We start from the raw sequence: 72,089 nt of genomic DNA on the forward strand, positions 1-72,089 counted from the left end.
GAACTCTAATTAATGCAATGAATGTTATTTTCTGTTACACTTTAAGAGAGGGAAACAAAAGTGTTGATTATCATGATAATAGAGGCATTGAAGAAGAAAGGATGATTACATTTTTTTGACTTCTCAAGTCTATATGGATGCTTTTTCATCTTCTTAGAAAGATTTTTATGAAAATCCTATTTTATATATTGAATTAAGGTTTGTTTTATTTTATTTTCATTATGCATCTAGGTTGGGTTGGATTGGTTAGGGAAAGCTTTTGTAGCTTCGGGTTTGGGGCAAGACACGCTAAGTCCTCCCATGTATCTTTTTATATTTTGTTCAATAATTGTTAATAAAATTTCAAGGTGAAAGCATTTTATCCCCCTCATTTATTTTATATAAATAAAGTAATGTATGCCATGTTGAAGACCTTTTCATTGCTCATTTCCCCTCTAAATTGTCTATTTTTTGTTTTTTTTAATTAAATATATTCATCCTTGCCACACATTACGCTTCACTATGTTATAATTTTCCCTTTCCTTAGTCTCCATCTAAATCTCTTCATATAAAACAAAATTCCTACATCCCTACAATATCTCCTCTATTTATTCAATTTTTTCCACTTAAATCTCTTCCCTCTAAACTATAATTCCCATTGTCTGTTTTTACAATAGGAATGAAAAGGATGAATAATTAGAATCTCACAAGACCTAGTTCCATAACAACTTAAGAGTCAATTGAACTCACAAAACAAAATCCGGCATTTATAATCCTTAAAGGCTTGAGTACCCGACTTATTATACTAGCCCTAAACAAAAAAACCTTAACATAATTAATTAATCATACTTATTTAAACTTAATAAGTTAATAACATTTACTACACTTAAGTAACAACTAATTAACTAAATAACTTAATAATTTAACTTATAATTTCATTAAGTCAAGCACTTGGTTAAACTTAACTAATCATAATAATTTAATTAATTATACTTAACAACCTTAGTTAAATGATTAAGATGAATAAACTAATAATATAATTATTGAATAACTAATAAATGGCTTAGTACTAATAGTAGAGAAATAATATATATAGTAAAAAGTAATACACATTTATCTAACAATACAAAAAATTAATGAAATTCAAAATTTATCAGACAATACATACCTTAAAAATAATGTATGGGCATGGACTTGATATGGCTTAGCTAATTACAAACATCATAATACTCATTCTACATTGATTTTACTTAACAAAGCCAATGCATCACACGATGAAATGGGATATCAAACCCAAACCATCCCAGCCCTTCATTTTTACCAATGTAAGTGAAGAAGATGAAATTGGGGGCTTCCTATAACCCATTCCGCCAACCCATAATTGTATGGTTTCCCATTTTTGAGTTTTATTCAACCTATTTACAATGAACCATAAGATATACAAATTCCAAATAATTAAATATTGGTTTCTATATTGATAACTTGTATGGAACACAAGATATCAATTACATAAAAACAATTAATACTATTAATTTTAGTGGTAAAAAGTAGATAAAACAATTTATATTACCATTAAAATTAAACATAAATACAAATATATTAAACTATATTAAAATGTATTAAAATTATATTGTTTTTAATACCATTTGTTCTTTTCTTTTAGTAGTAAATAAGCAAAACAAAAAGAGTAGAGTTTTCACATTGAAACACTACAATTGTTTAGTCATGAAAAACAAACCATTTGTAGAATTTTGTTAAAAAATTAACAATTTGTCACATGTTTTCATTTGGAATTGTTGGAAAAAAAAATCATCAGGCTTCGCATAACCTGAATTCAAATTTGGGCGAAGAAAACAATTAAAGCAAGTTTAATTAAATAAAAGGGTAAATGATTTTACAATGGTCCAATAAAAGGAGTTAAGGGTTGCCCTAAGGGAAAAAATGGTTAGTGTGAGAAAAGCAAAGGGAAAAAATGTGAGTTCCCATTATTCCAAATATGTAGTCATTGCAAAGAGTTGCAAAGAAAAAAGAGAGGTTTCAAAATACATGAAAAGCAAATAAATATGAGTAATCAAACTTAGAGGTAAGAAAAAGAGAGGTCCATTACATTTCAGTGTTTGTGGGCTGAGTTAGAACTTCATAAAACTAATTTGTTAGCCTTTTGAATCTTGGCTTAACGGTAGTATTCATTCTTCTATTCTCTTTATATTATGCATTATAGAACAATAACCACCACTACATGACAATTTGTTCATGAAGACTCACCATGTTAAAGATGGCCTTTTAGAAGGAAAAGAAACAATTAAGGGATTTTGCCTCACTTATTTATAGTCTTACATTCATTTAGAAAATAATAAGTAATCATGGTTGGATTTTCATCCATGAATGAAATGAGATTAAAAAGTTAAAAATGTACATAAGAATCTTTTTTTTCTCAATTAGTTTTCCTCATTTATTTCTCTCCATGGTTGGATGTAAAGAACCACTTAAATCACCCCATTCATCTATTCCCTTGGTTTACTTTAGACTATTTTGAGCAAATGAAAAGGAGTTGAGAAATATAAGCAATCATATGTCAATGTATATAAGAAAACACATAGAAAAGATAATTGATGGACAAAGAGAAGGTTTCCTCTTTATTTTGCCTCACTCACATGATATAATTTGGAACATGTTGAGAAAATCCAATTAATGGATACTTGTTTTTTTTCCACCACTCACCTTCATCATATTTCTTCTTACTTAAACTCACAATTCCTTCTTTTCCTCAAATGGGGTAACGATAGAAAATAAATGTAAATCCCATTCGTAGGACAATGTCCTTTATTTATAATGAAGGTCATTAACATCCAACCAATGTTGGACAATAAATAGAAACAAACTTTTGTATTGTTTAATCCTTGTAGATATAGGAAAAAAAATATAATCTTGCCATCTATCTAGGGTTCTTATGAGAGGTGGAAATCTCTTATGTGATCTTGTGCATTCATCATGAAAATTGCATTATCAACATCAAAAGGGATTATTGATGAGCCTTAAGCATGGTATATGTATATGTGATACATAGAGAAAAACAAAGAAAATAATCACATGGATGAAAACGGTAAGGTATGATTAGTCAGTTTTTCTCTTATTGTGCCATATTTTGTGGCAGCTACGGAAGCACAAGTGTGCAGTAATTTTTTATCATTATAATCCCAACCCTTATCAAGTAATAGCTACAGCCCAAGCCCAGGTTTCATCTATTTTGAATGCTTGTGTTCAAGGCAATGTGATTCTTGGTACATTTAGGTGGTGTTCGGAATTGTGGTCATCTCGTGGATGACTTGTTTTGAACCATGACATGGGATGGCCACGATGTTTGGTTGGTTGTTGATGGGACTGGTTTACAATATATCATAAACCATCCCTGTCACAGTCCAAAATCTCGACCACACATATTTCTTGTGGATGTGGCTGGTTCACAATGTTTCCACACTCTATTTTGATATAATACATCTATTGCACATACTTTTCTTTCTTTTTAATTTTTAAGTTTTAAAATAATATTTTTTTAATTTTAAATTTTTAATACTTTATCAATAAAATAATATTTTTTATTGCTAATTCTAGCACAAGCCTAGTGGTGCTCCTTCTCCACTATTTTTTCATTTATTTAAATATTAATTTTTAATGTTTTTATCAATCAAATAATATTTTTATTTTTTAATTACTTTACTATATTTTTTAATTAAAATTAATATTTATTAGTTAATTTTAATTTGTTGATGCCTTTTCAATTTATTTATCATATAAAATGTAAAAATTAGACATTTATGATCAACTATGTAGATCATTCATAAAATCTATATGAGATACATGGAATCAAAAAGTGTGATGTGGATTGGTTCACAACAGGCCTACAAAATGCCACTATGGGAACCCACACAGTTTATCTACAGTTCAGAACAATTGTGAATTATGGTGTGGTGTGGATTCGTCATTCCACAGAATGTAGTGTGGTCCTGTGGACCAATCCACACCCACCAATTTCTCATCCGCACTACGGAAAACACTCATAGTTTTTAGTCATGTTTCTCAATATATTTGTAAATGCTACCCTTTTAAATCTAGGTTTAAGTTTAATGTGGATGCATCTTGTACTCCCTCTTGGCCTTAGCTGGCCTTGTTCTTTGTGTGTTCTTGTTTAGTAGTATTCTCTAAGTATTTCCAGTATGCTTTCTTTTGGAATATGCTCAAGCATTTATCGTGAACATTGGACATGCAGTTGAGTTTAATGTAAATTGCATAACCATTGAAGTTGATGTGACTCACGTTATCGAGATTTTAAAAGATGTTAATTTTTACCTGCCTTGGCATCTTTGAGGCATCATTAGGATTGTAGTTTTTTTTTTGGCTCAATGAGAAGTTTTCTTTCATTCCTAGACCAGTAAATGCCTCAACCCACAAAGTTGCTAAACATAGGCTTCATAGGGCTACACAACCAGGGGGCATCCCCCAAACTCACAACCCCCAACCTTGGTGGCAATGAGATTTGATCTTAAGAATAGTAATGCGGCGATCTAGCACTACAAAAAAAACAAGTTTTAGCCGGCGGTCTAGATTCGTCGGCACAAATTTCATGACCGCCGGCATTGACTTAAGACGACGGTCTTTCTTTGTCGGTATAGCCACCGTCCGCAAAAATAAAGACCACTGTGATATTCGCATAAAACCGTCGGCATAGGTTGCACTAACCATGGCCATTGAATTAAAGCATTGCCGGCGGTTTGTCAAAATTGTCAGCTTATCCCTCCTTATACTGGCAGTTATACACTACCGAGAAAAAGTAAATTAAAAAAAAATCTTTTTAAAAACCAGCATTGGAAACCGCTGGTACAAATAAAAGTAGACTATTGGCTAAATTTGAAATTGCCATTTGTGCCGACATTTCTGAACTGTCGGCTTAGGTTTTGCCCAAATTGGCCAATTACTAAAGGCGGCGGTCTGAGCCACCGGCGTATATCATATTTGATTGCCACACATGGCCTTAATTATGGCTAAGTCGGCAATTAGTTGACCGCTGGCTTAGAGCTATGTTTTTTTTTTATATGGAAGCTTCCATATAAAGTTTGTATTCTTTCTCTTTTTTTAAATAAAAAAATTAAAATTGATATTTAAGACAAAAAAAATTGGCAAAAATTAATGGGGAAAGATGCATTCAACCCCTTACACCACAAAGATTGCAAAAATATCATCCAAAATCCCAACAGGGTTAATCTCATGAATACAACCTAAACCTCCATCTCTATATACAATAAAATATCTCATTTTAATGTAAAAAATGATTAAGTAAAAACAATATGATAACAACATAATATACAATTAGAAGCCAAATTTCTTTGGTGGACAAAATCTTGGCATCGATGCCCGTTGTTGTTGCCTCGCCCACCTCTCCTTCTCCTTGGCTTTGGTTTCTCTCTCCACCTCTGCTTGTAATTTCCTCAAGTTTTCCATTTCTTCTTCCATTACTGTCTTCTCTTCCTTTTGCTGCCTCTTGTTCCAGCATCGATGTCTCTAACTCTTTCATTGAGAAAAACATGGGGCCTAAGTCAACCAACCATTGTTCCCCTATCAGGAGCATCTTAGCAAGTGGTGGATCCAGTGGGAACTCAACCATCTTCCATCCAAGATCTATCAAACTGCCAACATATTGTTCAGGGCACCCAAGACCCACAATTGATGCATGGAATTTAGTATATTATCCTGTGGAGGTGGGTCCATGAAATCAAAATCCATTAAGTTTTCTATCTTAAAGGATTTAAGCAACAAAACTATATTGCCAAGATTAGTCCTCTGGATCTCTGGCACGGGATTTGGAAGCATCTCATTTTGGTAGGCAATCTTTGTGTACAAACGATAGCAGGTACTTGGAGGTCATCCATACCCATTCTTGGATTGTAAACTTTCATCTTACCATAACCTGTATCAGTGACGTATTAGATACCATCCAAAGTTAAGGATGTCTTCGTAATATTGATAGCCACGATGCATTTTTGAGTCTCGTCTTCGGCTTTACACAATGATGTCTTTGTAACAATTTTGTCCCACAATAGGAATCAAAACTCTGAATAATAAACAATATTATAGAAAAAAAAAAAAGAAATCAGATCAGCTGATTATGTTTATAATGGTATTTGGCCCTGTCACATCCTCAAACCGAATAGCATAACCAACTATATCACCTAGCTCAGTTTGCATCTCCTCACTCATAGCTGTAACAAGTCTTGGTTGAGTGCAACCAACAATTCCAGTAAGAGCTCAAACCCAAAATGTTTGTGTACATCTTCCTTTTTCATAATTAATATAATTTTTATTAATGTAAATCAAACTGCCCCAAACAAGTAGCAGTCCAATAATTACAATACCTTCTTGGCTTGCCCAATACTAGTCAGAATTCCATATATTACAGCAAAATTACAAAGCAATTCCCAGCCCCGGTTCTACCCATTCCAAGAAATGGTCCTGGGGCAAGAACAAAAAAATGAGCTAAACAAAAACAATTCAATCTTCTAATAATTTTCTCGTTTCTTTTTTTTCCTTACCAATAACAAGAAACTTTCAAAAACCCTCATTTCTTCTACTAATCCAAACGAATGAGATACATCAATTAGATCATTCTGATTTTGCTCAAGTAGATGGAAGAATGAAATGATTGGGTCCTAATTAGGAAATTTGTACATACAAAGCGCAAAACAAACTTCACATGTGCACCACATCTTAACATGTTACAATTTGATGTGAAACTAAATTGATTTCCACAGAGACTAAGTGCTAACCTGCAACAATTCATCACGTACAGAATAAATTGGCAAATATTGCCTCTGTTGGGATATGGACTTTGAAAGAATGGTAAGATCCATCGTATGGACGCCGAAAAGGTTGTGGAATAGGTGGGCGAATTTCAAAAATTTCTTGCCATTCTTCCAACTATGAATCATATTCCCTGAATTTTCCAGGATTTATCTTGAACCAAAACTGAACCAGTTCTGAACCAAAAGAGAAGGGAAGGGATATACCTGATCCGGAGAAGCAGTATCTCCCAACGTCGGTGTTCACGCCCAAAGAAAATCCCAAGAACTGCTCCCACTAAAGATGACACAGTGATGATGGAACAGAACCAATAGTGTTCGTCCCACGAACCAGGTTCTTCTGAAGAACTCGATGGAAACAGTGAGCACCACACACAATCAAAAACTTTTCTTGATCTTCCCTCACAGAGAACTCGAACTGGCAGTAGATGGCGGTGGCTGCTGGAGGAGAAGGCTAGAGAAGAAGATGGCAAACTACTTTTCTCTTCTCTACGGTTTCTGAGATCCTATCTCAAGAATGCAGTCTAATCTGCGAAATCCCTTATGGTTCGAATTCTTGTAATTTGAATTATTGTTTTCTCCTCTTTCTTTGTGATTAAGAAACCTCCTAATCTCATTAGGAGTTATCTTAATCCAAATCTGTATTTGGATAATGAGTCTTCTTAACCCTATCTGCAGATTAGATCGGCCCACTCCTGATCTTATCAAGAGGTTACCAGATTCAAATCCTAATTTGAATTTGGTCTCCATGAGTGGATAGAGTTAAGACCCAATCTTCTTGGCTTGATCTAATCTCAGATCCACCCCTTTAAGTGACTGATCAAATCAGTACAGTTCGAAATGGGCTTTAGGCCCAATATATATTAAGTGCTCAATGGGCTTCCAAAATACTACCTAGTTGGGCTTCTTTGTATGGCGTGGAACCCAAGCATTGATCTACACATCAGCCACATGGGTTCGGCCCAACCTTTGTTACAAGGCCTAGCCGAATTCACTGGAAAGCCCAGTGAACCCCTTTAACCCATCAGGTATTATCCTCAATGGTCTTACACTTACCCTCTCAGCCCATAATGATCAAACACTGTCCGACAAGAAAGGACCTCTCCCTCGGCTGCAAGGAACAGTGTTGCATTCTCTACTCACATGGATCCCAAGAATTAAAATCTTTTGCAAACATTTTGAAACCATTATGTATATATGTATATCCGTATATAAATATATTTTGCAAAACAAATTTCAACGATTGAAATCAACTGCCAGCAGTTTTGGTTTCCATCAGAGAGAGTGCATCCCCGATCATTACCTTTGTCCGACAAAGGGGCTGATCTTATCACTATGATCACCCACTCAGATGATTTCTCAAACTGTCCCAACATACCCAAGTTGTGACCCCTGCTAAGGATCTCACTGATTGGCAGATCAAAGACAGCCCAATCCAAAACCTAGTGCAGTATCATAATCGAGTCTAAGGGTCAGGTGTAACTTTCCAGTTTTGCCATTCAATCTCCAAGGTCCAGGGCAATACTGGAAATCTGGTCCGATTCAAAGATTCAAGTAATCCTACATTACATGTGCTTTGGGTCTCACCTTGGTAGCTGAGACAGGCCACCCCAACACTTGGCTTGACCTAATCTCAGATCCGCCCCTTTAAGTGACTGATCAAATCAGTCCAGTTCGAAATAGGCTTTAGGCCCAATATATATTAAGTGCTCAATAGGCTTCCAAAATACTACCTAGTTGGGCTTCTTTGTATGGCGTGGAACCCAAGCATTGATCTACACATCAGTCACATGGGTTCGGCCCAACCTTTGTTACAAGGCCTAGTCGAATTCACAAGAAAGCCCAATGAACCCCTTGAGCCCATCACATGGACTCTATGAGCCCAACAGTTACACTAAGTGGTCCCTGGGCCAAGACATCTTATAAAACCCAAGGACTATGGGCAGATGTAAGATTTGCCCATTAGGTATAACCCTATATGGCCTTACACTTAACCTCTCAGCCCATAATGATCAAACACTGCCCGACAAGAGAGGACATCTCCCTCGGCTGCAAGGAACAGTGTTGCACTCTCTACTCACATGGATCCCGGGAATTAAAACCATTTGCAAACATTTTGAAACCGTATATATCTATATATCTTATATATATAAATTTTGGAAAAAAAAATCTAACGATTGAAATCAACTGCCGACAGTTTGGTTTCCATCAGAGAGAGTGCATCCTCGATCATTACCTTTGTCTAACAAAGGGGTTGATCCTATCACTATGATCACCCACTTAGATGAATTCTCAGACTGTCCAAACTTACCCAAGTTTTGACCCCCATTAAGGATCTCATTGATTGGCATATCAAAGACAGCCCAATCCGACACCTAGTGCAACTCCATAATCGGGTATAGGGGTCAGGTGTAACTTTCAAGTTTTGCCCATCAAGGATTCAAGGAATTCTACACTGCATGTGCCTTGGGTCTCACTCTGGCGACTGAGACAAGCCACCCCAACACTTGGCAGTACACCAGTGTCAGCCTTGGCAGGATAAATCTCCCCAGACTTATCCAACGACCGTGAATGTTCTAAACTAACACGAGTCTCATTAAGTATCCAGTTTGCAAAATCACTAACTACTTCTCCCTTCTCTTTCATCTGCCGTGCAAACTTCCCATCCTTCTCTTAAAATCAACTTCACCCTCTTCCCCTTTTAACGTTGTATCAGCATCAATCTGGTTTGAAAAATTAAAAAGCGACAGCTGAAGCAATAATAAATATAGCTGCAAAATGGTAAATAAAAATTTATAGATGTTATTCAAATGTGAAAGAAGCATGCATTCCTGTTCAGCTATCTTTTCAACACCAAGGATATTGCTAAGTTTTGATATGCTCAACATGAACTTTTCAACCTGGCATTGGCAGAGATATACCTAGGCAATCAAAGAAAATGAAGTAGCATTAGAAGGAAAAGAAATGAGAAAACTTACAATATCAGCATATATAACACTTGCACCACCACCAGCTACCATTGTCCCGATTCGTCCTTTAGGGTTCAAAACAGTGAACTTCAAGGAAGTGCTTGTCTGCAATGTAACCCATGCATCAGTTCACAAATCTGCCTCTTATAACTTTTGAGACATCCGGTACTCTAAAATACACCCCATAATGAAATAATAGAATGTTAAAGTTCATGGAAGAATAATAATCAAGAATAAAAAAAACAAAAACAAAAACATGGGAGAATTAACAAAGCTTTTTATAGGACTCAGGTCTCTGCCTTACTCAATGTTGCCCCACCTGAAAAGTATAGCACAACTTTATAAGACCAATACACCTTTTATGAACTCTCCAATTTTGTCTTGAACCTGAGCCAAGTAAAATATATAAGTATACCTTAAGTGTGGAAGACAGTAATATGCTCAAAAATAAAGCCAACTAGAATACATTGTACATGAAAGTTGTTGAAGACTCAAACAGAGAAATAGCTTCTTTAGTGATAAGGGCAAAATACATTGTACATAAAAACTGTCTCACACTATGCAGTAAACTTGGGCCACTCATTATCTATCCCAAAATTTTTCACCATCCATTGCATGGTTTGAATTGGAGGGGCACAAAAATCACCAACTCCAGCAAATTTAAAATCTTTAGATAGACATTTCCTTTTATTTCTTTCTATATCCTAAAATGTTGGTGCACTAAATTGACATTGATTATTCATCATGTACCGCAGGCATCACTAGCCCTCTCGTTGAACAATGGCATACAAGCATGCCACATATGCACAGGATGGCATAATAGACAGAGAAACTTAATGCCCAAAAAAAGATCTTGAATCTCATGATAAGAATAGGCAAAGAAATTCTAGATAATACAATCTCCATGTTTAATGATGTATCATTTGAAAATAATGAAAAAAACATGATTGAAAGTACCTCCAAAGGAAGTGTAGCAATCAGTGGGACAGGCTTCTATGAAAGAAAATTTCATTGCCCAATGATGGTCCTGAAGATCTTCTGTAAGAGTACACATAAACAAATACTGATCAGTAGAAAAAAATTAAGATATTTTAACCTCATTCTCAATTTTGATCAATATCTATGACCTAAAAACTAATTCTTATAAACATAATACAACTTACAGATATGATCCTCTCCTTCAACCTAGGTTGTTACTAATGAAGTAATTGAAGTGAAACCATATTTACTGGCATGTGAAGTGACCCCATTGCTGAAACTTAGACACAATTTTCTATGACAACAACAATAAGCAACCTCAGCTTTAAAAAAACTTATCTTCATAAAGCTTTAAATAAACTTTAAGAAAATCTAACAGTCCAAGTTCAAATGCAATTAAGTTTGATTTGAGTTCAACGTAAAAAAAAAAAAAAAAAAGTATACTATTAGTCAAACGAACGTATTACATACCTCCAGGAAAGAGATTCTTTGACTTCAATACCTTAGGTAGTTGGTGAGTTAACAGCCGAAAGAGCACCATTACTATCAAAAGCATGGTAATCTGATAAACTCTTTTCAAGGGTTTGATGAATATCTGAAACATCACCAGTTTTCAGGGGATAAAAGAATAGAGTTCCCTACTTTCCTTCTGGTTCGTGATTGGTTCAGGAGAAATTGTAGATTTCCCTTCCACTGTGGCATCTTCGTCGTCCCTACTCAGATCTTGATGTTGTCGCCCCTCTAAATTCTCTTCGTAATTAAGAAAAGAAACCTCAGCTAAATCATCAAATATAAAGTTCAGTTTCTTTTTGTTGGCTTCTACAGACAAAAGTTCTTCGAGACGCTGACCATTCCCATCTCTATCAAAATCGACCTCTCTGAAACAGTCGAGTATTCAAAACGACCTCCCTGTTCGTGGCTCCACAGTTCCCTAAATCGGTGGAGGAAGAGAGATAGTAAGAAAGCTCGGTGAAGAGATCTCTGAATCAGTGGAGAGTATTCAGAATGAAGGAGACACAGTAGTTCTCTGAATCGGTGAAGAGAGAATAATAGGCTCGAAGAAGATAATGGAGATTTAAGGATTTAGTTCTCTGAATCGGTGGAGGAAAAAAATGTATATACTCGAAGAACGAAGAATATATACCATCGAGATTCATGGAAACCAACATATTCTAGCAAGGGTTTCATGATTTGGTATTAAGACTCCCTCTCTTGCGTAATACACAGTTTTGGCGAAAGCCATAAAATTTTATCATCTATTTATTTTTTTATTTTATTTGCAAATAACAACCATCGGGACGCATGGTGAGATACGTGACCTACTTAAAACTTGACCGTCGGCCCTTGAATGGTTAACATTTTTTCGAGTTGCCGATCATTGCAGACATTTACATAAGGTCGCCGACAGAAAACTGCCGGCCTATACTGTTTTTCTTGTAGTGTAGGGATTGGGATCCACTCTGCATCTCCGTCCCCATGAAAAATCCTATCCCTATTCCCACCAACGGGGACAAGCTTTTCCCAATCCATCCCCGTCCCCATGGTGCGGAATTCGGTCACTCCTACCTGATACTTGCGTGGCTCCTCAAATCATACCTGAGATGAAGAAGATGAGGAATCCCCGGGGGCTTGCTCGACGAGAACACTCCGACGCTTAAGTTAGAATTCTGTGAAAATGCAAAGAGAGGAAGAAAGCTAAGAGTGCAGATAGCGCGAGTATCAGGAAGTTACCTTTGTTCTTTGAGATTGGGCTACTTATAATAGAACTCTGTTGAATCAGACCCACTAGCCTCTCACAGGGCAGGTGTAACCGCCACTGTCGTCCTTCCGCAGCCGTTACAGCCAGGGCAGAGGTGGCACGCGCGAGGCCGTTGTTGCAGGGTACGTACCTGTCAGATGTAAGACACCCTCCAAAGGTGGCGGGCACAACACTGTCTGACGAGAGACGTGGTTGCAGTCTCCAGGTTTGTAAGGTATGGTGGTCAGGCAGGAGATCTTCTTGCGATATGCCGAACTGCTCTTTCGCGAGCTACCCTGTACCGAGTTATCTCGCAAGTGGCGAGCTACCCAAGGCAAGCTACACCGAGCTGTCCGGCCCGAGGTGTCTTTACCTCGGGGTATCTAGAGGCGGATCGGAGTATTCCTGTTTGGGAGTGGCCTAAAATCCACTAGGAGGAGCTCGAGCATTAGGAAAGGTCAGGGGGCCCCGAGCTCGGAGGTAGCTCGGGGTGCCTTAGCCTCGGGGAGGAAGTGCACGCCAGGCGGCTCTCGGCGAGTAGCCTAACCCACCGAGTTGCCGGGATGAGCTCGGTGAGCCCTTCCCACCAAGTTGTGGTTGCGCTTGCCGTGCTGTCAGGCTGAGTCATCGCTCGAGCAAGGTCATGCCCACGTGTACCCATGCTACGAGGTCAGGCCAAATCACCCTCCATCAATTGCCCCCCACTCCCTGTGCTGGCAGCGCTGACCCAGTGTGGGGAGTTCATGACATGCCGGGTAGATTTGGCTTCGGTACTCATGCCACTTCGTCGTGCGTTTCACCTAGCTGGACCGGTCCAGTGCCCGGCTTGATCAGGAGAAACCGGGGTCGCGTTCAGTTTACGCGCGGACATCATGAGATTTGAACTTCACGGACACCAAAAAACGCGCTAAACTGTTTCTTCCTCGAGGAGCCCGTAGTCGGTTTCTTTGAGAGCCGTTGGATCATCTCAATCTTGACCGTTAACACCCGGATGCAATGGCTATAAATAGTGGGGGACCCTTGGTCGTTTCCTCGCCACAAAGTCTTCAGCGTCAGTATTGAGCTCGTGTTTGAGGTTCCTAGCTCGGTTATTCCCTAGTTCGGTTCGCGTTTTCTGCGGTGAGTCCTCGAGCTTCCTTTTCTTTTCTGAACATTCTTTCCTTTCCGTGTTATAATGTCGTCCAGTGTAGATAGCCTTATCGACGAGCCCGAGGTGGGTACCTCGGCTCAGGGTGGCTCTTCTGCCGCCCAGCGGTCCGATGTACGGGTGGCTTCGGGTCATCTAGCATCCACCTCCCACCGAGGTCGGGTGCCAGATCAGTTCAGCCCTTCCACCATGACTCCGGTGAGACTCCAAGACCTCATACAGAGGTTCCACCTTCCCGGGGAGTACTCTTACAATCTTCCTACCGGCAGTTTTCTATGGGAGCACGGTCTCGATGAGATCGTGGTCTTCAGGGAGCAACTGGTCGCCGGACTCCGTCTTCCTCTTCACCCTCTGATTGTTGAGGTGCTGGTGCACTTTAACATTACCTTGGACCAGCTTCACCCGAATTCCATACGGAATGTGGTTGGGACCATTTCCCTCTGCTTCGACCGCGCCTTCCCCATTGACCTACATATCCTCAGTACTATCTTGGCAATAAAGAAGAGTGCTTCGGGTGCTCTCCCCGAGCACAGGCGGGCCTAATATCTGTCTCCCCGTTCGGGTTTTAAATTAATGCATAAGCTCCCGAGTAAAGTCCCGGCCTGGAAGCGGGACTACTTTGTAGTTTGGAGAAGCACGGGGTGACCGTTCAAGACCCCAGTGTTATCCTCGATGGGAAGACAAAGAAGTCACTTCAGTCATGGGCTCAACTCGGGTTGGATTACAAGGACTTCAGAGCCGAGGAGAAGCTCATCCAGGCCGGTTTGAGCCCGGGTAGGTTTGTCTTTACATCGGCTTTTTTGTTCGCATACTTACATCAGGGTTACTAATGTCGAGCTTCACTGCAGGTCCCATGGAGGTGGAAAAGATAGACAGTTAGAGGCTTTTTCCGCCAGATTAAGAGAAAGAAGCATGTAGCCAAGAAGGCGCGCGTTGAGTCCCCGCAGGCCTCTACCGAGACTCAGCCTCCATAGGCCCCGGCTCCAAAGCCTGAGCTCCCCGGCACTCAACCTGTCATCGACCTGGAGGGGGATATGGCGCCTTCGGGGCCTAAGATGGCGGCAGAGCCCACTGCTAAGCCTGCCGAGACTGCTGTCGGGGATGCTATAGAAGCTGCCACTGAGGCCTGCCCTGCAGAGGCTGCAGCCAGGGCCTGTCTTGCTGGTGTCGCGACCGAGGCTTCCGAGCAGTCCACCCATGCAGCAGAGATGACAGCGTCTAGCTCGGAGAGTCAGGAGAGCCAAAGTATCCTGAACCCCCAGTGCAGTCTCCAAAAGAGTAAGGAGGTTGCATATCCGGAGGAGGTCACAGAGTGGGCTGACCTCACTCCTAGTCAGCTTGGTGCCCGAGCTGCTACTCATACCATGGTGGTGAGTTCTTGTGGAAGATTTTCTTTCTCTCTCTCCCTTTTTTTTACTAGTCTCCTTTTTTGTAGGTGAACTCTGTTATGCGTGCCTTGACCCTTCAATCTGACCGGCATCTAAGATGGGCTTTGGAAGATGAGAAGTCATCCCGCGCAGCCCATACCGAACTGAGGGCAGCTTGCGGTCAGATCCACCGCTTGCAGAACGATGCCTCAGCTCAGAAGAGCATTATCGAGGTGCTGTTGGCGGAGAAGAACAAGCTGACCCGAGACAAGGACAGACTGAGGGCCGAGGTGAACGGGTTCAAGGTCGGCCAAGAGGCCAGGAGGCTTGAGGTGGACAGTCTCAAGGCAGACTGGGACACCCTGAAGCTCGAGGTGCAGGGCCTCAAGGAAAGAAAAGGGAAGCTGGAGCACGAGTTGGAGTACCTCCGAGGCGACATCAAAGAGAAGACCGAGATCTTCGAGGATGCCCTCAAGGAGACCAAGGTTCAAGCTATCATCGACTATGTTCAGTCGTCGAAGTTTGACGATGTGATGACCGAGGCCTACCGCAAGGGCTTCAAGCTCAGCCGGTGGTTGATTAGGCACATCTACCCCGGTCTTGATACAAGCGCCATCACTACTTCGCGGATCACTGATGACATAGTGCGTTAGTCAGCGGATGATCCAGACTCTGAGGATGAAGGCACCGATGATGAAGCAGAGGCCACCGGTCTAGTTAATGCCTCTAAGGAGGTCCTTGGCAAAGGCGATGAGCCTCCAAAGAAGTTTAGTCATTGTACTTGCGAGCTTGATCTTTTTTCTTCTCTTGTAACAAACATTTTGTAATGAAAATAAACTTTGCTAAATGTTGCGCAATTTACTTTACTTGCTGAAGTGATTATTTTATCCTGAACTATTAAGCTATCAAGCTAAGTACCCGAAGTGGGGGTTTCTCAACTGTCGTCACCCCGAACTGTCTTCCAGTACTTAGTAGGGGTAACCTTATGTACACCGAGGTGAGTAACATAGAAGGGTATATGCCTGCCCTGTCTGCACCCGGGTTAAGTTGACACCGGTTGTCCTTAACGGGTTCAACATGTTGCATGCCGGGGTAGGCTATGCATCACAAGGTTCGTACCTGAGCTGCCTGCGCCTTAGGCATTACAAGTACTGAGCCTATGTCGACGAGGCGAGTAGGTCTTATATGGTGCTGAGGTCTTTCATTAGCTCAGCTTTTAGCCCTTAGGCTGGAGGAGCGGCTTATAGTCCGTTCCCCTAGAGTTCACCTATGCCGAAGACGCAACGGGGTCTTATAGTGCCGAGACCATGTTAGCTCGGCATTTTGGCCCTTAGGCTCTAGGAGTGGTTCATAGCCTACTCAGTTGTTACATGTAGTATTGTCTTAAGTTGACAATATTCCATGCCCGAGGTACCTGTTTCCCTTCGAGGGTCTCGAACTCTTATGTTCCTTCCCCGAGCACTCGTTTTACTCTGTAAGGTCCTTCCCAGTTTGACTCGAGCTTGCCAGCGCCAGGCTCAGGTACCATAACTTTACGAAGGATCAGGTCGCCAACGCGGAGGTTCCGCTTCTTGACCCTGGCGTTATAGTACCGAGCTACTCTTTACTGGTAAGTTGCGGTCCTGATGTACGCGAGGTCCCTTACTTCGTCGAGTAGATCGAAGTTGGTGCATAGCGCATCCTCATTCGTCTTATCATTGTATGCTTCCAGTCGTAGCGTAGGTACTTCGATTTCTGCCAAGATAATTGCTTCGGTGCCGTAGGTGAGGTTGAAGGGAGTCTCTCCTGTGGCGGTTTTCTCCGTCGTTCGGTAAGCCCATAGAACACTAGGTAGCTCGTCTGCCCACAATCCTTTAGCTCGGTCAAGACGTACCTTCAGTCTGCGAAGGATGGCTCTGTTTGTGACTTCTACTTGATCGTTTGCTTGAGGGTGTGCAACTGAAGGGAAATTCTGTCGGGTCCCCATGTCTTGGCACCAGTTCTGGAATTTGATGTCCTCGAACTACTTGCCGTTGTCAGAAATTAGTACCCGGGGTAGCCCGAAGCGGCACACAATGTTCTTCCAAAAGAAGTTTTGGACATTCCGGGCTGTGATCGTTACAAGAGGTTCAGCTTCTACCCACTTGGTGAAATAATCCACTACTACTACTAAGAACTTCCTCTGGCCTGCCGCTGGCAGGAACGGTCCAAGTATGTCGATGCCCCATTGTGCGAAAGGCCACGGGCAGGTGAGATACTTGAGGTCGGGAGTAGGTTGATGGTGCATATTGGCATGCTTCTGGCATTTGTCACATTTTCTGACGAGCTTGATGGCATCTACCTTCATTGTTGGCTAATAATACCGCTGTCGTTGTGTTTTTTAGCGAGGATCCTGCCCCCCAAGTGTTCGCCGCACAGACCCTCATGAGTATCGCGGAGTACGAGCTCGGCTTCGGCAGGTCACGATCAACACAGGTAGGGGAGCATGTAAGATCTCCAGTATATCCGTTCGTCTATTATGACGTATTTGGCTGCCTGGCGCTCTACCCTTTTGGCCGCATTGCAATCTGCAGGGAGGTACCCGTGTAGAAAAAAGCTCGCGAGCGGGCCAATCAAGCTCGGCTCTGCTGGAACGACGGAAGCGACCTCCTCTGCCCCCCGAGAATGCTAGGCCGAGGCAGGTCCTCTATGTACATGGTTCTCATGGTGATATCGCTGGTGCTAGCAAACCAGGACAGGGCGTCAGCCTCAGCGTTCTCTAACCTCGGAATTTGCCTGATGAAGTGTGACTGGAAGTTGAGCAGAGCTTCTCTTACTTTGGCTAAGCAACTATGGTTGGTTCGCGAGCTTCGTAATCTCCTGTGACTTGGTTGACTACGAGCTGGGAATCGCTGCAAATGACGATGTGCTTGGATTTTACTTCTCTGGCTAAAGTTAGTCCAGCTATCAACGCTTTGTATTCCGCTTCATTGTTGGTTGTCATGAACTTGAAGCGTAGTGCGTACTCCAATTTCGTGCCACTTGGGTCGTGCAGAACTATTCCGGCTCCGCTGCCCTGCTGGTTTGAGGAGTCATCTACGTGAAGGATGCAGGGCTCCTCATTCCGGTTCGCCCTTGGCCTAACTAGGAGCGATGCCACACTGGTTGCTACTTCACGGGGCCCGGACTCAACTGGCCTGGGAACTCCGGGCTCGCCCGAACTAGGGGCCTCGTGCTCAACCGGCCTGAGGACTTTCGGAGCTGAAAGTGCACTCGGCAATGAAATCTGCTAAGGCTTGGGCCTTAATAGCAGTTTGCGGCTTGTATTGGAGGTCATACTCGTTGAGCTCAACGGCCCACTTCGTTAGTCGACTAGAGTCCTCGGGCTTAAGTAAGACTTGCCTCAGACGTTTGTCAGTGAGGACGATAACAGTACGAGCCTGGAAGTACGAACGAAGCTTCCGAGCTGCAATGACTTGTGCGTAGGCTATCTTCTCTATTTCTGGATATCTCGTCTCTGATCCCTGCAATACTTTACTAACATAATAAATTGGTCATTGGACCCGATCTACTTCTTTTATCAGTACCGAGCTGACCACTTCGTCACTTGCTGAGAGGTACAGCTCCAAAACATCGCCCTCTTCGGGCCGGGTTAAGATTAGCACACTATCGAGGAATTTATTGAGCTCGTCAAGCGTGAGCTGGCAGTCTTGGGTCCATTCGAACCCTTTGCTTTTAATTGACTTAAAGAAAGCCAGACAGCGGTCCGCTGACTTGGACATAAAGTGGCTCAGGGCGGCTACGTGGCCATTCAACCTCTGAACCTTCTTCAACTTCCGGGGTGGTCTCATATCTAAGATGGCCTTAATCTTATCCAGGTTGGCCTCAATGTCGTGCCGGTTAACGATGTATCCTGGGAATTTGCCCGAGGTGACACCAAAGACACACTTGTTTGGGTTCAACTTCATGTTAAATCGTCTCAGGATTTGAAAAATAGAACGCAAGTCTTGTATTAATTCGTGTGAGAATTGAGTTTTGACGACCATGTCGTCTACATAACACTCTATTTTTCTGCCAATTAATGGCTCAAATAATTTATTTACAAGCCTTTGAAAGGTTGCCCCAGCATTTTTCAACCCGAAGGGCATAACCTTGTAACAATATAGACCGAACTCTGTGATGAAGGCAATTTTTTCTTCGTCCGTTGGGTCCATCCTGATTTGGTTATACCCGAATAGGCGTCTAAGAAACTCAACAACTCGTACCCTGAGGTCGCGTCCACCAGGCAGCCGATTTTGGGGAGTGGGAAGCAGTCTTTTGGGCAGACTCGGTTTTGGTCAGTGTAGTCGGCGCACATGCGCCACTTTCCGTTAGCCTTTTTTCCCAGAACGGGGTTGGCTACCCAGCTCAGGTAATGGACTTCTCTTATGAAGTCGGCTTCGAGGAGCTTCGCGACCTCCTCATCGATTGCTTTCCATCGCTCCAGGGCTAGGTTGCGTTTCTTCTGTCTAACGGGCCTAACTACAGGACCGGTATTGAGTTTGTGAGTCATAAGATTAGGGTCTATACCGAGCATCTCTGCCGTAGACCATACAAAAACATCTAAGTTTTGAAGTAGGAAACTTACTAGTTCGGATCGTAGGGGTTTCTGGATTGAAGCACCGATCTGAAGTGTCCGAGTTGGGTCTACTGCTGATGTCGGAACAACAACTGTTTCTTCCGTGGGTGCAGCTCGTTCTTCGCCTTGCTCCGTAGGCTGCTCTAGTTCGAGGTCATCGGCCACCTTGGTTTTCCCCTTAAAGCCGGCGACATAGCTGTTAGACAGTTTTGTATGCCCTTAGCCTCAATCAGAATGATGTACATTATGAGTTTATTGTAAATGAATAAAAGTACATATTTGATTCATGTTCCCTTGGTATGTTTCTGTGTAATACCCTTAAACTGGACACTTAATGAGACCCGTGTTAGTTTAGATTGTTCACAGCCAGTGGGTCGGTCTAGGGAGACCTATCCTGATAAGGCTGACACTGATGTGCCACCAAATCGGTTGGGGTGGCCTGTCTCAACCGCCCGGGTGAGACCCTAGGCAAATGCAGTGTAGGATCAAATGAATCTTTGAACCGGACCAGATTTCCAGTGTTGCCCCTGGACCTTGGAGATTAATGGGCAAAACTGGAAAATTACACCCGACCCCTAGACTCGATTATGATACTGTACTAGGTGTCAGACTGGGCTGTCTTTGATGTACCAATCAGTGAGATCCTTGGCAGGGGTCAAAACCTGGGTATGTTGGGACAGTTTGAGAATTCATCTGAGTGGGTGATCATAGTGACAGGATCAACCCCTTTGTCGGACAAAGGTAATGATTGGGGATGCACTCTCTCTGATGGAAATCAACACTACCGGCAACCGATTTCAATCGTTAAGATTTGTCTTGGAAATTATATTTTATATGAGATATAAAAGTATATATATATATATATATATATATATTATGGTTTCCAAAATGATTGCAAAATGTTTTAATTCCCAGGATCCTTATAAGTAGAGAGTGCAACATTGTTCCTTGCAGTCAAGGGAGAGGTCCTCTTTTGTCAGGCAGTGTTTGATCATTATGGGCTAAGAGGTTAAGTGTAAGGCTACTGAGGGTAATGCCTGATGGGCTCATCTTGCATCTGCCCACAGTCCCTGGGTTTTTATAAGGTGGCTTGGCCCAGTGACCACTTAATGTAAGTGTTGGGCCCAACAGAGGCCCATGTGATGGGTTTCAGGGGTGCACTGTCCACAACAGTGTATTCGGCCTGGCCTTGTAACAAAGGCTGGGCCGAACCCATGTGGCTGATGTATAGATCAATGCTTGGGTCCCACGCCATACAAAGAAGCCCAACTGGGAAGCAGTTTGGAAGCAGTTTTGAGCACATAGACTTATTGGGCCTGAAGCCCATTTCGAACTGGCCTAATTTGATTAGTTAAATAGATGGGGCGGATCTGGGATTAAATCAGCAGATAAGATAGAGTCCTACCCTCTCCACTCAGAGAGACCAGATAAGATAAAGATCTTATCCTTATTACTTAAAGAGAGTCTAAATTCAGATAATGATCTGAATCAGGAAACTCCTGATAGGATCAGGAGCTGATCACTTTAAGCCTATAAAAGTAGGAGGGGGCGAACCATCAAAAGCATCCCAAAAATTCCAGAGATATAAGATCTCGAATTACAAAGTTAAGAATACACAGTGTGACTGCGCCTTCTCTCTGTGATCCCTTCCTGCCGCCGCCATACTGCCAGTTCGTTCTCCAACATTGTAGGAGTGGTCAAGATTGGATCCTGACATCAGCCTTTGCTGAAAGGCTGAAAGGAAGTTGTGCTCACTACCTCCATTGGATTCTTGTTGAAGAATTCAGTTCGTGGGATGGAGGCTACTGATTCTGCTCCTCCATCCACTGTGTCATCTTCAGTGGAAGCAGTCTTTGGTGATTTTCTTTGGGCGTGCACACCTCCATTGAGAGATATTATTTTTCTGTATCAAATATATCCCTCTCCTACTGCTTTTGTTCAGATCTAGTTCAGTTTATGGTTCAATATTGATCATTGAAAAAATGATTTTCTAAATAGGGAATGTGATTCCCTGTTGAAAGGGAGATAATTTTTTTTTTAAATTCGCCCACCTTATTCCGCAAGATCTGGGCGTCCATACGATGGATCTCTCATCCCATCAATAGCACTTGCGGGACTCAAGCTGGTCGCCCCGCGCTACCCCTACACCGAAGTCTGTAGGGAACTTCATTGCCAAATGATAAGTGGAGACCACCGCTCGTAGGACATGGGTGATCGGCCGGCCTCTTATGGCGTTGTATGGCGAGGGGATCGCGACCACTAGGAAGTCATGGTTGAGTCTGACTACACAGGGCCATGTGTTGACTTCCACGAGTACTGTTATTTCCCGAGGGGCCTGACTTGTTCTCCGCTGAAGCCCACCAAGGGAGTGTTCGCGGGTCGTTGGTCACTTCCCTGCAACTGAAGCTGGTCGAATGCGGCTTTGAAGAGGATATCTGCCGAGCTACTTGAGTCAACGAGGACGTGCCTGACCTCAAAATCATTGATCCTTACTTTTATGACAAGCGTGTCATCGTGGGGATAGTGGACCCCACGCGCGTCATCCTCCGTGAAGAAGATTGGTTCCTCTGTCTTCAACCGCTTCAGAGGATTTTGTTCTTCCCTGGCGGCTTCGTGAATTGACGTCCGAGCTGTCGCCGAGGTACAGCCTGCAACAATCGAGCCTCCAACTATCATGTGGATGGTGCCCCGAGCTAGCCTCTCTTCCGGAGGTTGCCTCTGTAACTGCTCTATCGGCCTGCTACTGGACTCGAGAGCATCCCTACCGTGCTCCCCTTGCCGACCTGCCTTATTATTATTATTGTCGTTATTCTATACGAAATTCTTTAAATATCCGCGACGAACGAGTTCTTCTATCTCGTTGCGGAGGTTCTTATAGTTCTCGGTACTATGACTGTGGTCTTTGTGGAAACGACAATACAAATTTTTGTTCCTTTCATTGGGATTGCCCCTTAGGCGGGGTGGCCACTTCACGTACAGGGCGTCCTTGATTGCCATCAGGATTTCGGCCCGCTTCGCGTTCAGTGGGGTGTAGTCAGTTCGATCTGCTACAGGGACTCGGAACGGCTAACCCGGCTTTTCCCCTCGAGATACATCCTTTTTCTTTCAGTTGTCCCCTTGGCTGGAAGGCTCTCCTTCTCTCTTTCTCTTCTCAAACGCACTTTCGCCCTTCTGGTTGATCTCTTCTTCCATGGCTATGAACCTGCCCGCGAGCTTGAGGAATTCAGTTATGGTCACCGGTTGGTTGACAACCATGTGCCACTTGAATTCTTTGTGCGTCTTGCCCTTCTTAGCTGCTGCAAGGCGCACTGCGGGATCCGGGTGCGGTATCTACATGCATGCATCATTGAACCGCATGATATAGCCCTGGATGGACTCTCCCTCTCTCTGGACTATGTTGAGAAGGCTTTCCTCAGTCGCGGGCACCGCTTGCTTGTGATGAAGTGGGACGTGAAGGCTTGCGCGAACTGCGCCCAACTTCTTATCGATCTGGGTGCCAAGTTTTGGTACCATGTGCGGGCCACTCCTCTGAAAGTGGTGGATAAGGCCACGCACATGCAAGACTCACTGGCCCTCGCCAGGTGCATCTGTGACTAGAAAGCGTCTACATGATCATTTGGGTCGAACAATCCGTCATACTTGTCGAGAGGGGGGAGCTTGAAGTCTTTGGGCATTGAAACAGCCAGGAGCTCGAGAGACAGGGGGGATGGAACAGAAAGGAGGGGAGCTTTAACTTCACCCGAGCTTACCTCTTCCCTGCCTCTGAGCTCGGGCAGGTTGTGGGTGGTAGTTCGGCGAGCTCGGCGGTGGTGTCTTTGCTTCTTGGCGGGCTCCGCATTGGTGTTGCTCACCTCCGTACTGTCAGGAATAGTTTGCGTAGGAAGCAGCTCGGGCTGCTGGCGGTGGCTACGGACAAAGGGGTCCTGCTTAGAGTCTACATCCAGGATCTCGAACTGGTTCTCCAGAAGCGGGGTTTCGGACTTTGAGTGCTGAGGTGACGTAGACCTGGCGAGCTGGGGTCCTCCCGACCTGACTGCCTGCGGCGAGACCGGAGTGATTGGTCTTCCCTTTCTGCCGCGGGAGGAGGCTTGGCTCTTAGGGGGGTTCTGGTGAGCCTCTCCTTGGCGAGAAAGGTGTTCATCCTAGCGGCGAGACCTACCTTGCCGTGAAGCTGGGTGCCGAGGAGGGAGCTGTGGTTGGGGCTGAGGCAGCTGAGGGAACTGCTGCTGATAGTGGTACTAAGAGACGTGGTGCAACACTTGTTGCTGGTAAAGCTAGTGCTGCTGCACTTGGGCTTGCATGGCCTGCATGCACTGCATCAAATCGTCGAGTTGGTTCTGGCTGGCTGCCAGAGGGACAACAGTTGGTTCAACAATGGTTGTTTCAACAGGCGGGGAAGGGGAACACTCACAGGCACCGCTGCTCGCCGCACGTTCAGGCTAGGGACTCCGTGCACCGAGAGGGGAATGGTGAACTGCCCAATGCAGACCACGGGAACCTGGAGTTGTTCCCTGGCGATATCCATTTCCATGCTACGTCCGGCATTGCTTGAAAAGGCCATGAATGTTGAATTTTCAGAGAAGAAGGAACTGTGAAAGCTTAGAGGAAGGCTTTTAGAAGCGTTTCCCACAAACGGCGCCAAATGATGGTGCGCAATCCGGTCACTCCTAGCTGGCACTTGTGTGGCTCCTGAAATCTACCTGAGATGGAGAAGATGAGGAATCCCCAAGGGCTTGCCCGACGAGAACACTCCGACGCTTAAGTTAGAATTCTGTGAAAGATGCAAAGAGAGGAAGAAAGTTAAGTGTGCAGATAGCGCGAGTATCAGAAAGTTACCTCTGTTCTTTGGGATTGGGCTACTTATAACAGAACTCTGTTGAATCAGGCTCACTAGCCTCTAACAGGGCAGGTGTAACCGCCACTGTCGTCCTGCCGCAACCGTTACAGCAAGGGCTGAGGTGGCACGCGCGGGACTGTCGTTGCAGGGTACGTACCTGTCAGATGTAAGACACCCTCCAAAGGTGGCGGGCACAACACTGTCTGACGAGAGACGTGGTTGCTGTCTCTAGGTTTGTTAGGTACGGTGGTCGGGCAGGAGATCTTCCTGCGATATGTCGAATTGCTCTTTCGCGAGCTACCCTGTACCGAGCTATCCCGCAAGTGGCGAGCTGCCCGTGGCAAGCTACACCGAGCTATCCGGCCCAAGGTGTCTTTACCTCGGGGTATCTAGAGGCGGATCGGGGTATTCCTGTTTGGGAGTGGCCTAAAATCCACTGGGAGGAGCTCGGGCATTTGGAAAGGTCAGGGGACCCCGAGCTCGGAGGTAGCTCGGGGCGCCTTAGCCTCGGGGAGGAGGTGCAGGTCAGGTGGCTCTCGGCGAGTAACCTAACCCACCGAGTTGCCAGGATGAGCTCAGTGAGCCCTTCCCACCGAGTTGCGGTTGCGCTTGCCGTGCTGTCACGCTGAGTCATCGCTCGAGCAAGGTCATGCCCATGTGTACCCATGCTATGAGGTCAGGCCAAATCACCCTCCATCACCACCCATGTGAAGGAATTTGAGGTAGAAGGCAGGGAAGATGAATAGTGTTTTTCTCCCAATTGTCACAAGGGTAGTATGGGGGTTAAAAAATATTGTAACGACGGATTTCAATGGAAAGCTAACAGAAGGGGGTCTTTATCTCATAGGCATAGTAAAGGGGGTCTTTGCCACAAATCCCATAATACAGGGGAGTCTTTATAATTTACCCTTTTTTAATTACATATTAAGGGATGAGAGGAGAGTTGGGTGCACGTGGGGTCCACTGTTCTTACCGCAAAGAGCTTGGAGTTACTTGGCTTTAATCATAAACCTCATGTTACAGGGACACTGGTTAGTCAGCTATTAGGTAGATCATCAACAGTCAAATGGTTAATTTAGGCTCAGTTTGAAAAGAATACAAATACAAATACATACAAAATACAAGATTATGTATTCTTTCTATAAATCAAAACTTACACCCAAATAATTTGCACTATCATAATTTTGCATTAGTGCAGACGAATTTGCACTGCAACCAAACATAGCCGTAGGATTGATTTTCAGTGGGTGGTTCACCGATCAATTCAGATCTCTTACACTTATGACACCAAGGCATAAACTAACCGATAAGGCAATAAAAGAAAGCATGTGCACTTAATTTCAACTTTCAAAGATGAGAATGGATTGGTATGATATGGGAATGACTTTGTCCACTCATTAACCCCCTTGAATTTTGATGAATTTTCATTAGTTAGTGGACCTGATCATGGGCTTGGCTTTGCCTCAGGATTGGGGCAGCCCATTTAAATTTTGGTAAAAGCTGGTTAGTGTACATCTTAGTGTGAGTTACAAGTGTAGGAGATCTAGCCTGGTTTTTAATGGGTTGATCCAGATTGTGATTTCTTTATTGATAGAATCCAGGTTGTGATTCAGTGGGCCTTTGTTGGTTTTTCTTAACGATATTTTCCTTTACCAAGAAAACAGAAAATTGAAGTTGGGGTCCACTGTAAATTTTGTCTTTGCCGTTCTGAAGAAAGCCCAATTTAGGTATTGTTTAGTTTTTATAAGCATTTGAGCCCCAAAGTTGAAATAAGGGCCCATTTGGGGGGCCTAAAGCTTTGCTTGAATTGATTTCACTGCTTTGGAGAAGGTATCAAAGGATTCTTCAACAGAAAGCCCTATTTTTGGCTGATGCACAAATTTGGACTTCTGAAATTTTCACCAAACCTTGCTTGTATCCTATCCGGGTGGGGCTAGCAAGACAAAAGCCATAATGAGGAAGCCCTCCCAAACGGATACTAAAATTGTGTTTAATGGGCTTTATGAGAAAATTTGCTAAGAGGACATTTGAATGACTTATTTAGGTCTTCACGGTAGTTTGTAGAAGAAACCGGTTTTCCTGCCCTCTATTCTCTACCCACACTCTATCTGCCTTGAATTATAGCCACACATCGCCATTTTGTATTGTGACATCTATGGCTGTAGTGTACTGTGGGTAGGGTGCGGGTAAAGAAAGTGAGTACGAAATCTGGATTCTTGGTATAGAGTTAATGGTTTCATACAAGTTGTGTCATTAGGTGAGGTTAAGTTGTGTTTCTTAAAAAGTTTTTTATTTTTTAAGTGAACTTGATTTGGTTTGATTATGATACATTTTCCTAGATTCAGGGTTCGTTTGGTGTGTCTTTCCGCACGGTCTTTTGGTTGTTTATAAGTCAGATAGGCCGATTTTTGGTCTATTCCCATTTGGTTCACGGAATATGTAACTGCCAAAAATTGTAGTGCCAAAAAGATGCAAGAAGCCCATTTTGGACTGATTTCGGGAAGCTCCAAATGAAGCTTTTCGCATTTTATTCTCGCTGGAAAATACACGGAAAGACGTGTATCTACTAAATTAGCTCCAAGCTGCTCAGATCTTCATACAAAAGCTCAATACGTCTTTTGACTATCAGAGCTACCAGAAGGTCTTCCCAAAAAAACTTGCCAAACGGGCCCTCAGTGTGAGAAAAGTACAAATAGAAATATGTACAGGCAAAACCAGATTTGAAAATACAAAGTACATGTTTTTGCTTTGTGCATATTTGTATTTGTACTCTTCAAAAACTGAGTTATAGGGTTTTGAAGCCCAACAGGTGAATTTGAGTTTTTTTTTTTTTGATGTTCCATAGGGAAAAATGCAAATACAAATATGTTTCAGTGCAAAACCTTGCACTTGTATTTCTAAACCCTGTATTTACGCTCTTCCCAAACAGAACCTATAGGAATGGGTTGAACCGTTGAAGGAGTTGCAAACCATGTACTAACAACCTTCTTATTTGGAAAGATTGAAGTAAAAAATAAATATATTTATATGTAAATATGTCTATAATATATTAAATATATGTATATGTAAAAATATAAATATTTTAATATTTTAAATATAATTAAGAGATCCTGAATTTTCGATCCCATAATTTTGAAATCTGAATTATTTGTATTTTATTTTATTTTATTTTTCAAATTATTCATGTATATTTTACCTTTTAATTAAAAACACATAATTAAGGACATTTTTTTTAAATGTTAGTACGCATATAGCATGTGAATTTGCTAACAATGGTTATGCTTTAGATTGGAACTCTTATAGTGTTTTGAACGAATTAGCATATTGTCCATTCACTAGTCTGATTGGCTATTTGTAGGGGCAATCATTTCTATAAATTTTAATTATATATGTATGTTATTTTGTGTAATATTTTATATTTTATTCATAATATAATATGATATCTACAATTCATATTATATGGCATATAATATAAAATATTACACATTTAACTTTTTATTACATAAAAAGTCGCCTAGAATTTAGGCTAGGGTTTAAAATTTCATCATGTGTCGGGGCATATTAGGCATACTGGATTGTATCATCCCTGTTCCGATACATGAAATATTATGTTTTTTTTTTAAGTTTTAATATAACTAGTGGTAGGCCTTGCTAGGGGTGGCCACGGTCCGAGATTTTCACGAGTTAAGCTCAAGTCCAATGAAGTTCGGCTCGCAAGTTTAGTTGAGCCTAGTATAATAAATAAATAATATTAAATATATATTATTTACATATACATATAAATATATAAATATATATGAAATAAATCATTTTTATTATATATAATAATACTTTATTTGTAATATTTTTATTTTTTATGTCTAATAGTACAAAATTTTTATAATTCTTGTTTTTTTGTATGTAGAATAAAAATATTTTTATATGTATAATTTTTATTTTTTTAGAAAAAAATTAACTTGCAGTCGAGCTCGAGTCGAACCGAACCAAGTTCAAGTTTCTAACTCGAACCTAACACAATTTCAACGAGCTTATCTCGAAAAACCAAATATTCAGCTTGGCTCGAATCCACCTCTACGCCTTGCTAAGACTAGCCCCTGCAAAAGCACAAGAAGAAAAAGAAGAAATACGAAGTTTCAAAATATCAATACACCTCTTCCATCATATTAGGGTGTATCGATATTTGAAACATTGCCGAGCATGACCTAAAGTATAAGTCCATAACCCTTATCGAAGATACGGTTTGGCTGGGTCAATGATCACCTCTAGCTATTGGGCATGGTGAATGGTGATGTTGGCCAAAACCATTGCACTTCTGGTTGGTTGGGGTGCTACTATTGAATCATGCCCTACACTGGTCAATCTATCAAAAGCCTAAACAAAATCATCATTGGTTACATGTCCTTAGCTTGGATCAAAAGCCTAAAAAATGAACCTATCAATTTACTTGATCAAAAAAAATATATTTTGTTCAAAAAGTTAAGTGTGAGTTGGCTCACTAGTGGGTCCAAGGCTTGAGACTTCTTTACTCATTTTCTATGGAAGTGAACTCCATATGCCTCATATAGTAAGATTCAGAGTTTGTGTGGAATTGTCAAAGTTAGGGATGACAATTTTTATCCTACCCGGTGGGTACTCGCCCCTACACTTTTTTGCTTGAAGAATGGTTTTGGGGCGGCGATGGGTTTTGTGATTCTACAATTCATACGGGTATGGGTAGGGACTAAACCTGTCCTTCTCCGACCTATATATTGTTAGAAAGCCTATAAACTTTATATACTAGGTCTTGAATTTAATAATATTTTAAAATTTACATCGAGGGTAATTGATAGTTTATATGTTTTTTTATATGACTTAATCAAATAATTAAAAATTTTGTTATTTATTTGTGCTATTTTACTTATTTAGTACTTATATATGGCAGAAAATAATAGGAAATTAAATGCGGGTTCTAAACCCAACCTGCCCCTACCCTTGAATGTGGGGAGGGTAGGGTAGGGTAGGGTCGGGGAGGCTTTTGCATTTTCATGTGCAGGGAGGGTTTGGATTTTCAAAACCCAACCCACTATGGGTTTTGGGTCGAATACGGGTTGAGAGGTTTAAGGAGGTGGGTAGGGTTTAGAATTTACAAAACCCTCCTCAAACCCGCCCCGTTACCCTCCCTAATTAAAGCATCACTGGATAAAATAAGAAATATCGACATATAAACAATCTTGATCTCCTATTCACAATAATCCTATCTGCATGACACTACAACTGTACATTGAGAACATTTCCTGTATTACATATTACCATTAATGGAAAATGTGTGAATAGGATTCTTATGAGTGAGAGATCCATACACCTTGGCAAAATGGTCAGTTGATTAACTTATTTAAATAAACTTTATAATCAAAAGAACACGGGTGAATACCAGGTAAATGATTTATCAGAAAAAGAACATTCCTTGAGTGGAGATGGGCCTAGTTTTATTTATTTAATTATTTCAGTAATTTAGTTTTAATAATACCTGACAAAATGTGAGGAGGGTTGGTTTCAACCAGTTTTAGGTGGATGGAAGCTTGGAGCTATGGTTTGGTGCCGTGCTTGTGCCAAAAACCAGACAATATAGACAATGCAAACATGAAAAGAATATGCCATATTTATTTGGGTTTGATGATTTGTATTTACCTCCACTTACCCATGTGATGAAATATCACTATTTTCAATTCAACAAAGCAACAATAGGGCAATAGAGCTGTAACTTGGTCGGATTCAAATTGGATCCAGCTACATCCAAATCCGATATGAATAGAAATCTAATCCAAAATCTGATATATTGGATTTAATTAGATCAAATCAGAATCTGTTTATTTATTTAAAACATGGAAAAATTAAATAAACTAAAACAAAATCAAATTATTTACTTTTTAATACTATACTTAGATCTTAACCACCGGATTTCGGGCCATTGTTAGTCCTATGAGGCATATGAGAAGTAGAAGTTAGTGTATCTTCTTATTTAGGCTGTGTTTGCTTGCAGTGCAAATGCGGATGGAGTAAAATTCCACAATCTGCATTTGTCGGCGTTTGTTTGTAGTGTAAATAAATATCGGCGTAAAACTCCATTCTTAATTTGTATTTATTGCTATTTAGATGAAGTGTAGTTTTACATCGCAATACTCCACTTACAGTAGAGTTTTACATCGACAACTACATTTTCTAAAGTACAACAATTCACAAATTTTAAATTATTGGTGTTGAATTCCATTGATGAGCTTTTACATCGATAGAGTTTTACACCACAAACAAACACAGCCTTGAGTTGTAATGAAAATGACCCATGGATGCTGTGGGATCAAATTATGCCATTAGCTCGTATACAAGTGTGGGTTGGATTTTGCGAAATTGGATTTTAGGGGCGTAAATGGATCGGATCATCAATTATCATCTGATTTGAATTTGAATCATAACCTTCTTTTTTTGATCTGGAAATCCCCATGTTGGATTTTCAAATGGGATTATATCAAAAAATATGATCCATTAATTTTTTTTTTTATAAAAAGACATGTATATATCTATCAATAAATGGTGGAAAGATGATCATGCTTTTATTTTTCTTCGTATAAATTGTTTATGATTTTTATAATAATTTGTTAAAACTTACACTATGGGTAATTAAATCGAATCGAATTAAACTGGGATATTCGACATCCTTTGTGAAATCGAAAACCTAAGAAATTGTTGTCTGTTTTCTTAATCTTCTATGTCGTGTTTGAATTGGGGGAATTTGGTTAAAAAAAATTAGGTCGCGTTTGGTCGCAGCTCAAATTTTATTTGCACTCTGTAATTGCATGGGAGTACAAAAGGATTGAGTGTAAATTCTGGTATACTTTTGTCTCATATTTGACTTTGTTTGATTTATTTGTAATGAAGTGATCTCAACTTTAATTGAAGTAGAATGGAGGTAGGAGGATGGTTAATTGACTAGGAACAAGGTAGTATGCAAGATGGTGTGGTCCCCGCTTTACATGAGAGATGATGGTACAAATTTTGCATCTGTTTTTGGGATACTAAATTTCCACTACCAATAAGTGAAAAGAGGCAAAAAGTACAAATTTTGCATCAAATAAGAAGCAAATCAAAATTATAAACAAACAAAAGCAAAACTGAACAGGATACAAATTTCAAAAACAACAATCTTGACTGATTTTTTCCCAACAATTTGATGACTAGTTAATGACTAGGGGATTAAACACTCCCATTATCCACTTAACATGGAATCCATATTGTTTTTTCCCCTTCGGTCTTGGAATCCACTAACAAAAGTTTTATGGATTATCTGTTCAAAGAATTGATAGAAGCCATGGGAGTGCTTAAGTTAAAAATAAGTGCTTAAAACAAGTGATTATTTGAATAAGTACTTATTTTATATTGTGCATTTTGTAGTTTTTTTCTCTAATAAGCAGTTAAATAAGTATTTGTGATTATTTTGTCTTTCACTTTCTTTCAAATTTTCAAAATATACCCTTTGAAAGCACTTTTATGAAAGTACTTTTTTAAAAATAAATACTTATTGTATAAGCACTTATTTTTAAGCACTTCCAAACATGGCCTGCTGAACAATCGACTGAAATTTAATGACCCTGATTTTTATATTTAATGTTGAAACCATTTTTAAGGCTACATTTGACATTCCTTATTTTAAAGACTTATCTTCCTTTGAGGGTTAAAAATTTAGTGTTCATATGAGCATTTTAACTGCAAAAAGAATACAAATCCTTAAAATAAGGAATGGCAAATGCATCTTTATAGATTAATTTATGGGATAAATAGACTGCACTCCACCTCAAAAACATCATTATCTATAGGTGGGAAACAGAGAATTATATGATAGACTATTCCAAATTCGTTGCTTAGTTTAAACAAGATGGGGGAAGGTTCCCAAATCCATTAATTAATAGTGAACTTTTGGATATGACCTATCATATTTCTACCACATGGAGGGATGATATAGCCAATCAGAACTGTCCACTAAGTTAGGGACCCCTTAGATTTGTCCTCTTGAACCCACCAGTCCACATCAGCCCTTTACAGCTTTACCCCCTTTCTGTTTAGTGTTTTCCACCGGTCCATAACAGTACAGCTTTGTTTTTATTCTAGCCACCTGGCAATAGCTTTTGAGCTCAGATTTGAATTTGGATTTGCTGCCAGCAAAAAGAGTGGCAACATAATGACAGCATGGCATCCAACTATGCATTTGGAACATCTCCTATGAATGAGATGTTAATGGGACCCCTTGCGAGTAAAAAACTCCGCATACACTCTGAAATCGCGAGCGTCCAGCCTTACATTGGGAGCAGCTTCCCATGAATTGAATACATATGTACTGGTATAAATTTCCAATGTGCAACTGGATGCTATGTGTGCAGAGTTTTGCTTTGGAGAGATATGGACTCCTCAGCATGAGGCCAGATCTGCTCCTCACACATGGCACTTCACAGGCACATTCCACTATGCATTGAGAACATGTCCCGTGTTTATGTGTTATTATTTAAAGGAGATGTTCCCAATACACAGTAAGATGTAACTGTGATGTCGTTGTGAGACGCCCTGTGTGAGAAGTAGATCCCACCTCACTCAACATATGGCTGGATGCTATGCTGTCAGCTGTTGTCAGCAAATCTTGACCCCTCAAATCTATCCCTCTTACACCAAACATCATATTTTCTTTGAAACCATGTGGAAGATTCCTTGTTAATTAAGCATAGTTGCTAACTTTCCCTCAACTTTTCTGTCATATTTTCGATCAAGCCAAACATCGCCTAAGTGATTTGGCTTGGGGTCCTACTCCCATATGTTATTTGTGCATATAGATAATGAATTTCTGTCAGACTGTGAGTGAGCTTCTTTAATTAAACAATCTAGTAGACTTTTGGCATTGTTTGGTTTGGTGCAAAATAGTTTCCCCTCAACTGTTTATTTCTCTCATGTTTTCTACTAAACCAAACACAGCCTTTAGGAACTGTAGATGCTTCACGTAGAGCTGCAAATGGTATCCAATTCCCGAATTCGAGTCCATATTTGATCAATTTATAATTAGATTGAATATGAATCTGCTCCTATCCAATCTGATATAATCCGATTATATTCGATTTAAATATATATATATATATATATATGCTCGTATGTGCTTAAAATTTATATTATCTATTAATGATGTAAATTTAAATATTGTATTTTACTAAATTTTCGTATAAGTAATTTTCAAAAAATTTTGTTATAAAATATAATATCAGTCATTTTTAATTTATTTTATTAATACTATATCATATTTTATTCATGGATAAAATATGATTTGAGTTCGAATATAAACAAATCAGATTTGAATACCTATATATAGGGATGCAATTAGAGCTGTCAATTGGACTGGATTTGGTCCAACCCAACTCGATCCATCCAATGTGAGTCCACTTACAAATGGATTGGGCCCAATTCAGTCCAAATCCAATACAAATTAAATCCAATCCAATCCATTAAAACGTAAATGGATTGAATTGGATCCAATCCAAACCGAATTAAATATAAAAAATTATATAAAAGAATTTTTTGCATTAAAAAAGCATTTTTTGTGAAAGTACTTTGATAAAAGTATTTTAATAAAAGTGCTTTTATAAAAGTATTTTATTGAAAGTACTTCATAAAAGTGCTTTTGTAGAAAAGTACTTCCATTGACTTTTATAAAAGTATTTTTAAAGTACTTTCGTAAAAGTGCTTTCATAAAAGTACTTATATAAAAGTACTTTTGTAAAAGTGCTTTTATAAAAGTTTTTTCATAAAAGTGCTTCCATAAAAGTGATTTTATAAAAGTACTTCTATAAAAGTGCTTTCATAAAAGTACTTTTATAAAAGTACTTCTGTAAGTTTTTTTGTAAAAGTGATTTCGTTAAAGTGCTCTCATGTAAAAGTACTTTTATAAAACTACTTCTATGAAAGTGCTTTCATAAAAGTACTTTTGTGAAAATGCTTTTGTAAAAGTATTTTTATAAAAGTGCTTTCGTAAAAATACTTTTCATAAAATTACTTTTATAAAAGTGTTTTGTAAAAGTGTTTTCTTAAAAGTACTTTCATAAAAGTGATTTTATGTTGTCTTCAGTTTTCATTGATTTCAAAATGGATAAGGGTTTCGCCTCATGATCAGATTATTGAAAATTTGGTTTAGGTCCAATTCAAACTAATAAAAATATGGGACCAATTTATTTTGGATTGGCCCAATCCAATAATTATAATGGACCGTTCAAATCCAATTTGATAAGGTTTGGATTGGATTGAATCCAAACCAAAATCAGTCAATTAACACCCCTAGATGTAATCGGATCAGATTTGAGTCCGATCCGACATTGTTAAGAGTCGGTCCGATCCGATCAGATGTCATAAGTATGGATTTGAATTCAAATACAATGAAGAATTTGGATTTTCAAATCTGATCAAATTCGATCCAATTTAAATTTCTTAAAAAATTAATAAATTATTAAAAATATATAATAATAAAAAAGAAGAAAAACAAAAAATACAAATATCTTTTCAGCTATTTTTATCATACATATACATATTTTTTATAAAAAATAATTAATACAATAAATTTACAAAAATGAAATATAAATAATATATTTATAAATAAATAACATATATATGTTATATATATTTGTATAAATAAATAAATAACATATATATCGGATTAGATAGGAGGTGTTTCAAATCCAATCCGATCCGGAGATCAGAATCCGACAAAATAGGTTCGGATCATATCATTCCATCCGTTTGCAACCCACTCCACACTTTATTTACGGGTACCAAGTTCGGATTGAGCATTTCAATGCAAAGTTGACCCCAAAGGTTAAGAGACCGAATGTGCTCCTCACATAGGGCGTCTCTGACCTCACACGCATATCCTATCATGCATCCGAAATATCTCCCGTTTTTATAAGTTATTATTCACGGGAGACGTTTCATGTGCCTGTAAGGCGCCCATGTGTGAGGAGCAGATCTCGTATAGACCGTAGGGTTTGACATCTGGCTATTCCATGGGCCCTCTCTCCTCTCTAAGGGACAGCTTGGATCAGCCCCAGGATTATTTAATGTGGCAGATATTGCTGGGGTGTCATCAACTCGGATGGTCCGACCATGTGACATGGTCCAATCTTGGCACAACACATCGCCTCTTCTTAGCTGTTTGCCACATGATTTACTACAGAGGGTCAGTGATTTACACCATTTTTTTTTCCTTTGCGTGTGGGGTCCTCTTCTTGAGTCTGCATCTGATGAATCCATGAATAGGGCTGATCGAGTGCATAACAGTTGGATGTAAATAAATGACTTGGGCATCAAGGGAGCAATGAGAAGATAGAGTGTCAAAAGCATTGGACTGATAAGGAACCAAACAAAAGAAACAAGAAAGATAGGACATGACAAGCTATGTGCTTTTAAGGGCAGGTTTGGTGGGTTGTGAGTGCCATTTCTTCAGTTTTATAGTGAAATAACAACTAACTAAGGCCCCGTTTGGTTTGTGGGAAAAGGGGTTTAGAATCAGAATTGAAATGGGCTATTTTGATTCCAACTGTTTGATTAGGCAGAACAGTGGAATTAAAATTCCATTCCCATTTCTGTTGGAATAGCATTCCCTAATTTGTGGAATGGCCATTCTCTGCCCCTCCCTTAGGAATGAAATTTTATTTCTGCTGACTCCTATTTTCATTCATACTCTTGCCTACACCAAACAGACTATGGAAATGGACCATTTCGATTCCAAATATAAACCAAACGAATCCTAATAACAGTAGATGGTCAAAAGATCCATCTCCTACTGTCTCCTCCTCACAATAATTCATGTATATTTAGGGTAATTTCATCTTTCACGTTACAATAGGTGCCTTGTATCATGGGTTGCAATGGGTTGGTTCACTTTTGTGGTCTGATTTAAACAAAGACGGGTCAGGGTAGACCAAGTCTTAACAAATAAGTAAATGTGCAAAACCAGTTATGAATTAGATCCTACAGGGTTTGTCTAACTTGATTAGACCGGAGTAAGATTATGGACATCTATCTCTCCCCAGACTCTACATTGGTGGGAGATAGGGGTGAGCAAAAAAAAAAACGAAAAACTGAATTGGCCAAAAAAAACAGACCAAAACTGAACCAAAAAATTGGTTAACCGAATTGGTCGGTTCGGTGTTTTTAAAAAACTGAAGGTACTGGTTCGGTTTCGGTTAACCAATATAAAAAATTGGCAGTTAACCAAACTGACTGGTATACATATATTTCTATATATATATATATATATTTATTTATGTATATATATTATATATTATAAATTAATAAATATGCATTATATATAAATATATATTTATAATATATTAATAAATTTTTATTATATTTTCATAATATATATTGTAAAAACTAAAAAACTGACGAACTGAATCGGCAGTTAAACGAACTGGTCAATCAGTTAACTGACTGATCGGTTCGGTTCTGGTTACCGGTTTTTCAAAAACTGGTACTACTGGTTCGGTTCAAAAAAATGCCCCATGGTTCAGTTAACCGAATTGTGAGCACCATGCACCCCTAACGGGAGACTCATGCACTTGGCATATATTTATTTATTTATTGGTATTGGTGATGTGTCTTTAGCCCCATAAGGAGGAGGTGCCATATGCTAGACCTAGTTGGCAGGATAGTGGTAGGACTTGAACATGACCCATTAGCCTTTTGTGCGGTTTGAACCCATGCCTCTTCAATATAATGGATGCCTTATGGCCAACTTGTCACATACAGTTGAATCGATAGACCCAGTTATATATACATACATACATTTAATTAAATATTAATTATATATGATATATGATATTTGGATATAACTTTTATCACTTGTACCGAAACAAAGCAAACATATCACCTGATCCATTTGATCTGAATCCTAACTAGGGTGTGGTTCCAGACTTCTTTAACACAAACCAAATATAGGTGGATGGCGGTTAGGGGTGATCATGAGCTAAGTCGAGCTTTGCACTCATGATAAGGGCTTTAGCTTAGGCCCGGGGTTCCGGGCTTAAAACATAAGCCTTAGCTCAGGTTTATACGGGTCCAGGCCGAGCTTGATTCCGGGCCAATGTCATTCATATATAAAACATTATATATCTATATATTAAATGGCATAACATGCATATAAACTTATTTTATACATTATATTTACATATAATATAAATTATACATGTCATGTTATAATATATAATATAATGTAAAATAACATCTATACATATGTATACATTATACACAAAATGTGTAAGTTTAAATATATGTTAACTGAATTTGAAGTATTAAATCCAAACCCGACCCTAAAATTTATGGGCCTGATGTGGGCTCGGGCCTGAGCCTGAACACAAAACCCAGGCCCAAGCCCGAAATTTTTGGGCCGGGCCGAAATGATCACCCGTAATGGCGGTTAATTGGCTTTGAGTATGGTTTCAGCTTTGCATGTACATACTTGACCCAACTGGACACAAATGGATGTTGATTTAGATTGAGCCACATGATGCCATCTTCTTTCACAAACCAAACAAAACAAATATTCATCTATAGTGTGAAAATTAATGTCCATGGGGCTATTGACATGGACAGGCAAGGCCGATAGCAATGGACATGCCTCATAAGAAATAGACTTTGATGTGTAGTTTCTGTCATCCTCATTGACAATAATATCAAATTCATGTTTTTTCCACAAAGTTGTATTTGGTCAAGCCTAGTTTTCACACAAGTATAACCTAGGAGCAATCTCTTGAAAGAACAAGAAGCATGACTCCGGTTAGGATTCGGGTTATTAAAAATTTAACAAATTTCCAATCCAACCCGGTCCAAATTGCAACCTTACCTAGCAATCAACCATAGCTTAGCATTGCTTGTTGTTTGCTGATAGGTTTAAAAATGTCATAAATTAATGAGTAAAACCCACCAGTCTTGAAAAGATAAGCTTAAGCTGTATTTGGTTGCAATGTAAATAAATTTGTACTGATGTAAAATTATGATAGTAAAAAATGATTTGAGTGTAAATTTTAACTTATTTTTGTTTCAAATTTTAGTTATTCTATTTGATTGCAATATAAATGAAGTAAATTAAAATATAAAGCAAGAATAAAGTAAAATTCAAAACAAAATTAAACAAAAAATTGCATTTTTTACATTTATATTCCATGCATTTGTACTGCAACCAAACACAGCCTTAAAAGTATTTGATTTATTCTAGAATTCACGTCTCCATCTCCATGCTCAACATGACCCCATCTCAGTTAAAACTTTCTTCCTTAGCTTTAAAGGTAAATACAGAATTGAATGATCATTTGAATATTTGTGAGCTTTTGCCCCGGGAACAGAACCCAAACCCCTGTCATTTATGTAACATGGGGCGGGTTTAATGCAGTGAGTCAGCAACCCAACCCAATAGGGTCCACCTCGGTTGGGTTAGATTGGCCCATTCTGTGGGCAATCGGCCCACCCTGTAGGTATAACAAATTAGTAATATGGGTTGGACCCACCAAGATGTGCGGACACGATGCTGGAAGAATCCTGTGGTTTGATTCATGGGTCGGTGGACAGGTTATTATGCTGGTTCAGTGGCTCGATTCGCATGTGTGGGGTCCAATTTAACATGCTTTTGGTCTGGTTCTTGGGTCATCTGGACCAATTATCTGGTCTGACATTCACAGTATCACCAGTTCCTCAAGCAATATAGCGCTGTTGATAGGTCGGGTCTGGGTCTGGTTCAGGACGGACAGGCTGTATTAGTCCTGAATCAATTAATATTGCAACCCAGACCGTCCCATTTCTTAATTGGGACAATCGGGTCTGACCCGATTATACTTGACAACTTAATAATTTATCATAATAACAATCTAAGGGTTCATTTTGGTAGGGCTGCAAATAAATTGGATCAGATTCGATTCGATATTGATTGGTTAAGAGGTAGATTCGGATATCGGTCTTGATCTTAATAAATCGAATTGGATTGGAAAAGCCGATCCGTTAACTTAATGGATCAAAAGTGGATATTGGCTGATCCAATCTGCTGTGACCTGATTTGATCCGTTAATTATGAAATATTATATATTATTTAGATATTATATATGTATATTCTATATATTATTATATAATTATATATTATTATACTATATTATATAACTAATATAATATATTAATTATATTACATAATATAAATATAATTCAAATCGCATTGGATATCTAATAGTACATTTGAATTCTAATCATGCTTTTGAGAATCCGATGGATCCTTATCGGATTTGGATCAGTTGGATTTTTTAGCGGATCGGATTGAAAATACCCTTACTGATCCAATCCGATTTATTTGCAACTCTATCATTTGGTTTGCAGCTAGAACCGGAATTAAAATGATCTATTCTTCCTGCCTGTTTAGTTTAGACTGGAATCAAAATAAACTGAAATGGATTTTCATTCACAATGGAGAGAGAGAAGGCCATTTAATAATGAATGGGAATGAAATTCTAATTCCATCCAACCAAACGATTGGGCCATTTCGATTCCAATTTTAAATCTCTATTCCCATGAACCAAAATTGATTATATTGATGAAACAAGTGTTTTTAACCAAAATTATCTAATATCCAATTTATCAAATTCACTTTTTTACACATAAAAACAAAGAAGAAAGTCAAAAGGCTTTTCTGTATTATATTAGATTCGGAACCGACATAATTGGTTCGGTAGGTTCGGTTCTGTCGGGTAGACCCGAACCACTGACTGCCTGACATTGACGGATGCAGTATAAGTCCCGCTGCATTTGATGCTCATCACGCTTAATAGATCTTGAGCTTTAAGCTACCTTTCGATTGGAATATAAGCGATAAGTTGATTGTGCCAGTGGATCGTCACCTTCCATCATGGAACTAGAAAATTTGACTAACAACTGCTTGTTTCTGTGATGCCATAGATTTCTCACAATCGGACGGTGAGCTGGGGATGGAGTAGATTGATGATACGACTTCAAGGTAGTGTTGTAAGGGTGTTTTGGTCAGATAAATAGTAGTGGTAATTTCGTAAAAGTTGGATAATAGATTGGAGAAACATGGAATTACATCCTTGTTTATTTTTAAACCTTTGGTGGAGAACTTGAGACTCGGCAGTGGTTTGACTGACAAGACTCGAAATATCGGATGTATTAAGGTAAAAAAGGGGGCGGAGATTAGTGGAAAATCTCGAAAAAATCCCAAAACAACAAAGAGACAAGGAGAGAGAGAGAGGGAGAGGACTCGGGGGAGAGAGAGGCTTCAGGCCTTCAGCCGTAGTTTCTGTCTGAGAACTTCGAAAGTTGTGGAATTTAGAATCAGGAAAGGGTAACAGAGGAGGGAGAAGGGATGATCTAGTTGAATTTTGAGACAGAAAATTCTCTTCGGTTGTAGACTTGTAGCAGTGGCGGTTTTACTTCAGCCTGCTTGATTACTGGGAAGAAAAAACCAGCAAAAACTAGCAACTGTAGCTGCTTGAGGATATAGTTCACGGGATTCAGCTGTTTCAGGTACAGGATAAGATAAAACGATTGCTTTGATCTCGATCTTGCTGGTTCTTTGGTGATTTGGACTTAACTCGAGTTGGATCTATTGAAAGGCGCCGTTTTTGTGGATTTTAGTTGTGATTGTTTGTTCAACTGTTCTCATCGTCAGTTCTGCCTGGTTTTTGATTTGGGGCCTGGGGTAGGTGATGTAGTTAGTTGATTATTTCTTTCTTGGGTGTATTTGGTTGCATGTTGAAGTGATGTTCTTGTTTTTTCTTCGTGTTCTAGAAACCCTGATTGAGGCGTTCGAGTTCTTTGAATGACCAGATCGATAGGGAAAACGTAGGTACAAGCTGAAGTAGTGTTTGCGGAACATGTAGATTTCTATATAACGAAATTGAGATGATCACCCCTGAGGATCTTTGCTACACGGGTGTTTCAATAGAATATGGTTTTGTTTTTTTAATAATTTTTGCATTTACGAATAGTTTCTAGCTGGGCGTTAATTGGTAGAGTGCTCCTTGAGCCTATTATTTTCAGTAGTTATAAACTCTACTCTGTTTTTCCCTTTTTCAATAACCTTATTTTTTTTACTCTGTTTTTCCCCAATTTATTGTGCACATATTGTTTCATAGGATCTTTTTCCTCTATAACGTATAATACCACTAGGTCAGAGCTTAATACAGGAATTTCTAGTTTTGAGCTTTTAGTATTTGGGAAGTTGTGATATGCACCAGCCTTCCAAGTACAGTTCTTTTCTTCCCTTCTTTTTCTTTTTTTTTTTTTTTTTTTTTTTTTTTTTCTTTTGATGGGTTATGGATCAGTGACTCGGTGGTCAACTATAAATTGTTAGACTGATGAAGGTTGGATCTGATCCTGGATCTGGCGTCTGATTTATTGCCTCACATATGTTGTCTTGTGCACATCCTGGCTATTGGATACACCAATATCTGACAAATTATTGGACAAGACTGTCAAAGTTCAAGTAGATGTGAATAGATTTTCTGGTTTTAATCTTACCCATTTTTAGTATTTAGTAAAATGATTAATAAAAACTAACAAGCTTTTTCTCCCTTGTGAAAGCCATTTATAGATGTGTTTATTAATGTTTTGTAAAATAGCATTGTGATACGAAAACCACAATAAACAAATTAATGGGTTTGAGGAATAAAAAATTATACCCCACCTGATTGAACTGCCATGGATGAAATAGAACATTAATAGTGGCCTTCCGAAAGATTATATTGTGTTAATCAAATTGGCTGGCCCTGTTTATATGCTTGCTCAAATAGCCAGAAAAAACGCTTTATCTAGTGAATGGAATTTATGGTAGAATATGCATTGCAATGTTAGATGTTGAATAGAGAAGGGTTTCCCTAGGGGAAAAATGAGGGTTGCTACATTACTTGATAATAAAGAAATAACTGGAGGGTTTACATTCTCAAAAAGATCTATTATTTGTTATGATCTTTTATAAGGAAAAGATAATTATTCCTCACTCCTTTCTCTTTCTAATACTCAGTCCAAGTTATCGGATCTAAGAGGAAGCCCCATTCATTATTAAACAGGGAAAAAATAATCAATGAGGGAAAACAAGATAAAAAGGAAGAAAAGAAGCTCCGTTTCCCTTTTCATCCATTTTCTTTTATGTGCAGATGATGTTAGGTCAAGTCAACTGGTAACTTGGACTTATCCGTGCTTTTATTTTGTTAGTTTGAACTGAACAACCATTTATTTCTGGAATTCTGTTTTGTTGAACTTAATTGTCAATTCTTGTTAGATTTTATGAATGCATACATACACAAAATATAAAATACATTTTAAAGGTTCTGACATATGGTAGAAATTTGCCATTAATCCTGCATGCTATAGTGATCATTCACTTCATAAGAAAATTACTGAAATCTTGTTTCCTGCTTCAGAATCCCTGTTTGAGGAACTCATCTGCTGATATGGATCACCGATAGTGGAACTCACTCTTAGTAGTTACATGTCAGAACTTTCTGTTAGAATGATTTCCATTTGATCCTCATGGTGGTATCAGACTGGGGGTTTGTCCCCTATAGAGTAAATTTAAATGGAAAGAAAACTGGAGAAAGGGAAGATGGAGCAATCCAAAAGCTATGAGCAGCTTCGATCTATTTCCATGGAAACTAAGAATGAAGAACTTGGTCCTTCAGGTCAGAGGCCCATGCAGGACCCATCAAGCTTGATTAATACTAATGTTAGACCTCCAGAGTTTGTAATGAGTGGAACCAAGCCTGTACTTAATTACTCCATCCAGACAGGTGAGGAATTTGCTCTTGAATTTATGCGTGAACGGGTGAATCCCAGAAAGCCTTCTGTTCCATCTGCCTCTGGTGATCTACCCAGTGCAACACGCTATATGGATCTGAAAGGAATTCTGGGCATTTCTCATACAGGTTCTGAGAGTGGTTCAGATATTTCAATGATTGCCCCAGCAGACAAGGGTGGTGCTAAGGAGTTTGAGAGAAAGGGATCTTCTATGCATGAAAACAAAGGTTATTATGAATCTGTGCATTCAGTTCCACGTACCTCATCAAAAAATGGTAGTAATCGAGGACTTGTCCATGGTTATGCCTCTTCTGGAGCTTCTGATGGTGGACCAGCAAAACTTAAGTTTCTGTGTAGCTTTGGGGGTAAAATCCTACCCCGGCCTAGTGATGGGAAACTCAGGTATGTTGGGGGTGAAACACGCATTATACGGATAAGCAAGGACATTTCTTGGCAGGAGCTTATGCAAAAAGCACTAACGATTTATGGTCAAGCTCATACAATCAAATATCAACTTCCTGGAGAGGATCTTGATGCTCTGGTTTCTGTCTCTTGTGATGAGGATCTGCAGAACATGATGGAGGAATGCAATGTGCTGGGAGATGGGGAAGGATCACAGAAACTTAGGATGTTTCTGTTTTCCGCCATTGATTTGGATGATCCCCACTTTACTCTGGGCAGCATTGATGGGGACTCAGAAGTTCAATATGTAGTTGCTGTCAATGGAATGGAATTGGGACCAAGAAGGAACTCAAGTGGGCATGATTTGGCAAGCAGTTTAGCAAATAATTTGGATGAGCTGCTGAGTCTTGACCTTGAAAAGGTATGTACCAGAGTTGCAGCAGAACCGGCTATGGAAAGAACTACACCTTTGACAGGTATTCTGGTCCCTCCTTCCACCAAATCTTCTCAGCTAATGCCAACCAATCTGCCCAGTGCTTATGAAACCCATGTGCAGTCTTATCAGGGTCAGATAATGCATCATGAAGAATCTGAACAATACTTGTTCTCTGCTATACCCCCACCTCAGAGCTTCCACAATATGGATCGGAGGAATGCCATTCCCTCGTCTGGTCCATCACATCATGGCTTCCATGCACATCCTACAAATTATGTGCCATTTGGGGAAAGTTCAATTCCAATACCCCACCCTGGGAATCTGATTCAGCAAGGGGGCTTGACTGTTGGGAAGCCATATAATGTCTTACAAGGACATGATTCTGAAGTGCTGATAAAGGACACTAAGCAGAAGCTTGATGGTTCAATCCAGAAAAATAGTGAATCTGAACAGATTCGATCTTTAGAAAATGCATATTTTACTTCTTCACAGCCACATGATGGTTCTGTTCTTCATTCTATTCCCACTGAGGAAGTACCTGTTGCTACTACTGCACCAGAAAGAGGAGGAGGACCTATGTTGTCTTCAAAAAGTGACAAAAAGCTCCAGGAACCTGTACAAGGTTCAGTGCCAGCAGATACTGTTAGCATTGGTCAGACTCATAAGTCTAATGATGATGACCCTTACCATGCATCTGGAGGAGTGTCGACAGTTGGATATACTGACTCTGAAGCTGATCCAAGTGATTTTAGCTACCCAGAACTACCTGTGCTTCCTCATAGGGGTTTTCAGTCTGAGAGGATCCCAAGGGAGCTGGGAGAGTCACAGAACCGGTTATCAAAATCTGATGATTCTTATGGTTCTCAATTTCTTTTATCTCATTCACGTTCTGATATGGCACAGCAAAACCCAATCACAGAATCTGCTGAAAAATTGCACGAAGGGAATTTGGTTACCCAGACTGAGCAGTCTGTATCATCAGCACAACCACTATATGTGAATCCTACAACCATTGGAGATGGGCTGATGGAATTTGCGAAGTATAAAGAACTGGCTGATGTGATCAATCAAATGAATCCTAAGTTTTCTGAGGAGGGCAAGGAGTCAACATTTCAAAAATCAGAATTGAACAAGGGAGTTCTCAGCCCTGTAGATGATAAAGATACTGTCAATGAGGATGCATCCCACCGTGGGCTCAAGGTCAAAGGTAACCATAAAGAACACACTGTCGATGAAGCAGAAGCTGGATCTGAACATCCATCTGCAAGCCAAGAAACTTCCTCTAAGCATCAGGAAGATTCTGCTTCTAATCTACCGGAGGTTCAATGGGGTGATGTGACTGCCAAGAATACAAATGTTGATAGCACTAAAGCACATATGGATCCTTTTGGTTGGACAGAGAACTCAGCTAGAGCTGTTTCTAGAGAAGAACCCTCTGTCAGTGTTGCCACAAAGGAACAGGGAGACATTCTTATTGATATCAATGATCGGTTTCCTCGTGATTTCCTTTCTGATATATTTTTGAAGGCAAGAGAATCTGAGGATATATCTGGCATTAGTCCACTGAACAAAGATGGAACTGGTTTGAGCTTGAATATGGAGAATCATGAACCGCAGCATTGGTCCTTCTTTCAGAAATTGGCACAAGATGAGTTTGTCAGGAAAAATGTTTCTCTTATGGACCAAGACCATCTTGGATATTCATCTCCACTTACAAAAGTTGAAGAAGCAGCAACTGGGGCTTACAATTTCCCACCCTTGAAGAGGGATGGGGTTGCCTTGGGACATGATTCTCAAATCAATTTTGAGGAGGAAGTTCAGCTAGAATCATCTGGTGCTGGTGGAACTGATACCATTACTTCACATCCTAATTACAATCATCCTCAGGTCAAGGATAGTGAAGGTATACAGTTTGATGGTCTGTCATACTCTAAAGCTGTGGAGAATGTAATGACACCTGATTCAGAATATGAGGTACTTTTCCTTGATGTAGTTTGATTTAGAAGTAGTTTTTAATCAAAATTGTTTGCTTGTGCCCAGGCTTTCTGAATTTCTTTGGATGTTTGCAGGATGTTAAATTTGAAATTGGAAATATTGGTTTACCTCTTCTTGACTCTCCTCTGGGTGATTTTGATATAAGTACGTTGCAGGTAAACATGCATAAACATTTCTGCTTCACCTGGGAAGTGTGATAGGACATGGACTTAATATAATTATAATGTTCATCAAAAGATTTAGTTTTTATTACATCTTTATTGCGAATGGCTTATTATGAACAATAGCACCCTGGTCCTATTATATCAGTACCGGCAATTGTTTTGCATCTTTAGAGCAGGTATTTAACTCGAATACAGTGTGCGACATTAGTTTTACGGCTGATCCTTCTCTAAATTAGATATGGGTAAAGTTGGGAGTGCAGATCTTCAACTCCCCAACATAATACCATTTATATTTTGTAGTTCTTGTTACTGGTGAAACCAGTATTGCATAGGCATGTACGTCAAATCAGAATACAATGCATATCCTGGAGTCCGATTCAGCATGATGAAAAAACAATAACTCATGGACTCTTAAAATACCCTTCACTTTGTTAAATTTAACATTATAAGATTATAGAGAAGTTATTAAAAGATTATCTTTGTTGCTTAATACAACTTTGTAGGCAAAATGACATCCAATTCAATGTATACATGGGTTGTTTTTTTATCAGTAGCTGTAAAGTGTTATATTCATCGAATGAAAGTGAATAGCAGTTATGGGATGGTTAGTCCTGGATAGGGCTAGCCATCAAAGTGAAATTTCAGTTTTAATTATAATTCTCCCTTTGCTGTACAATTCACTAGGGCTGTAAATGGGTTGGATCTACCTGACTGAACCAAACCAACCAAATTGATTATTATATCAGTTATTTTTTTCGATAATTTATATCAGTTCTGGTTCCATGTTCTGTCCCAATGGGTTGGTTCCATTTCCAGGTTTCGTGTCTTGATTATTATTGGGTCAAGACCAGTTTTTGCTGTCCCAAAGTGACTCAGAACTAACAGATTATATATAATTCTATATAATATAATTGTTATATATATTAAATATATAATATATATTAAATGACTACTTGTTTTGAATATACAAGTAGTCCATGTAATTGAAAATTAGAAGAATTTAATAGATAAGCAAAGGTTGGTTTAGTGAATTCTGCTTCTTTCTCTCTCTCTCTCTCTCTCTCGGTCTCCACCTACCTGCCTGCCTGTATAAAAGGAATAGGCTATAAACAACAATGATGAGATGTACAGATTGCAATTTGAAAGTGAGATAGGCTTGGAGAATTCGGTGATAGAAGGGGACTCCAAGGTGGTGGTGGGTTGGCTTAGAGACCCAGACTCAGTGGTATGGTGTTATAGAAATGAAATGACTTATACTTAAAAAAAATGATGAGATATAAAGCCGGCTTTGGCTAAAAATGAGTATTCACTTCTCAAAATAGTACCAGTTGATTCCCGGTGTGGTGATCTCCATTCCATGTGTTCCCTTACAGGCCCTGCTTTTGTTAATGTATCAGTCCTTACGGGCCCTATTTGGATGAGCTGTTCAAATGGCTACTTCCCATCTGCCAACCTGTTGACAGATGTTGGGATCCAAGGATAATTTGTACCCAGCTCTGCAGCTAACCTCTCAACTTCCCTCATCATATATCTGTATTTCAAAAGAGCCCATACCGTTCTTTTTTTCCAGCTCACAACTGTATGATTCTTCTTCCACCATCAAATTTCTATATCTAAGTGATTTAGCCAGTCTCAGCCTTGTAGAACTGCCATCAATCCAGCCTGAGCTGAACCTCTATGTCCAACGGGTTCTCTCAGTTCTTACTTCTAAGTGATCCATCTCTTTGCTGTCTCTTCTAATAGCAAAAGTTCTCTTTCTTCCTTATCTCTTGCTCATTCTTTAGCATATGTCAAGCTATTTATTTACTTCTATCTCTGTCCACCATTTTTAATTTCTTAAATTACTTTCCTTCACCCTAAAAACTCCACTATCAGATCTTAAAGTTGTAGGAGCCCCTACCAGTCTGCTATCAGTAAGGTGGGGAATGTCCAATGCTGTATCTGAGTTAAAATTGAAGTCATCAACACAGACTTGACCTCAGTTTTGAAGTGTCTGGGTAACATACCTTTTTGCTCATTAACTCATGGACTGGCCTTGCTCTGTAAAAGAATTTAAGAGTATATGTCTAAGATTTTGATATGGACTGGAAGGAGATAATAAAGTGTTGGGACTGCAATCTCCGCTCAAACCGGCTAGTCTCCTCAGCCCCTTGGAAAGGTATCACCTCCATTCATAACCTCTTCTTTTCTTTTACAAGATTTAGGGTGGGTAACGGAAATAGAATAAAATTCTGGACTGATCTGTGGTGGAGTGATTCCACCTTGGTAGACTCCTATCCTAGGATTTACAGCCTTACCCTAAACAAAGATGCAACCATTTCTCAGTGCCTCTCCTATTCCTCCAATGAAAAAGTAACATTAACTTGAACCTCAGAAGACCCTTAAGGGAACTGGAGATAAGCGAGTTAGCTGACCTCCTCCTCTCCCTCAAAGAAGTTTACATTTCCCCAAACTCCCAAGATTCCCGAATCTGGAAACCACACCCAGGAGGTGAGTTCTCGTCTAAGACTTTTTTCGAAGCTCAGGTAGACCGAGACTGTGGCTTCCCCTTCAAGAAAATCTGGTGCAAGTTTGTCCCCTCAAGAGTGAGTTTCTTCGTATGGGAGGTGTGTCTGAATCGAGTTAACACTTGCGAGTTACTTCAGAAGAAGAACCTTGGAAGGCTTTATATCTCCCCCCATGTTTGTATCCTCTGTCTTTGTGAGGGTGAGACAGCTGATCACCTCTTTTTTTTTGATGAATACTGATCACCTCTTTATACACTGCCAGGTAACCAGAAACATCTGGAACTACTTCCTTCAGCTAGCTGGGTATAGTTGGGTGGCTCCCAATCACCTTCGGGATTGGATTTCTCAATGGCATGGAAGAGGCCTGAGCAAGAGAGGGAAGGCTTACTGGCTGATAGTGCTTCAAGCAGTACTTTGGGGAATCTGGGAGGAAAGGAACAATCGTCTGTTTGAAAATAAGGCAAAATCTAAGGGTGAGCTGCTCAATCACATTGTTTATCACTGTAATCAGTGGGCTTCCAGCTCAAAAGAGTTCAAAGGAGTCAATATCAACGATCTCAACAGGAATGCGGTCCACTTTCTGCACTCCTCCCCATACACTCCTCACACACCTAGAGTCCCCTCAACAAGAAGGGCAAGAACTTGGACTCTAAATTTGATGGAAGTGCCCTGGGTAACCTTGGAGTTGCCGGTATAGGGGGAATGCTAAGAGATGAAAATGGACTCGTTTGCTGGGTTTACAGTGGACCGATTGGATTAGCTGACTCCACAAAGGCTGAAGTATTAGCAGCTCTAACAGGGATTTGCCTAGTCAGGAAACTGGGTATTCAGAACTTCTCCATCCAAGGTGACTCAGCAAACACCATAAAATGGTTAGGACAACAGGAAGCTGGACCGTGGAGACTTAGTCACTTCTTATCAGAGGCAAGAGATCTATTGGCTCTTATAAATGCTTCTCTGTACTGGATTCCAAGGGAGTTAAATGCTACTGCAGATGGTTTAGCAAAACTAGGTGCTAATCTGGAGTCCTTGTATTGTGACAAATTTCCTCCTGCATAACTCTCAGGGGTCTGTCCCCTGTTATGTATCTGTACACCTCCTTGTGTACCTCTTTCTCTTTTTAACGAAATCAGTTATTTTTTCTCAAAAAAAACTTTATATTATGTCACACTATTGTGTTCTAAAGTTTTCTTTCCCTCTTGTTTATTTCTTTCTTTCTATCAAAAGTAAAAAATGCCACTATTCCAACTAGCAAGAAGGTTTAAATTTGGTTAATAAGATGTCAAATGGATGAGAGCCAATGCCATACACTTGAGAACTTGTAGTGGAAGAGTATAGGGCTAATGGACTAACCATCTATTATTGAGTGAGAGTACTTTGAGCTACCCTCTCCCTTTAGCCATTAATTGTGATATCTGTTGAAGTGTGAAGAGAAAATACAGCAATAATGAGAAAAAGAAAAAGAAATAGAAGAAAAGAAAAGGTGAGAATGATACTTGAATGTGGAAGAGTGGTTCACTCAACCACTCCTAGAAGAATTTATAATAGTCTCGGTATAAATAACAAAAGATAGTAGCACCCCTGTTTATGTAAATTCTGGACTGTTGTATTCTTGTTTACAACCTATTATTAAAAATAGTCCCCTTCAATCTATTATTAGCTTCCATTGTCCTTGCACCTTTCTTGTGCCTTGCATTTTTGAACCTTGTGTTGGTTGAGTGATGATAATTGCAGCTTGATTAGTTAAATACAACTAAATAGAACTTTTCAAATACAACACTTAACTTTTTCAAGAGTGTCTTCAATTTACTGTTGCATGGACTCTCCTAAATAGATAAACATGTCCATCTCAAACACACAATGGAGTCCTCATGGATTCTTGAGGACACTTCCATGTAACATTTCCTTTCTATCTCTTAGCTTATTTGACATAAATGAACAACTAATATACAAGATGAATGCCATTTTTGTTTCAAACATTACTTTGTAACAAAGGCAATTTTTTTTTTGTAGGTATATAATGTTAGAATTCAAAAAATATGAGCTATTTTAATAGTATACATTTTTACCTAAAATTCTGCCTTTTCCATCTCTGAAGACGTCCCCTATACTCGAGTGTCCTGGGTTGCCAATAGAACTACCATTGAAGTTCAGCTTTACCCTATTTTGTATTGGTGGGGACCGAAGTTCCTGTATCACAGGTTTAAGAGAGTTTGTACTTGCCACAACACCCCAGTTCCTGTAAATATCTTCAGCTGAGAAGTCTTTAAATTCATCAATTGTTTTCAGCCAGTGGATATTTTTTAGTCACTCCTACAATTTCCTGCTTAGATCTAGCCATCCTTTTAAGAATCCTGTTATTTCTTTCTTCCCAAACTGACCAAAGCACTGCTGCTCTTGTAGCTATCCACATAATTCTTCCCCTCTTCTTCGGTTGCCTGAAAAAATTTGGGTCAAAGAGGCCTACCACATTCATGGGAGGGGTCCACCTGCAACCAAAGAGAGAAGAGAACCAAGACCAAGTAAAGGACACAAAAGGACAGGAAATCAATAGATGTGTGATTGTCTCACCAGATCTCAAGCAGAGACTACAAACATGGGGTGAAAGGCATAGATGTGGCTTTTTTCTCTGCAGCAAATCCAAGGTGTTGATTTTTTGGAGTACCACCTCCCACTAAAAAGCCCTAATTTTTGAAGGCATAGGGCTACACCAAACCTCCTTTGTTGGAAAGTTTCCTGCAAGGTTAGATGACTGAAGAGGACCTTAAAGGAGGAATAAGTAAAAAAGGGGAAGGTTTCCACATTCTGCTATCCAAACAAGATTGGTCTAGATAAACTGTCCCTAGTAGAGCAACAAGTTCATCAACCATTCCCATTTTGAGCCCCTTAACCCTCTCCTCAAACCCAAATTCCAAGAATTATGAATAAACACTGAGGAGATATTTATCAAAAAAAAAAAAACACTGAGGAGATCACTTTTCTTTTGTTTTCTGAGATAGATTAAATGGAAGGGAACCTATCTCTAAGGGAACTCTCACTGACCCAAACATCTTCCCAGAAAAACACTTTGGAAAATACCTTTACCAGGAAGCTCATCACCATGCACACCACCAAGTATTCAGACAAGTAGGATTTCAAGTATATTCAGTCCCAATTTCTCAGTGTCTTGCTGTTGATTTAACAAATATTTGCTTTTCTTTCATCTCAAACCCTACAGCTAAGAAATTTTTAATAATTTGAGGTACTTCATTCCATTAATGTATTTGTTACATGCACATGAAATGAGAATAATCACCAATGAACAAAATAAAGTAGTGATAAGCATCTATGGTAGAAAAACAATAATGTCCTCAAATATCAACGTGAACAAAATGGATAGGATAAGAACTAGACTTATTACTTTGCAAATATGAAGTTCTACAATGCTTAGCCAGTTGACAAATTTTACATTGTAGACCTAGCAAAGAAGTAAGCTCAAGCAATTCAGGAAAGAATGACTTTAATAAACTAAAACCAAGATGAGTCAAGTGAATGCCTCACAACTTCATCTGGGATTAATCATGTAAAATAAAGACTCATCAATATTACTATACTGATATGCTAAAGATTGAGTAGGAACTCCATTAAAAAATTAGACTGTCATAACCTCATGTTGTCTTCCAATATAGTCTTTCTTGTTCCCAGATTTTGGAAAAGACAACAGTCAAAGAAAAAAAAATATTTCACAACAATTCAATTGCTTTGTTGGACTACTAATAAACAGAAGATTTGTAGTCAAGTGAGGTACATGGAGTTGGTGATGATAGTGGGCCAGGTTTTTACAATGGTAGTAAGAGCATTCTGAGCTGCCTGGGCCTGGCCCAACCTTCATTCGGGGCTTGATAATGTATGTCTGGCCTGGTTGGGCATCTGGGTTTTCCCACATAAGTTTTTAAACTTGAAAAAAAAAACTTAATTTAAATCTAAGTTTATTTTCAGAGTTACAGAAAACTATATATATATCCAGGCCAGGCTGTGAAATGTGGATATGGTCTGAAATGATCATCCCTACATGGAGTGTGGAAGCAAGAGAGATATGATCACTAGGCTTGACTTCATCCTTTGTGGAAAAAGGAGCAAGAGATTGATCAGCTATAGTGACCTTATCATGACCAAACATACTGAATGAAATTATGAAAATGAAAAAAGAGGACATGCAAGTCATACAGTCTAGTGCCCCGGAACCAACAACCTAATAAGATGTTGAAACATGACAAGAAAGGGACTGATTACTTAATGTGGCAAGGGCAATGGAGGAGGAAGACAAACCAAAATTACCTTGCAACCATGCAAGGAGATGACTGAACCTTCTATCTCAGCCTTTGGAATTGTAATCATCTTAGAGGAATGTGATCTGGTAGAATTGGTAGTTAGCTGGATACCAGATAGAAGAAAAACAGTCTTTTGAGAATAAAGGACTGTTTAGAACAGATGCAGAAATCAAAATAAAACAACAGAAATCATTCTTCTAAGGAAGAGAAGATGAAGAAGAAGATGGCGGCAATAAGGGTTCAGAGTAAGAGAGTTTCGAACCTTAATCTCTACTCTTACACCTCTAACACAATTTTATTAAGTTAAACTTTGATAATTTACAAAGAGGCTCTTAGTTGGGCAAGAAATTAAAAGAACGTAACATAGAAAGAATAGGCCCAGAATAAGGCCCATTACAGCAAAGAACATAAAAAATAAAGAAGGATAAACAGCCTATGGGCCATTCGGCCCATCTTCTCTACACAGATGTAGTAACAGCATTTAGATTTATAATTGCTCTTGAACCTTTCAAACTATAGGTGGCAGTTTAGCTTCCAACATTTTTTCCAGTGTGTGATGTGTCTTATGACAATAATCACATTTTAGTTCATCCAAGTGATTATTTGAAGAGCCCTTCCTGCTACTTGCCTTGGGATTTCGTTAGCTATGGCAATACGATCAGACTCATGGGAGTGCTGCATTGCGAATCTCCAAGACTCCAAATCTCTTTTCCCAAAATCAATGAATGTGCCTGAGATGGATATGGAACACTATTAACTCAGTATATGTTGCTTTGTAAATTCAAACTCAAGATTGAGTCCAACAACTCAAAATCCATCTTCTCTACTAGTGTCTTGTACAGCTCTAAGTCCTCTGTGCAATGCCACTTGACACTTTCTATATGTTTGATCTCTTTGCAGAGAGATTGAAGAGAAGTAAGATGATACAGACTTCTCCCCCAACTTTAGAGTATGCACTACCTACTTCAGCTGGTATTGCTGAATTCTCCACTGTGGAGATAAGTCTTGGGTAGCTTTAGTCCAAATCTCCTAGGTAGTGGAAGGAAACGTATAGTTTCTGGGTATCTAATAATGTATTGAACAAACCAACCAGGATATCACCATGAGATTTTCTTGTTCCTACCTACTTAGCGTGGGAGGGATCCTTGGGTGTAGGTGCTTTTCTTGTCTTGTAAGGCTAACTGCCCTTTACCACCAATTGACAACTTGACAGACCAAGCCCGTTCCATAAAATTGTTCCTGTCTGAGTTTTACTGTAGTGATATGAATACTAGGGTTGTCATTACAGTTCTAGTTGAGACTGATCCTATAACTCCCTCGATTTCTAAACACTGAAACAACAATATTCTCCCCTTTTAAGACTTCTAAAGAGACATAGGGGGCCAACAGTATAACTAGCTGCTCCCAGACAAACATTTTGGACACAACACAACTTTCTTCATAGGGCTGCAACTGGGGCATCCCAGCTTGACCCAACCTGAACATGGGCTTGGGTTGAGGCCTCAGTTGGCCCAAACCTGCCTGACATTTGCATAATGACACACCTATGTTGCTGTATACATTGTGTTTTTGTGAAATGTACATATTTATGTATATTATATATTTATACTATCATATGTGCCTTAGAGTATATCTATTTATTTACAATATGCATATTGATTAACCTAAACTCACAACCATACTCAAGCATTTACAAATACAGACATTATGCTTACTATTTATATAAAAAACATCTTTTTTATCAGTATGTATAATCATATTTTTTCTAATTATATATATGCATGTATATATGTATACATGCATTTAGGGGCCATTACTTGGTGCAATGGTAAAATGTCTGGCTGGCAAGTGTGGGAACGCAGGTTTGAGTCTGAGCCTGACGGTCACCACTTTGTGCCAAAAAAAGCCAAAGGTTAGGACCATAACCCAGTCTATGCCTCTCAAGACCATAGATAGCTTGCACCGAGATTGGGTAATGGTCTTTTATATGCATGCATGCATTTATCTTATCAATGGCATCTATACATAATTTTGATCTATTCTACTGCTATATTGGACAGTTGTAAACAATCATGGGATTGTTTTATATTTCTGCTTGGCAGTTCTTTTGTACATTCCTAGTGTGCAGCCTCTAGTTCGTATATGGGTGCTTTTTCGTTTAATATAATTTTATTTTTCACCTTTTCTCAAAGAAAAAAAAAGTCCAATAAAAGGTATATGTGCAAGATTCCTTGTGAAAACCTTTCAAACCCAACCAACCTACCTAGGCCCAACCAAACCCAAGCCAGGCCCAAGTTGTGTTGGGTTAACCTCAGGTTGGGCTTGCGCTAGTAAAGTTGGTCTTGACCTCGGGTTGGGCAGGCCACGTTCAAGTTGTACCCCTATTTTTGCACACCAGTTCAACATAAAATTATCAAAAAACAGTCCAATAGAGAAAGGTGCTAATGTAGAATGAGAGTTTTCAACACAAAACTCTAAAATCTGCATAAAATCTCTCCATACCAAAATCAATTTTCTTGGTTTTTTGTGGAAAAAATGTAGAAAATACCAAACACTAAACAATCTTCCATGACATGAGAAACTCTCTAATTTCACGCTCTGTTAAAATTTAGGTTCCTTTTCCATGAAAAACTCTCCATGAGTGGTGTGATCAGCAGAAGTTTCAGTGTCTGACACTCTGAAAGCCTTTCTCTGATATTCAGTTATGATATCTGATGTAGATAAAGAGAGAATGCTCTAATACAGCAGTAATAAGAGAAGAAAAAAAATAAAGGATAAAGAAAGATGCATGAATGTGAAAGAGTGATTCATCTACCACTCCCACAAGAATTTATATTAATTTCAATGTAAATTGCAGAAGAAAGTAATTCCTCTGTTTATGTAAAGACTAGGGTTACTTGTACCTCTGTTTACAAAACAAGATTAACTACAACAATTTAGGTAATAACAGAGTGTTCCATGGAAATATAGGTTCTCAGTTAGAGAAGCTTTGTCATTGGGAAGACCTCTGAACTGCTTGTTCAGTTGTATTTTGATGACTGCTAATGAAGTTGCAGATGGACTGGCACAAGCAGGAGTTGTAAGACAAAGTTTGCTTTGGTGTTGTCTAGGACATGGGACTGAATTATAACTTTTTATGAATAAAGATAGAGAGTGTTGGTTGGGTGAAAAGGGAACTGGAGATTGAGGGAGATTTACTATTGTTTATATCTCGGGCAAAGCAAAACAGTTCAGCACCTTGGAAGTTCAGATTTGTCTTCAGAGAAATTGACCTACTTGCAAGGAGATTCAATTCTAGTTTTGGTTGGGTGACAGGGGAAGTAAATAGGTTGGCGGATATTTTAGCCAAGCAGGGAGCTGATAGACCCACTCTTTTTCTGGGATTTATTGTAATCTGTTGTAGCTTGGGTTACCTCTTTGCTGGAATATTTGTGCTAAACCAGTAATTAATTAATTTAATAAATGAATTTACTTTGCTGATCAGTGCTTATGTCAGCTTTATGCTGTTGTGTAGCTATCCACTATGGACAGCAGGTTTGTTTTTGATAATGAATATATTTCATAATGCCACTTATTAAAAGAAGCAGTAACTCAAGGAGGCAACCCCTATTGCAAAAATTCACCTTGGTGAGAATATGTGGACCTCCAATAAGACTCCCAAAAACCACTTAATCAAATGAGAAGAGTAATCTGTTTGAAAAAAGGAGCTTTTATATCAATTTTGTAGGTGTATTTGCCCTCCAAACTTGGAACCAACCAGTCCAAGAGCCTCAAACAATGAACCATTCTCTTAACAATATACATATTAACAAGAAATGAAATCCCAAAAACCTATCCACCGCCACATTATGGCTTAACTTCTGCCTTAGTTCCTTTATCAACCATCAAAATGAACATATCCAAGAAAGACATTTTGAGAGGAGAATCAGCATTCCATATTGGGCTATTTAATATATGTGTCCATTTGGGTGATTGCACTGACCAGCATGACCATTGCTATGAGAATTATTTGTAAAATGTGAATTTTCTCCTTAAAACATCTGTTCTTTTTGTCTTTTAGTGATAAATTGTAAATCCTTTCTATTTAGTTTATGGAATTAGTAGTACATGAATGAATATCTGTATTTTAGATTTCTCAAAAACCACTGTGCTGACAACATTGATAGATGTGCCTGGGTCATTATATGGTTATCTGACTATTGTGTTTGGATGCCCATAAATAGATCATTAAAAATGAAGATCTTGAAGAGCTGAGAGAACTGGGATCAGGTACTTTTGGGACTGTGTATCATGGAAAATGGAGGGGGACAGATGTTGCCATCAAAAGAATAAAGAAGAGCTGCTTCACAGGTCGATCATCTGAGCAAGAGAGATTGGTGAGTTCCCAGCTAATGTAAAATCATGTACTGTTGAATGGTAATCTATTTATTTGATAGATAAACAATAGCTGTGCCACATTACTTCTAGTAATGTTAAACTGATTATTTTATTAATAGCTTATTGGAATTTATCTTCCCGTGGATTTTTTTTTCTTATCATTTGGGGCCAGAGACATTTGTTTCATTTTCCAACTCTATATTTGGATAATCAGTAATCATATCATTTCCAGACTGTGGAGTTTTGGAGGGAAGCTGAAATTCTTTCAAAGCTTCACCATCCAAATGTGGTGGCTTTTTATGGTGTAGTGCAAGATGGACCAGGTGGAACACTAGCCACTGTTACTGAATACATGGTGAATGGTTCTCTTAGGCATGTTTTACTTCGTAAGGACAGGTAATCCTCTTCCAAACTGCTCTTTAAGTCATCTCTCTCTCTCTCTCTTTCTCTGTCATACCGAAACATTTTATTCTTGTATTTACCAGGTATCTAGATCGTCGCAAGAGGCTCACAATTGCGATGGATGCAGCTTTTGGAATGGAGTACTTACATTCTAAGAACATTGTACATTTTGATCTGAAATGTGATAATTTGCTTGTAAATCTAAAAGATCCTGCACGACCTATTTGTAAGGTAACTGTTGTGTTATTCATAAAAGCATGATTTTTTTTTTCTCCTTGCAAAAACTTCATTAATGCTGCTAGCATATAGTTCAGACTTTATGTCTTTGTTTTTAATTTCACAGAAATGTTTCACAATGAAACAGAGTATTGTCTGAGTACAAAATATTACTCTTTATACAGGTAGGTGATTTTGGATTGTCTAAAATTAAGAGAAATACACTGGTTTCTGGTGGTGTAAGGGGAACCCTACCGTGGATGGCTCCTGAACTATTGAATGGCAGCAGTAGCAAGGTCTCTGAGAAAGTAAGCTACTACCTTCTTTAAACCCTAACATGCCTGAACAGAGCAAATTCTAACAAGATGGTTGATGCTTCCAAATGTTATAATTTGTCATCGTGGTCTCAACAATTTGAAAATATTTGTTTCCTCAAACCTGAACCTTCTGAAATTTTTGTATCACCCTCAAAAAGAAAAAGAAAAAGATGAAAATTGATAAATGAATTGGAAAAGAAAATTTTTAACGTGCAACTTATGTATATCTGGTTTTTGTTGATTGCCAGGTTGATGTTTTCTCCTTTGGTATTGTCTTGTGGGAGATTCTCACTGGCGAGGAACCTTATGCAAATATGCATTATGGTGCAATTATAGGTGCTTTTCTGATCATTTCACCATCTTCTGTTAATTTTTTGTGTTGCCACTGAGACCAATACATATGGAAATGGAATGCTGTTTTGAAAGGTGATCCGTGGCAAAATGTTGAGTCACGAAGTTGATCCCAGATAACATGCTGGGATACCTTTCTGTGATCATTGGGATCATCAAATGCTGGAAGCTGGATATATCCCATCACTGACATGTTTTCAGTGTTCCTTCTGCTGTTTTTTGTAACCCATTCTTGTGTTCTAATGATCAGTTTAGTTATGCATTGAATGATGTGTGGACCTTTTTTCCTTTTTATACAGGAGGTATTGTGAATAACACGTTGAGGCCCCCTGTGCCAAACTACTGTGACCTTGAATGGAGAAGGCTAATGGAGCAATGTTGGGCTCCCGATCCTCTGGCGCGGCCTTCTTTCACAGAAATAGCCAGTCGTCTGCGTGTGATGTCTGCGGCCAGTCAAACTAAACCACAAGGTTATTCACAGACTCAGGCACCCAAGTAACAGTTTGGTTATTGCGCCATTATTTATGTTTTTTCAACCATGCGATACAGTGATAAGAGTTATTTATTCAATTACATGGGGAACGGTGATTGTGTATTATATTAATATTAGTAGGGGGAATTGCCTCCCATAGGAAGTATTGACATAATTACCTTGTTCAGTTCGCGAGGACAAACGCTGTGATGTTCAAAATTATTATGTCTTGTTGTGCTTGTGCAAAAACCTCAAGGAATTGTTATTGCATGTGAAATCGTTTCTTAATAGAAATACATACTTTGTTTGTCATTTCCTAGTTTTTCATACAATTCTTTTTCAGGTCAATTTTCTGAGTTCTCTGGAATCTTGTCAATAGAAATACATCATCATCATCACCATCACCATCACCATCTAAGCATTGTCCCAACTATATGGGTTAGCGACATGAATCCTGTTTTTCCATTCCATTCATCCATAATTAAATTAAATTATGGGTGTTTAAATCATTTATTACTCTCACCGAATTCCTTATTTGGCAACATTCTTTTCAGTCTCCTTTCTTTCTCATGAATTATTGTTTATTGAACCAAGGGTATGGAGGATTCTTAATAGAAACACTTTGAAGCTATGTTTGGTTTGGAGGAAAAGATAGGGAAGTAAAGGAAAGACTTGTGGTGTTCCATAGGCCCCAATGTTGTGCTCCATAGAATGGGACAACCTCCAAATTAAGACTTGTGGTGGGCTATACAATCGGAATAGACCTTGGGTCTCTTTGCAAATTGCAACGAAGCAGCAAAAGTACCAATTGGCCCATCAACCAGTTTTTTTTTGTTATTTTTTATTTTGGATAGAAAGGAGAAAGAATTTATTCATAAAATCAAGGGGGGATACATTGTTTAATTATCGGCTAAAAGAAGTGGGGCGCAGACAGGGTGCCCCGAGTCATTAGTACCCATGGAGGATCCAGAAGATTTGGCCCAAGTGGCTAAGAGTCATGGGCGACACCATTAGAGTTCTTGCGAGAATGAGAGAACCGAATTTGCGAGAAAGTAACTCCTCAGATCATCGATGGTCGTGCCTTGACATTGATATGGTTGAGTTGGTCAACTTGGTAATGACTCCCAAGGCATCCAAATTATGACCTAAGTAAGGCAGGGCCTCTATCTATAGATTTTGATGTAAAATAGCTTTACTAATCTGAATTTATGTTCTATTTGTATTTTACGTTTTTGAAATTGTGATTAGGCATCAACTGTGTCGCAAGGATAATTTTAAGAGATATTACGACATATTTTGGATATACATATAGATAGATAGATATAAAAGTTGTAAAGGCAAACGAATGGTTAAGCAGTCAAAGACAAAACCAATTTTGTCAGCTAACAAGCTCAACATCATTCAGATGGATTGAGATAATAGCAGATAACTTCATCAAATTGCTTCCTTAGCATATCCATGTATATCTTATTTTTTTCATCGTTTATACATGGATATGCCAAGGAAACAATTTGATGAAGTTATCTACTTATCTCAATCCATTTGAAGAATGATGTTGAGCTTGTTAACGTGAAGAAATTGGTTTTGTCTTGGTCTGTTTGTCTGCTTAACCATTCATTTACCTTTATAACTTTTATATCTATCTATCTATCTATCTATATATCTCTATCTTTGTTTTATTAGGAATCTATCATTTGGTATAATGGTAAAATCTCAGCTGATAAACATAAGAGCACAGGTTAAAAAATTCACTTTATTCTAAAAATATGCCAAAAGGTTAGGGCTTAGGACCATATCTAGTCTACCCTCTGAAGATCCCACATTGATGGGATCAACATTGGGTAATGGCCTTTGATGAAGGAAGATTTGGCTCGACCTCGCAAATCACGTAACATGGCAAAAAACAAGTAGCTCGACACTTAAAACAGCATGCCGAGGGTACAAACGCCAAAGGGAAGAGACCAGCGGTCCGAACTCCCCTCGAGGAGACCAAGCTCCCTACAAGGGGCCCGAACTCCCTACTTAGAGCTCGAACTCCCTACGAGGAGCCCGAACTCCCTACAAGGGGCCCGAACTCCCTACTTGGAGATTGAACTCCCTACGAGGAGCCCGAACTCCCTACAAGGGGCCCGAACTCCCTACTTAGAGCTCGAACTCCCTACGAGGAGACCGAACCCTCCCTTTGGCCCTGAGTCAGACAAAGCAGAGACCCGAACTGATCCGCGAAAAACGAGCAGTCTCTTCGGCAGCACGAGCAGTCTCTTCGGCAGCACGAGCAGCCTCCTCGGCAGCGCGACGAGCCTCTTTGGCAGCTCGCGCCTGCCTTGACCTCCTCTCCACCTGAGCCGCCAAGGCGTGAATAGAAGAATTCACCTACCAAAAGGGACCGAGTGATCAAAAGAACCAACAAAACAAAAACCGAAGAGCTCTAAAGAAAGGAGAACACTTACCACCATGGCATGGGTAACGACACAGCAGGCCACTTGATGCAGAGGGAGATCCGTCCACGCCGCGACCTCCTCGGGAAAAATAGCCTCCTTACTCTTTTGAAGAGCATGGGTCGGCGACAGCACACTCCTGAAATCCCCCGGGGCCCCCAAGCCAGAGGGCCCAGCTCGCGTATGAGCAGACCCGGAGTAAGCAGGAGCACCGGAGTATGTAAGAGCCCCTGTGTAGGTAGTCTCAGCATAAGGGCCCCCTGCCGGCTCCTGCATTGGAGGGACCATCTCGGGCTCCCTGGGCAGATCTTTTGGCTGATAGTCCGGCACCTCGGGCTCCGCATCCCGGGGCATCTCGGCGCGAGTTCGCTTGGCAACCCGCTTTCTTCTCTTCATACCTTGAAACAAGTGCCCACCCCGGGTCCCTCGAGAATCCATCGCACCTGCGAAAAGATGTTCGCCATTAGTAAAAAGCAAGAAAGACAGCAAGATAAGAATCTCTAAGTAAAGAACCTACCCGAACTCAGACCGGTCGCAATGAGCTTGGCCTCCGTTAGATACTGTTGACACTTCAGCCCAAGCCGCACCCATTGCCGGAGGCCCTTCGCCGTCTCTTTGTCAAGCGTGACCCCAGAGTTAGGAGCGGCCATCCCCCACCCGGTCTGAAACGGCCACCCCAGCACACTTCGCACCCCGAAATAGTCCCGCTTCCATGCTGGGACCTTGTTGGGGAGCTCATGTAAAAGCTTAAAGCCCGGGCGAGGAGATAGGTAATAAGCCCGCCTACGCTTGGGGAGAGGACCCGCTTGCTTCTTAAGCATCAAGATTGAAGAAAAAATCTCCAAGTCCAACGGAAAGCTCTCTTCGCAAAATAAGGAGATTGTCCCCACCAAGTTTTGAATGGAATTCGGGTGAAAATGGCCGACCGTCACGCCGAAGTGGTTCAAGACTTCGACAAAGAGGGGATGGAAAGGCAATCGCAGCCCCGCGACGAGCTACTCCCGGAATATCACGATCTCATCAGGACCGTGTTCCCAAGGAAAGCTACCCGAAGGTATGAAATAAGCGTATTCCCCGGGCAAGTTATAGTAAGTAATGAGGGATTAGAGCCCCTCGGGCGTCATGGTCGAAGGACTGAACTTGTCTAACATCCGACCCCGACGAGAGGTGGACGCCAAACTACCCGAAGCGCCACGGCCTACGAGCTCGAACTCTTCCTCGATCTCTACCTCTGGCTCGCTAGGGCTATCGGGGGATGCAACCCGGTTCGTAGAACCTGCATTAGACCCGCTGAAAGGACTATCTGAGCCATCCGAGCTAGACATCGGGAGTGAGATGAGATCCAGGAAAGTACTCACCCGGACAAAGGCTGCAGACCACAGGAGCTCGGACGATCGGAAGACCTTGAGCGCGAACTGAAAAAACCTGGACGCGAATTAGATGCGAGCTAAAACTCAGACACGAGCTCGAGAGAAATACAGAAGTGACAACAACTGGGCCCCCCCCGCTATTTATACTCACAGTGACCAAAAGGCAACGGCTTAGATCAAAACCAATCCGACGGCCTACAGCCGCACTAACCGCACGTCCCCCGAGACCGAGACGTGATTGGCGCACGTCTTTTTGAAACTGACAGAGCGCCGACGCACATCTTTTCGAAACTGACGGAACGCCAGCGCACGTCTCCTTAGTAAAAACGGCAGCGGCACGTCTTTTTCAAAATTTGAAAAGACGCCCACTATCGCGCCCCCCAAGTGGTGCGCCTTTTTGAAATTTCGAAATAAAGCGCGCGCCGCCACATCTATCAGCGTTTAGGCAGGCCGGCGCGCTTCCCGCCTAAAAGGACGCTCGAAGAAGCCCAAGGAACCCTGACAAACGCACCTCGCGCCGGCAGAGCCAAGATTCAAAGTGTAGGGCAAATCTACCTGACACCTTGCAAACTCCTCGCGCCAGGGCAAGACCCTTAGCACGAGGAGTGGGGGGCAATTGATGAAGGAAGATTTGGCCCGACCTCGCAAATCACGCCACGTGGCAAAAAACAAGTAGCTCGGCACTTAAAACAGCGTTCCGAGGGTACAAACGCCAAAGGGAAGAGACCAGCAGTTCGAACTCCCCTCGAGGAGACCAAGCTCCCTACAAGGGGCCCGAACTCCCTACTTAGAGCTCGAACTCCCTACGAGGAGCCCGAACTCCCTACTTGGAGCTCGAACTCCCTACGAGGAGCCCGAACTCCCTACAAGGGGCCCGAACTCCCTACTTAGAGCTCGAACTCCCTACGAGGAGCCCGAACCGTCCCTTTGGCCCCGAGTCACACAAAGCAGAGACCCGAACTAGCCCGTCCTATGACAGTTCGGGACACCCCCCTATCCGAATTCAAGACTTTGCCTCACGCACCGCTCCAGACACTTCGCCTCCAGAGCATTGAACTGGACGAACCACACCGTACCTGACACCGAAGGAGTCCGTATCCAGGGGCGGCGCACCTGACTGACTTGGGATTTGACGCTTGACGACCGCACTTCAACGGCCACCTGTCCCCATCACCTGCTACCGCCATCTCTAGTTACAGAGACGGCTCCGACAAAAGGAGCAGTGACGGTTCTGCCCCAGCAGAGGCAATGACGTCCGAACTGGCAGAAGCACGGAAGTAATCATTCCCGACCTGACAGAAGTCTAGGAGTGAGTGCGCAAGGTGGTTATAAAAGGCTCTCCACCCCCCCAAAGGGGAGGTATGAAAACTTTGCGCTATCTGGTTTTATCTTGCCTTTGAAGGATTCTAACTTAAGCTTCGGAGCCTTTACACCGGGTTCTCCCCGGAGCTTCCTCATCTCCTCCGTTTTAGGTTCCCCGCTACTCAGTTCAGAAGCAAGGTCGTTGACAGTTAAGACCGGCCGGATTGTGCATCATCAGCCTTTAATGTAATAATTCATCTTTATCTTAATCTAATAGACGCAACCGATGAGAATGAAGGATTTGTAGACTTGGAAAATACAGTTGTGAACGTAATCCTTGTTACCGAACAAATATGTAATGGGCACGTTACAGTTTGTAGTTCATCGTTCATAGAAGGTAGGACGAATCAGTTTGTAGTTCATCGTAATGGGCACGTTAGCAAACTGGATAAGTTCTTAAATCAAGCCTAGTGATTAGCGAAGAGGTCTGGCCTTCTAAGGCCCCGTTTGGTTTGCAGGAATAGGGGTCTGGAATCGGAATGGATTATTCCGATTGCAACTGTTTAGTTGGGTGGAATTAGAATCCCATTTCCATTCTTGCTGGAATGGCATACCCCCATTTGAGGGAATGGCCATTCCCTGCTCCTCCCTTTGGAATAAAATCTCATTCCTGCTGATTATAATTCCCATGATCCCATTCCTGTCTGAAGCTATTGAATAGACCATTCTGATTCTGATTTCAAAGGATTTCGATTCTGATTCCGACTGTAAACCAAATGGACCCCAAGTATTTCGTGACTCCACATAGTTATACCACAGCCCGGGTTAGGCATGGTCATACATCATTCATAGGGCTGTCAATGGGCTGGGTTCTCCCTGATAGAACCAAACTGACTGATGAACCAATTATGTTGGTTCTGGTTCTGAGGTTTGTCTTGAATCCTGATTAATAATTGGGTCAGGACTAGTTCTTGTTGTTCCAACTTCCAAACCAATTCAGACCCAAATGAATTATATAGTTAATAATTTTTAGTAATTTTGTTAAATTTTATGTCTAGAGGATAAATTTTGGTAGATTGTATATAAGATGGGTTTTGGTTCAAATGCTTGTTTTATCTACGTAATCATTTTTATTATTTTTATATTATCAAAAATAGTTTTAAATCATTATTATCATAGGTAATTATAGATTTCAAGTATAATTAAGTCAAATCGGGAGAGACCCGATTGCCCGGTCTGTCATGTTCATGACTAGTACAGCCTGTCCCAAACCAGACCATACTCACTGACAACTCTGTACATCAATCTCTGTTGAAGAGGTTTGACCATGAGTATTTGACTTGGTGTGGACATAAGTAGAGCTGCAGCTTAAGCAGGCTGAGTTTGAGCATTTGCCAAAATTTGAACGAGTTCAGATTTTGGCATATTTGCATCTCGTATTTGCATATTATCATTCATGGGGAGATACTCTCAATATACAGTTATAATGTCATGTGGGTAGGAGATCTGAATTCAATTTGAATGATCCGGGCCGAATTTTGTGTAAATTCTTCCAGTTGGACAACCCCACTTCCACCCCCGGATACCATCATCTCACACTTTTAGATGGAATGCTAATACTCTTCTAAGAATGGTTTCATTATTACTTGTATTTGGAGTAGATAAAATAAATAGTATAGCAGAGATGCAAATGTCTAGATGGATGAATATGAAAATAGGAAAAAAAAAAGAAATATTTATGAGAATCTAAGAGGGACTCGGACATTTGATAAAATGATGAAAAGGAAATCAGATGGTTGTGCATGAAGACCTAAGGTTTAAAGTATTGATATATATCAATGCGTAATGCGTAATGCGTATGTGTATTGGTTATTGAACACATTGATATGTTGGTCACATTTGAAGGGTAAAACCCTTCCTAGAGAGATGTTCTGTCTCAAGCATTGAAACTAAACAAAAAATTAAATAAAAAGTTATCACCCCTATGAAAACCGTGATATATCGATACTTTGAAACTTGGGAAGACCACCTTTTGCAACAGTTTAGAAGGATCACATGTTGTAGGTTGAAAGGTTTAGAGGCTTAGGGACAGGTCAAAAATGACTTGGGTAGAAGTAGCAATTTCCCAAATTTAACCATAGATATAATATTGGATAGAGTAGAATGGTAGAACAGAATTTTAGGAATGAGCATGGGCCGGTTCGGTTTGGTTCTAGAGTCGGTTCTAGGTTTTTGGAATTAGAATCTACTCTGTCAAGATCAATTCCAGAGTGAATCCTAGCCTTAGTGGTTCTAGGGTCTGTTATGAGCACCCGCACCACACGGCAGCAGTTGAGGCAGCAGCACGCACACGACAGCAGCATCATGAGTTGCGCGCAGCACTGCGCGTGCACCGTGCGGCAGCGGCACCACGCGCAGCACCGCGCGCGTCGCACGGCGGCGGCACCATGAGCCGCGCGCACGCACACCAGCAGCAGCAGAGCGGGGCCCACACGACAGCTCATAGGGTGGGCCCACCCTTATTCGGACATGACAAGAGAACGCGCCTTATCCCTTATCCCATTCTCCCTTATCTTATCCCCTATTCTTAGAAGGAATTGTAGTACCATTAAAAGTAAGTAGTCTAATTAGAAGTACGAGTTTGAGTCCGTTTAGGACTAACCTAGCCGAATCCAACAAGGAACCCTCCTCTTGTAATCTCCTATTTAAGGAGACGCTATTATTGAATGAGGATATCGAATATTCAGTCAAGAAAGAGAGTAAAGGAGAGTTCGGTGATCTCTTGAACAAATCACCCCTGAGATAGTCAAAATAGGGCCTGTACGCAAGGCCAAGGGCAAGGAAAGATCTGAGGTTCCTGCGGTGGAGCGACCCGTGACGCGATCCTACGCTCGGGCCCATAACATCTTAGTATCAGAGCCAACCGTCATGGGGGAATAGGAGCCGCTGTCTTTTAGAGTCCATGAACGGGAGCATAGGCTCGCAGAAACCAGTATGGAGGTCCAAGAGGTCAAAGATGACGTCCGGGAGCTGTGTCGCCTGTTAGAAGCGTTCCTCTCCAACAAAGGAAAAAACTTGGAGGGACTAGCCTCTACCAGCAGTCGCCGCATGGATGGGACAGAATCAGCCAACGAACATCAAGCCACAGCACCGATGACTGCAGTTGTCCCCAAGTACAGCCGGCTTGAATTTCCATCTTACGACGGCACCGGAGACCCATTAGGTTGGTTGTACCGCTGCGAGCAGTTCTTCCGCAACCAGCGCACGGATGACAGAGACAAGGTCAGCCTGGAAGCCTTCCACCTTACGGAAGAGGCACAACTCTGGTTCTATTGCGTGGAGTAAGAAGAACCCGGGCTGAGCTGGGAGCAGTTCAGGTCCTATTGCCTCCTCAGGTTTGGACCCCCGATGACAAGCAACCCGCTGGGTGAGCTAATCAACCTCAAGCAAATGGGAACCGTGGCTGAATATCAACGCCAGTTCCAAACCTTGCTTGCCAAAGCGGCCACGGTCAGACCAGATCAGCAGGTGGACATGTTTACAGCAGGGCTGATAGAACCCTTAAGGGTGGACATAGAGATGCAGCAACCCCCAAATTTGGTTACGGCAATGAACCTCGCCCGCGCCTTTGAACGAAAGATGCATCTTACTCAGGGACCCTTTAGCATTAGACGACCAACCACGACTTGGGCACCGTCAAGGCCAGCGGGAGTGTCTACCCCTACGCCCAACAGGGAGCAGAGGACCCACACCGGTAACCCCTCCAGATCAGTATCACAGACAGGGAGCAGCAGGGTGTCACCCCCCATCCGGCGTCTGTCCCGAGCCGAGATGGCAGAACGGCGCGCGAAGGGGCAGTGCTTCAATTGCGATGATCTACACTCCGCAGGGCATAGATGCAAGAAACTATTCTGCCTTTTAGTAGACGAGACTGAAGAGGATGAAGAAGAGTCGTCACCAACTGAACCCGAGATCTCACTTCACGCAATCACAAGGATCAGAACCTCCCAGACGATGCAACTAAGGGCATTAGTGACGGGGAAACCCGTGCGCATTCTGGTAGACTCCGGAAGCACCCACAATTTCATCAGCAATCAGGCGGCCCGCAAGTTAGAGTTGCCCATGGAAGTCAGGCCACAACTACAGGTAGCCGTGGTGAACGGGGAAAGAGTCCACAACCCCAAAATCTGCAAGAACACCAGGATTCAGGTTGAAAAAGAATCCTTCCAAGCAGATTTATTTGTACTGTCCTTGGACGAATTTGACATCGTCCTAGGCGTCAAATGGCTGATCACGCTAGGCCCAATCCTGTGGGACTTCGCTGCCCTGACCATGATCTTCCAATTAGATGGCAAACCGGTTACTTGGCAGGGAACTCGGACAAGGACCAAAGCACAACTGCATGCACTCCAGGGGGAGAATTCGCACACAACGGATGTGGAGAGACTTCTCACCGATTACTTGGCCGTTTTCCAAGAACCCAAGGGCCTCCCACCTCCTAGAGCCTGCGGCCACCGGATCCCTCTAATTGTAGGGTCAGACCTGGTCGTTGTTCGGCCCTATCGCTACCCCCACCGGCAGAAAGATGAGTTAGAGAAGCAATGCGTAGATATGCTACAGCAGGGGATCATTCGGCCCAGTCACTCCCCTTTTTCCTCCCTAGTTCTATTGGTGCCCAAACAGGATGGGACTTGGAGATTTTGTGTAGACTATAGGGAACTCAACAGCCGAACCGTCAATGACAAGTTCCCGATCCCCATCGTAGATGAATTATTGGACGAACTCCACGGCGCACAATTCTTCTCGAAATTAGACCTCAGGTCAGGCTATTTCCAGATCAGGATGTCTTCCGCAGATGTAAAAAAGACAGCCTTCAGGATGCATCATGGCCATTTCGAGTTCCTAGTTATGCCATTCGGTAAACATTCGGAACACACTGCCACAGTCATCAGAATGGAACAACATAGTCCAACAAATACAGTCGGGGTTTGCTAACCCGAACTGGTCTCTCCATGATGGGCTGGTATTTTACAAAAAGAAGATCTACCTACCTGCTGATTGCCCCCTCATCCCCTCCATCATCGCCAGCATACACCACTCAACACACGAGGGCATTCAAAAAACGCTGCATCGCATTCATGCTGACTTCCACTGGCAAGCTATGAGGGCCTCGGTATGGAACTTTATCCAGAACTATACAGTGTGCCAATAGAAAAAATGGGAAAATCTGCACCCCGTAGGCCTGCTCCAACCCCTCGCCCTCTCAACGCAGATCTGGGCCGACATTGCCATGGATTTCATCGAAGGGCTTCCCAAAGTCGGGGGGAAGTCAGTCCTGTTCGTGGTAGTGGACCGGTTCTCCAAATATGCTCACTTCCTCCCTTTATCCCATCCTTATACCGCAGTCTCGGTCGCCCATACCTTCTTCACCCACATTTTTCGCCTACATGGACTCCCTGAATCCATCGTCAGCGATCGGGACTCGATCTTCACAAGCACATTCTGGAAGGAGCTATTTAGATTACAAGGCACGGCCCTCGCCTTCTCCTCAGCCTACCATCCACAGTCAGACGGCCAAACAGAGGTGGTGAATCAGAAAATTGAGATGTACCTTCGCTGCTTTGTGGGGGACCAGCCACGCCGCTGGGTGGAGTACCTCCCATGGACTGAATACTGCTACAATACATCCTATCACTCTTCCCTTGGAATGACTCCCTTCAGAGTTGTGTACGGTCGAGATCCTCCACGCCTTCTGTCCTACGAGCCGGGCTCAACGTGGCTGGAAGAAGTGAACCGCAGCCTCCAAGCTCGTGATGCCCTCCTGGCCGAAGTCTCCTTGTGCCTACAGCCGGCGCATGCACGTATGAAACACGCCTACGATCAGCAGCACCGCGAAGTCACCTTCGAACCAGGGCAGTACGTTTGGCTGAAACTCCGACCATAAATGCAGCTGCCCCTCAGGCGCTGGGGGCCCCCTAAGCTGGCCCCCAAATTCTACGGGCCCTTCAAGATTCTAAGGAAGATAGGGAAGGTAGCTTATCAACTCGAGCTCTCGGAGCGCAGCAGGATCCACGACATCTTCCATGTATCCCTCTTAAAGCTTTATGTTGGCACCCCTCCCGACCATGTGCCTCCCCTACCCCCCTTGCAGGAGGGCAGACCTATCCTCCAGCCCCATGCCCTCATCCGGTCCCGCATCCATCAAGGCACCTTCGAGGTTTTAGTTGAATGGGAGGGACTACCCCCAGCAGAGGCGACTTGGATTCCCTGGATCAACCTCCACAACGCTTATCCAGACCTCGAGCTTGAGGACAAGCTCGTAGTCCAGGAGGGGAGTGATGTTATGAGCACCCGCACCACACGGCAGCAGTTGAGGCAACAGCGCGCACACGACAGGCACCGCACGGCAGCGGCACCGCACACAGCACTGTGCGCACGCACCGCGCGGCAGCGGCACTACGCGCGCCGCGCGGCAGCACCATGAGCCACGCGCATGCACACCAGCAGCAGCAGCAGAGCGGGGCCCACACGACAGCTCATAGGGTGGGCCCACCCTTATCCGGACACGACAAGAGAACGCGCCTTATCCCTTATCCCATTCTCCCTTATCTTATCCCCTATTCTTAGAAGGAATTGTAGTACCATTAAAAGTAAGTAGTCTAATTAGAAGTACGAGTTTGAGTCCGTTTAGGACTAACCTAGCCGAATCCAACAAGGAACCCTCCTCTTGTAATTTCCTATTTAAGGAGACTCTATTATTGAATGAGGATATCGAATATTCAGTCAAGAAAGAGAGTAAAGGAGAGTTCGGTGATCTCTTGGACAAATTACCCCTGAGATAGTCAAAATAGGGCCTGTACGCAAGGCCAAGGGCAAGGAAAGATCTGAGGTTCCTGCGGTGGAGCGACCCGTGACGCGATCCTACGCTCGGGCCCATAACAGGGTCTGTCTATGGAACTTATTCTTTTTTTACCGAAAAAAAAACAGAACATGTTCTTTAAAAAACTAAAAGAAATTCATAACATTAAGAATCAAATTAGATATAAATGTTGTTGAATTTAATATAGTAACATATGTTAAGTTACGCTTTTTTCAATATTAAGAATTAGAAATTTGACATAATTACATAATCACAAATTGCATAATTGATTCCTTAGGCTGCATTTGGAAACGATGTAAATAAGTATGAATGCAAATATATAGTGTAAAACAGTTCATATAAACTGCAAAGTTGGGTTAGTTTTGCACTGACAAATTTACCTTCTCACCAAACAGACTTTTAGCTGTAATAGATGCAAACATGAATTTCAATAAAGCATATGAAAGCTCACTTGAATGCAAATTTACTTCTTTTTTATTGATGTACTTTTACATCTTATTTTCAATGTAAATATGCATCGGTCTTTCATTTGTCAATGCATAAATGCAATGTTGCCAAACCCAGGCAAAAGTGAACCAGAGTGCAAGTTTACCCTGAACCGGGATTTACACTTCATTTGCATCGTTTCCAAATGCAGCCTTACGGGAAAAAAAAGAAAATTGTATCATTGACATTGACATAATAATACTATCAATTATTATTGATTAGAAATCACAATCATAAAATGTTTAAACTTGATTTTCAATAACAACAACAACAACAATAATAATATAGTTCAAAACTTAATATTATAATTTGAATTTTGTAAATAGTAACTTCCACATATAGTTATTATACAAATTCAAATATTAAATTAAAGGAA

The 72,089-nt window shown here is 40.8% G+C and overlaps 2 protein-coding genes across 13 annotated transcripts; one reads left to right on the forward strand and one right to left on the reverse strand.

The window, feature by feature from the left end:
* Positions 1-5,214: 5,214 nt before the first annotated feature.
* LOC104599650 (uncharacterized) lies at positions 5,215-12,408 on the reverse strand. Of its 11 annotated transcripts, XR_016078310.1 has the most exons (7): positions 11,249-12,396; positions 10,963-11,072; positions 10,757-10,837; positions 10,119-10,186; positions 9,809-9,904; positions 7,038-9,553; positions 5,215-6,797 (listed from the first exon to the last, which is right to left on the reverse strand). XR_016078310.1 is itself a non-coding variant. In XM_088891034.1 (6 exons), exons 3-6 carry the CDS (start codon positions 10,809-10,811, stop codon positions 9,473-9,475), a joined length of 348 nt encoding a protein of 115 aa, XP_088747160.1. In that variant the 5' UTR covers positions 10,812-10,837; positions 10,963-11,072; positions 11,249-12,405; the 3' UTR covers positions 5,215-9,472. The 11 variants fall into 11 exon arrangements, 3 of the variants coding, with proteins under 3 accessions (XP_088747160.1, XP_088747162.1, XP_088747161.1); XR_016078311.1 differs by having other exon boundaries at positions 5,215-9,553; positions 10,104-10,186; positions 11,249-12,408; XR_016078307.1 differs by having other exon boundaries at positions 5,215-9,553.
* Positions 12,409-40,620: 28,212 nt separating this feature from the next.
* On the forward strand, positions 40,621-59,549 carry LOC104599652 (RAF-like serine/threonine-protein kinase 20). 2 transcript variants are annotated; one of them, XM_010262269.2, is made up of 9 exons: positions 40,621-41,017; positions 42,916-46,100; positions 46,196-46,276; positions 57,326-57,478; positions 57,712-57,875; positions 57,965-58,112; positions 58,283-58,405; positions 58,663-58,750; positions 59,065-59,549. In XM_010262269.2, exons 2-9 carry the CDS (start codon positions 43,071-43,073, stop codon positions 59,262-59,264), a joined length of 3,987 nt encoding a protein of 1,328 aa, XP_010260571.1. In that variant the 5' UTR covers positions 40,621-41,017; positions 42,916-43,070; the 3' UTR covers positions 59,265-59,549. The 2 variants fall into 2 exon arrangements, with proteins under 2 accessions (XP_010260571.1, XP_010260572.1); XM_010262270.2 differs by having other exon boundaries at positions 40,721-41,192.
* Positions 59,550-72,089: the final 12,540 nt, after the last annotated feature.

This window comes from Nelumbo nucifera, chromosome 7, assembly GCF_055504915.1.
Source record: "Nelumbo nucifera cultivar China Antique chromosome 7, China Antique-T2T, whole genome shotgun sequence".
NCBI classification, from domain to species: domain Eukaryota; kingdom Viridiplantae; phylum Streptophyta; class Magnoliopsida; order Proteales; family Nelumbonaceae; genus Nelumbo; species Nelumbo nucifera.

Coding starts and splice junctions, on each gene's coding strand:
- LOC104599650 (XM_088891034.1), bottom strand. CDS start 10,811: ATGAAATTTTCTTTCATAGAAGCCTGTCCCACTGATTGCTACACTTCC. Junction 9,905..10,118: donor AGTTGTGCTATACTTTTCAG/GTGGGGCAACAT, acceptor GTTACATTGCAG/ACAAGCACTTCCTTGAAGTT. Junction 9,602..9,808: donor GTGTTATATATGCTGATATT/GTAAGTTTTCTC, acceptor ACCATTTTGCAG/CTATATTTATTATTGCTTCA.
- LOC104599652 (XM_010262269.2), top strand. CDS start 43,071: ATGGAAAGAAAACTGGAGAAAGGGAAGATGGAGCAATCCAAAAGCTAT. Junction 46,101..46,195: donor CACCTGATTCAGAATATGAG/GTACTTTTCCTT, acceptor GGATGTTTGCAG/GATGTTAAATTTGAAATTGG. Junction 57,876..57,964: donor GTTTTACTTCGTAAGGACAG/GTAATCCTCTTC, acceptor TGTATTTACCAG/GTATCTAGATCGTCGCAAGA.